The sequence below is a fragment of the Macaca nemestrina genome, chromosome 10 (genome assembly GCF_043159975.1).
Source record: "Macaca nemestrina isolate mMacNem1 chromosome 10, mMacNem.hap1, whole genome shotgun sequence".
Classification (NCBI taxonomy): Eukaryota; Metazoa; Chordata; class Mammalia; order Primates; family Cercopithecidae; genus Macaca; species Macaca nemestrina.
In genome coordinates this window covers 85,831,291-85,903,379 of record NC_092134.1, presented here as the reverse complement: position 1 = coordinate 85,903,379, position 72,089 = coordinate 85,831,291, and the positions used below count along the sequence as shown (strand labels likewise).

Genomic DNA, 72,089 nt, shown 5'->3' with positions numbered 1-72,089 from the left:
AGAACTTCCCCAACCTAGCAAGACAGGCCAACATTCAAATTCAGGAAATACAGAGAACACCTTGAGAAGAGCAACTCCAAGACACATAATTCTCAGATTCACCAAGGTTGAAATGAAGGAAAAAATGTTAAGGGCAGCCAGAGAGAAAGGTCAGCTTACCTACAAAGGGAAGCCCATCAGACTAACAACAGATCTGTCAGCACAAACCCTACAAGCCAGAAGAGCATGATGGCCAATTTTCAACATTCTTAAAGAAAAGAATTTTCAACTCAGAATTTCATATCCAGCCAAATTAAGTTTCATAAGTGAAGGAGAAATAAAAGTCTTTACAGACAAGCAAATGCTGAGGGATTTTGTCACCAGTGGGCCTGCCTTGCAAGAGCTCCTGAAGGAAGCACTAAATATGGAAAGGAAAAACCGGTACCAGCCACTGCAAAAACACACCAAAATATAAAGACCAATGAAACTATGAAGAAACTGCCTCAACTAATGTGCAACATAACCAGCTAGCATCATAATGACAGGATCAAATTCACACATAACAATATTAAACTTAAATATAAAAGGGCTAAATGCCCCAATTAAAAGACACAGACTGGCAAACTGGATAGAGTCAAGAACCATTGTTGTGCTGTATTCAGGAAAGCCATGTCACATGCAAAAAGACACACATAGGCTCAAAACAAAGGGATGGAGGAATATTTACCAAGCAAATGGAAAGCAAAAAAAGCAGGAGTTGTAATCTTAATCCCTGATAAAAACAGACTTTAAACAAAGATAAAAAAAAAAAGACAAAGAAGGACATTATATAATGGTAAAGGGATCAATGCAACAAGAAGAGCTAACTATCCTAAATATATATGCACCCAATACAGGAGCACACAGATTCGTAAAACAAGTTCTTAGAGACCTAAAAAGAGACTTAGATTCCCACTCAATCATAGTGGGAGACTTTAATACCCCATTGTTGATATTAGATCAATGAGACAGAAAATTAACAAGGATATTCAGGATTTGAACTTAGCTCTGGACCAAGCGGGCCTAATAGATATCTACAGAACTCTCCACCCAAAATCAATAGAATATACATTCTTCTCAGCACCACATAGCACTTACTCTAAAAGCGACCACAAAATTGGAAGTAAAACACTCCTCAGGAAATGCAAAAGAACGGAAATCATAACAAACAGTGTCTCAGACTACAGTGCAATCAAATTAGAACTCAGGATTAAGAAACCAACTCACTCAAAATTGCACAGCTACACGGAAACTGAGCAACCTGATCCTGAATGACTACCAGGTAAATAATGAAATTAAGGCAGAAATAACAAAGTTCTTTGAAACCAATGAGAACAAAGAGACAACATACCAGAATCTCTGGGACACAGCTAAAGCAGTGTTTAGAGGGAAATTTATAGCACTAAATGCCCACACGATAAATCAGAAAAGATCTAAAATTGACACTCTAACATCAAAATAAAAGAACTAGAGAAGCAAGAGCAAACAAATTCAAAATCTAGCAGAACAGAAGAAATAACTAAGATCAGAGCAAAACTGAAGGAGACACACACAAAAAAAACTTCAAAAAAGAAATCAATGAATCCAGGAGCCGGTTTCTTTAAAAAAAAATTAACAAAATAGATAGACTGCTAGCCAGACTAATAAAGAAGAAAAGAGAGAAGCAGCAAATAGACACAGTAAAAAAAATGGTAAAGGGGATATCACCACTGATCCCACAGAAATACAAACTACCATCAGAGGATACTATAAACACCTCTACGCAAATAAACTAGAAAATCTAGAAGAAATAGATAAATTCCTGGACACATACACCCTCCCAAGACTAAACCAGGAAGATGTTGAATCCCTGAATAGACCAATAACAAGTTCTGAAATTGAGGCAGTAATTAATAGCCTACCAACGAAAAAATCTCCAGGACTAGATGGATTCACAGCCAAATTCTACCAGAGGTACAAAGAGGAACTGGTACCAATCCTTCTGAAACTAATCCAAACAATAGAAAAAGAGGGAATCCTCCCTAACTCATTTTATGAGGCCAGTATCATCCTGATTCCAAAACCTGGCAGAGACACAACAAAAAAGAAAATTTCAGGCCAATATCCCTGATAAACATCGATGCGAAAATCCTCAATAATATACTGGCAAACAATCCAGCAGCACATCAAAAACCTTATCTACCATGATCAAGTCAGCTTCATCCCTGAGATGCAAGGCTGGTTCAACATATGCATATCAATAAACATAATCAGTCACATAAACAGAACCAATTACAAAAACCGCATGATTATTTCAACAGATGCAGAAAAGGCCTTCAATAAAATTCAACACCCCTTGATGCCAAAAACACCCAATAAACTAGATATTGATGGAACATATCTCAAAATAATAAGAGCTGTTCATGACAAACCCTTAGCCAATATCATACTGAATGGGCAAAAGCTGGAAGCATTCCCTTTGAAAATCGGCACAAGACAACGATGCCCTCTCTCAACACTCCTATTCAACACAGTATTGAGAGTTCTGGCCAGAGCAGTCAGGCAAGAGAAAGAAATAAAGGGTATTCAAATAGGAAGACAGGAAGTCAAATTGTTTCTGTTTGCAGACAGCATGATTGTATATTTAGAAAACCCCATCATCTCAGCCCAAAACCTCTTTAAGCTGATAAACAACTTCAGCAAAGTCTCAGGATACAAAATCAATGTGCAAAAATCATAAGCATTCCTATACACCAATAATAGACAAGCAGAGACGCAAATAATGAGCGAACTCCCATTCACAATTGCTACAAAGATAATAAAATATGTAGGAATACAACTTACAAGGGAAGTGAAGGACCTCTTCAAGGAAAACCACAAACCACTGCTCAAGGAAATAAAAGAGGACAAAAACAAATGGAAAAAAAATCCATGCTCATGGACAGAAAGAATCAATATCATGAAAATGGCCATACTGCCCAAAGTAATTTATAGATTCAATGCTATTCCCATCAAACTACCAGTGACTTTCTTAACAGAACTAGCAAAAACTACTTTAAATTTCATATGGAACCAAAAAAGAGCCCATATAGCCAAGACAATCCTAAGCAAAAAGAACAAAGCTGGAGGCATCATGCTACCTGACTCTGAACTATACTACAAGGCTACTATAACCAAAATGGCATGGTACTGGTACCAAAACAGATATAGAGACCAAGAGAACAGAACAGAGCCTTCAGAAATAATGCCACACATCTACAACCATCTGATCTTTGGCAAATCTGACAAAAACAAGCAAAGGAGAAAGGATTCTCTATTTAATAAATGGTGCCGGGGAAACTGGCTAGCCATATGCAGAAAACTGAAACTGGACCCATTCCTTACACCTTATATGCAAATTAATGTTTGAGATCTGAGAATGGACAGACTGCCTCCTCAAGTGGGTCCCTGACCCACAAGTAGCCTAACCGGGAGGCACCCCCCAGTAGGGGTAGACTGACACCTCACATGGCCGGGTACCTCTCTGAGACGAAGTTTCCAGAGGAACAATCAGGCAGCAAATTTGCTGTTCAGCGATATTCACTCTTCTGCAGCCCCCGCTGCTGATACCCAGGCAAACAGGGTCTGGAGTGGACCTCAAGCAAATTCCAACAGGCCTGCAGCTGAAGGTCCTGACTGTTAGAAGGAAAACTAACAAACAGAAAGAACATCCACACCAAAACCCCGTCTGTATGTCACCATCATCAAAGACCAAAGGTAGATAAAACCACAAAGATGGGGAAAAAACAGAAGAGAAAAGCTGAAAATTCTAAAAATCAGAGTGCCTCTCCCCTTCCAAAGGAACGCAGCTCCTCACCAGCAACGGAACAAAGCTGGACAGCGAATGACTTTGATGAGTTGAGAGAAGGCTTCAGATGATCAAACTTCTCTGAGCTAAAGGAGGAAGTTCGAACGCATCGCAAAGAAGCTAAAATCCTTGAAATAATATTAGACGAATGGCTAACTAGAATAACCACTGTAGAGAAGTCCTTAAATGACCTGATAGAGCTGAAAATCATGGCATGAGAACTACGTGACAAATGCACAAGCTTCAGTAACTGATTCGATCAACTGGAAGACAGGGTATCAGTGACTGAAGATCAAATGAATGAAATGAAGCAAGAAGAGAAGTTTAGAGAAAAAAAGAATAAAAGAAACGAACAAAGCCTCCAAGAAATATGGGACTATGTGAAAATACCAAATCTACATCTGATTGGTGTACCTGAAAGTGACGGAGAGAATGGAACCAAGTTGGAAAACACTGTGCAGGATATTATCCAGGAGAACTTCCCCAACCTAGCAAGGCAGGCCAACATTCAAATTCAGGAAATACAGAGAATGCCACAAAGATACTCCTTGAGAAGAGCAACTTCATAATTGTCAGATTCACCAAAGTTGAAATGAAGGAAAATATGTTAAGGGCAGACAGAGAGAAAGGTCAGGTTACTCACAAAGGGAAGCCCATCAGACTAACAGCAGATCTCTTGGCAGAACTCTACAAGCCAGAAGAGAGTGGGGGCCAATGTTCAACATTCTTAAAGAAAAGAATTTTCAACCCAGAATTTCATATCCAGCCAAACTAAGTTTCATAAGTGAAGGATAAATAAAATCCTTTACAGACAAGCAAATGCTGAGAGATTCTGTCACCACCAGGCCTACCCTACAAGAGCTCCTGAAGGAAGCACTAAACATGGAAAGGAACAACCAGTACCAGCCACTGCAAACACATGCCAAAATGTAAAGACCATCGATGCTAGGAAGAACTGCATCAACTACCAAGCAAAATAACCAGCTAACATCATAATGACAGGATCAAATTCACACATAACAATATTAACCTTAAATGTAAATGGGTTAAATGCTCCAATTAAAAGTCACAGACTGGCAAATTGGATAAAGAGTCAAGACCCATCAATGTGCTGCATTGAGGAGACCCATCTCACATGCAGAGACACATAAAGGCTCAAAATAAAGGGATGGAGGAAGATCTACCAAGCAAATGGAAAACCAAAAAAAGGCAAGGGTTGTAATCCTAGTCTCTGATAAAACAGACTTTAAACCAACAAAGATCAAAAGAGACAGAGAAGGCCATTACATAATGGTAAAGGGATCAATTCAACAAGAAGAGCTATCCTAAATATATATGCACCCAATACAGGAGCACCCCGATTCAAAAAGCAAGTCCTTAGAGACTTACAAAGAGACTTAGACTCCTACAAAATAATAATGGGAGACTTTAACACCCCACTGCCAACATTAGACAGATCAATGTGACAGAAAGTTAACAAGGATATCCAGGAATTGAACTTAGCTCTGCGCCAAGCAGACCTAATAGACATCTATAGAACTCTCCACCCCAAATCAACAGAATATACATTCTTCTTCTTAGCACCACATTGCACTTATTCCAAAATTGACCACATATTTGGAAGTAAAGCACTCCTCAGCAAATGTTAAAAAACAGAAATTATAACAAACTGTCTCTCAGACCACAGTGCAATCAAACTAGAACTCAGGATTAAGAAACTCACTCAAAATCGCTCAACTACATGGAAACTGAACAACCTGCTCCTGAATGACCACTGGGTACATAACAAAATGAAGGCAGAAGTAAGGATGTTCTTTGAAACCAATGAAAACAAAGATACAACAGAACAGAATCTCTGGGACACATTTAAAGCAGTGTGTAGAGGGAAATTTATAGCACTAAATGCCCACAAGAGAAAGCAGGAAAGATCTAAAATTGACACCCTAGCATCACAATTAAAAGAACTAGAGAAGCAAGAGCAAACACATTCAAAAGCGAGCAGAAGGCAAGAAATAACTAAGATCAGAGCAGAACTGAAGGAGATAGAGATACAAAAAAAAAAAAAAACCCTTCAAAAAAATCAATGAATCCAGGAGCTGGTTTTTTGAAAAGATCAACAAAATTGATAGACCGCTAGCAAGACTAATAAAGAAGAAAACAGAGAAGAATCAAATAGACGCAATAAAAAAATGATAAAGGGGATATCACCACCGACCACACAGAAATACAAACTACCATCAGAGAATGCTATAAACACCTCTACGCAAATAAACTAGAAAACCTAGAAGACATGGATAAATTCCTAGACACATACACTCTCCCAAGACTAAACCAGGAAGAAGTTGAATCCCTGAATAGACCAATAACAGGCTCTGAAATTGAGGCAATAATAGCCTACCAACCAAAAACAGTCTAGGACCAGATGGATTCACAGCCAAATTCTAACAGAGGTACAAGGAGGAGCTGGTACCATTCCTTCTGAAACTATTCCAATCAAGAGAAAAAGAGGGAATCCTCCCTAACTCATTTTATGAGGCCAACATCATCCTGATACCAAAGCCTGGCAGAGACACAACAAAAAAAAGAGAAATTTAGACCAATATCCCTGATGAACATTGATGCAAAAATCCTCTATAAAATACTGGCAAACCAGATCCAGCAGCACATCAAAAAGCTTATCCACCATGATCAAGTGGGCTTCATCCCTGGGATGCAAGGCTGGTTCAACATACGCAAATCAATAAACGTAATACAGCATATAAACAGAACCAAAGACAAAAGCCACATGATTATCTCATTAGATGTAGAAAAGGCCTTTGACAAAATTCAACAGCCCTTCATGCTAAAAACTCTCAATAAATTCGGTATTGAATGTATCTCAAAATAATAAGAGCTATTTATGACAAACCCACAGCCAATATCATACTGAATGGGCAAAAACTGGAAGCATTCCCTTTGAAAACTGGCACAAAACAGGGATGCCCTCTCTCACCACTCCTATTCAACATAGTGTTGAAAGTTCTGGACAGGGCAATTAGGCAGGAGAAAGAAAGAAAGGGTATTCAGTTAGGAAAACAGAAAGTCAAATTGTCCCTGTTTGCAGATGACATGATTGTATATTTAGAAAACCCCATCATCTCAGCCTAAAATCTCCTTAAGCTGATAAGCAATTTCAGCAAAGTCTCAGGATACAAAATCAATGTGCAAAAATCACAAGCATTCTTATACACCAATAACAGACTAACAGAGACCCAAATCATGAGTGAACTCCCATTCACAATTGCTACAAAGAGAATAAAACACCTAGGAATCCAATTTACAAGGGATGTCAAGGACCTCTTCAAGGAGAACTACAAACCACTGCTCAATGAAATAAAAGAGGACACAAACAGATGGAAGAACATTCCATGCTCATGGATAGGAAGAATCAATATCGTGAAAATGGCCATACTGCCCAAAGTGATTTATAGATTCAATGCCATCCCCATCAAGCTACCAATGACTTTCTTCACAGAATTGGAAAAAACTACTTTAAAGTTCATATGGAATCAAAAAAGAGCCCGCATTGCCAAGACAATACTAAGCAAAAAGAACAAAGCTGGAGGCATCACACTACCTGACTTCAAACTATACTACAAGGCTACAGTAACCAAAACAGCATGGTACTGGTACCACAACAGAGATATAGACCAATGGAACAGAACAGAGGCCTCAGAAATAACACCACACATCTACAAACATCTGATCTTTGACAAAACTGACAAAAACAAGAAATGGGGAAAGGACTCCGTATTTAATAAATGGTGCTGGGAAAACTGGCTAGCCATATGTAGAAAGCTGAAACTGGATCCCTTCTTTACACCTTAAACAAAAATTAATTCAAGACAGATTAGAGACTTAAATGTTAGACCAAAAAACCATAAAAACCCTAGAAGAAAACCTAGGCAATACCATTCAGGACATAGGATGGGCAAGGACTTCATGTCTAAAACACCAAAAGCAATGGCAACAAAAGCCAAAATTGACAAATAGGATCTAATTAAACTAAAGAGCTTCTGCACAGCAAAAGAACTACCATCAGAGTGAACACAGGCAACCTACACAATGGGAGAAAATTTTTGCAATCTACTCATCTGACACAGGGCTAATATCCAGAACCTACAAAGAACTCAAACAAATTTACAAGAAAATAACAATCCCATCAAAAAGTGGGCAAAGGGTATGAACAGACACTTCTCAAAAGAAGACATTTATACAGCCAACAGACACATGAAAAAATGCTCATCATCACTTGCCATCAGAGAAATGCAAATCAAAACCACAATAGATACCATCTTACACCAGTCAGAATGGCAATCATTAAAAAATCAGGAAACAACAGGTGCTGGAGAGGATGTGGAGAAATAGGAACACTTCTACGCTGCTGGTAGGATTGTAAACTAGTTCAACCATTGTGGAAAACAGTGTGGCCATTCCTCAAGGATCTAGAACTAGAAATACCATTTGACACAGCCACCCCATTACTGGGGATATACCCAAAGGATTATAAATCATGCTGCTATAAAGACACATGCACATGTATGTTTATTGCGGCACTATTCACAATAGCAAAGACTTGGAACCAACCCAAATGTCCATCAGTGACAGACTGGATTAAGAAAATGTGGCACATATACACCATGGAATACTATGCAGCCATAAAAAAGGATGAGTTTGTGTCCTTTGTAGGGACATCGATGCAGCTGGAAACCATCATTCTCAGCAAACTATCGCAATCACAGAAAACCAAACACTGCATGTTCTCACTCATAGGTGGGAATTGAACAATGAGAACACTTGGATACAGGAAGGGGAACATCACACGCCAGGGCCTGTTGTGCGGTTGGGGGAGTGGGGAGGGATAGCATTAGGAGATATACCTAATGTAAATGACAAATTAATGGGTGCAGCACACCAACATGGCACATGTAAACATATGTAATAAACCTGCACATTGTGAACATGTACCCTAGAACTTAAAGTATAATAAAAAATTTTTTTTTAATTGAAATAAAATAAAATATTATTCTTTCAAAAATAAATAATAAAGCAACCAAAATAAAAATGCTTCGACAAGCAATTACAAGCCTGCTTGAAACAAATAAAATATAGAAAATAGAAGATATAAAGAACTAAATGAAAATTTTAAAATTCAAAAATAAAATAACCGAAATAAGAGTCTCAGTGGATGGGCTCAATAGTAAGAAAAGGAAACACAGGAAAGAAATCGTGAATTGAGAGACAAAACAATAAAAATTAGTGAATCTGAAAAACACAGAGAAAATAGACCGAAATAAAATTAACAGTGTCTCAAGGACCTGTGGGACTATTTAAAAAATAACATTCATGTAATCAAAGTTTCAGAAGGAGAGGACAAAGGCAATAAGACTGAAAAAGCACTCAAAGAAGTAATGGCTGAAAATTTCCCAAATTTGCCAGGAGACAAAGACCTACTAATTCAACAAGCTGGGCAAACTCCAAACATAATCAACTGAAAGAAATCCATGCCAGCTTCTGAAAACTATATACAAATTTTAAAATATTGAAAGCAGCCAGAAAAAAATGACAACTTACCTACGGAAAAAAACAAAAGAAAAAAACACAGATTTTTCATCAGAAACCATGTAGGGCTCATGCCTGTAATCCCAGCACTTTGGGAGGTTCAGGTGGGTGAATCACTTGAGGGCAAGAGTTCAAGACCAGCCTGGCCAACATGGTGACACCCTGTCTCTACTAAAATACAAGAAAAAAATTAGCCAGGCGTGGTGGTGCATGCCTGTAATCCCAACTACTCGGGAGGCTGAGGCAGGGGAATCCCTTGAACCCAGGAGGCAGAGGTTGCAGTGAGCCAAAGTCATACCACTGCACTCCAGTTTGGATGATACAGCAAGACTCCATCTCAAAAAACCAAATCAAAACAAAACAACTGCCAACCAAGAATTCTATGTCCAGTAAAAATATCTTTTAGGAATTATTAATATATAAATATTAAGAAATTATCATTTGAAGGAAAACTAAGATAATTTTTCACCAGCAAAACTACCCAAAAGAATGGGTAAAGGAAGTTCTCTAAACAGAAAGAAAATAATAAAAAGAGGTACTTGAAACATTAGGAAGAACACAGTAAGCAAAAACTATGAACAAATACAGCAGGTTTTTCTTTTTTTCTTGAGTTTTCTAAATTATGTTTGAAGGTTGAAGCAAAAATCACAGCATTGTGCTATGTGGTTGTAAATGTATGTACAGGAAATATTTAAGACAACTGTAAGTAGAGGAGGATGACAGAACAAAAAGGAAGGCAAGGTTTCTATACTTGAACTGGTAAATGATAACAACAGTAGACTGCAATAAGACGTGTATATATAATGTAATATCTACAGCACCCAAACAATTAAGACATATACTTTTTCAAAACTATATAGATAAATCAAAGTGGAATTCTAAAATATATTACAGTAACACACAGGAAGGCAAAAAAATATGAAAACAACAGAAAACAAAAAATAAAATGGTAGACATACATTCTAACGTAACAATTATGTTTAATGTAAATGGTCTAAAAACAAATTGAAAGAGATGGCATGTTGGGTTACAAAACATGACTCAACTATATGCTGTCTATAACCAACTTGCTTCAAATATAATTATATAAAAGGACTGAAAGTAAAAGAATGGAAAAAGACATATCATGCAAACATTAATCAAAGGAAAGCAAGGATGCCTATATTAATATCAGATAAAGTAGACTTCAAAGCAAAGAAAATTACCAAAACCAAGGAGGGACGTTACATAATGACAACAGGATAAATCAACTAAAAAGACATAGTAATTCTAAATGTGTATGCACCCAAAAATAGAACTGCAAAATATGTGAAACAAAAACTGATACAACTGAAAAGACAAATAGAGAAATCCACAATTATAACTGGAGGCTCCCATACCCTCTCAACAACTGATAGAACAACTAAACATAAAATCAGCAACAATACAGGAAAACTCAATACCATCAACCAACAAGTTAGCATTTATAAACTATTCCACCCCACAACAACAGAATCAACAGATTTTTCAAGAATCCACAAATCATATACCAAGACAGACTATAAATTGGGAAATAAAACAAACCTCAACAAATTTAAAAGAACTGAAATTATACAGAGTAAAAAGAAAAGATACAAATTACCAATATCCAGAGTAAAACAGAGACTATCATACAGACCCTACCGACATCAAAGGATGATAAGGGAGTACTGCAAAAAACTCTACACACACAAACTTGACAACTCAGAAGAAATACATCAATGCCTTAAAAGACACAAATTACCACACATTTTCTATTACGAAATAGATAATCTGAGTAGTCTACAATATTAAGGAAATTTAACTTATAATTTTAAAACTCCCAAAAAATAAATCTGTAGGCCCAGATTGTTTCACTGGATAATTTGACCTATTTTTTAAATAAGAATTAGCATCTATTCTATGTAATTTCTTCCAGAAGACAGAGGAGGAGAGGTTTCTTAATTCATTTTTGAATATTGTACTACCCTGATACCAAAAACAGACAAAGAATATTTAAAAAAGAAAGAAAACCAGACAATATCCTTCATGAACACAGACACAAAATATTAGCAAATAGAATTCAGCATTATACAAAATGAATTATATACCATGTCCCAGTGGAATTTATTCCAGGGATGCAAGACTAATTCAATATTTAAAATTCAATCAACATAACCTACCATATTGTGCTAATGAAAAAAAATATGGTCATATCAATTGATACAGAAAAAGCATATGAAAAAATTCAACAGAGATTCTTGATAAAAACTCTCTGAGTAACAGAAATTGAGGGGACTTTCCTGGAGAGAAAAGGTAGAGTTGTTCCTGAATTTATTTTTTTTAAATAAAGAGAACAAACAAATAGAAGAAAGTTCCCTCAACTTGATAAAGGATATTTACAAAAACCTACAGCTAGAGTTATACTTCATAAGATAAAAGAATGAATGCTTTCTCCCTAAGATCAGGTACAAGGCCAAAATATTCATTCTCACCATTCTTTATTCTGCATAATGCTGGAAGGTCTAACCAATGCATTAGCTAGTGCAATTTTTTTTATAAAAACTAACTCGAAATGGATCATAGGCCTAAATGCAGAACACAAAATATCCAAACTGAAATGCAAAAATAAAAAAGAATGAAAAAGACAGGATATTCAAGAACTGTGGGACAATTACAAAAGATGTAACATGCACATAATGGAAATACCAGAAGAGAGAAAGGAACAGAAGAAATATTTGAAGCAATAATGACTGAGAATTTCCCAAAATATCAGCTGATATTTACTCAACAGACTATACACCCTTTACTGTACCTAGTGTTCCCTAGTCCAGAGGCTCTCAAGAGTTCCAGAATGTAAGTACTATCTGTACTCAGTTGCTAGGGCTGCCATAACAAAGTACCACAGACTGGATGGCTTAAATAATAAAAATTTATTTTCTCACAATTCTGGAGGTTAGAAGTCCAAGATCAAGGTGCCAGTAGCATTGGTTTCTTCTAAAGGCCTCTCTCCTTGGCTTGCAGATGGCTGTCTTCTCCCTGTGTCTTCCCTCCATATGTGCCTGTGTCCTAATCGCCTTCATATAGGGACAGCAAATCGCATTAGGGCCTACCCTAATGACCTCACTTTAACTTAATTACCTCTTTAAAGATCCTATCTCCACATGTAGTCACATTCTGAGGTACTGGGGGGTGGGACTTCAGCATATGAATTTTAAGGAGAACATAATTAAGCCCATAATACTTTCCTCATGCTCCCTCATGCAAATCCTTTCTGTAACTCCACCTTCATCTTTCTAAATGCATTAATACTTTTTGTTTCCTAATGCAGTTCCCCTTCTTTTTGCTGTTTATGATTTATTCATGTGTAATTCTTTACTATTATTTTACATGAATATGAGGAAAGATAAGGAGAAGAAAAAATGTGCTTAATCCACTATCTTTTCCTAGGAGTCCCCCCAAACTTTTTAAGTATCACCTCCCACTAAGAAGTCTTCTTGCTGATGTTAGACCACAGTAATCTCTCCTTTATCCTAATTCTTATTTCATTTAACACATATTTGTCTTGTTTCATTTTTATTAGCCTTATGACACCACTTACAGGTTTTAAGCAACGATGGCTTTTAAAATTTCTATTTTACCCCCAATGCCCAGTATTGTATTAAATATTCATTATTTGATTGATAAAAATAATTTAATTTTTATGAATTTATAATAGGACCCCACTGCTATAATTCAGATTCAGTTTTTATGTTTTAATGTAGTGGACCAATGAATACATCATGAAATTCACAATGCACCACCTTATTATATATGACAGCTTATTGGGAATAAGAGGTATAAAATTTCACATCCAAGTACCAAAATGGAAAGCACAGAGCCATCTCATGCCTGAAAATCCTGTCCTAGACTTCTTAGAAACACAAACATTTTACACGCAGCCCAGGAAAATTAGATCAAAGCTAATAATGTAGTCCTTTAAAAAATGACCCATTGCCCCAAGCTAAGTAAAAAGTGTATCAGATCTATGAAAAGTAATTATACATGAAAATGAGATTCTTTGCTTTCCTTCTAACAAGTGTTAAAGGTCATGTAATTAAAATCAACATTGATCACTATATTTATGGAAATCTTAGTCCTGAATTCAGGTCATTTACAATTAGTTAAGTTGATCTATTAACAAGATCTTTGAAGTTTCTCTAAGAAGCCTCATTGCCTTACATGATTTTCCCTGCTTCTGAATTTCCACCAGGCTTGGGTTCAAAATCCTCTGGTGGTTAATGCTGTCATGTGGTTGGTTGGTGAAAACTTTGTTCTGCTTCTTGGTCAAATGCAAGGACAAATCAAGTGTAATGAAAAGTGAGATGGCAAACATGCAGTGTAGCTTGACTTGACAACATTTCAGATTGTAAGGGTTGATATTTACCTGAAAGACCTTATACCCAATTTGAACATTTTGACTGACTTACTCTGATTATCCAAATCAGGCGTTCTCGGATGGAAAAGGTGGTAAGTGAGTAAAAAAGGACAAAATCAAATTCCAGGTACCCATTGCAACAGACATGAGAAAACAAAATTAAAGCCAACATTTGGGGAATCAGAAGCATTCTTTTCATTCTTGTGTGTTTCCTGGATTTTCTTTTTCCTTTGGGAAGATTCTCCTATAGTTCTAGGAAAAAGTTTGTTTTGGTCAAGCAGATCTAAGGTAAATGCCTACTCACTCTTTCAGGTCAGGGAAGTCCTGAAAGCAGGGAGTAATCCACATGCACAGGCTTCAGACTCAGATGCTGAGCCGGTCTTCACTGAGTGTGTAGTGAAGCTCTGCAGAGACTGTTAGAGGATGAGAACTGGTTTTCACTTCATCTGGCTTAGGCCAACTGGTGGAGAATTCGGGATTTAAGGAAGAGCACTTCTGCAAAGAAGCACAGCCAGTGGACTCCAGGAGCAGGGGTGCCTGGTTTTAAAGTTCATTTTGTGTCACATAAGGCCCCAATGGTATCTTCAAGTATACGGTAAAGTACTGTTAAACTGTGCCTTCTAGCATCAGCTGTGTTTGGAAGGCTAATGGAAAGGCCTGCGCCCATGCCTGGGGTTAAACAGGCCAGGGGTGGAGGGAAGCCTAGAGACAAGGCTACAACCGCTGCAGGGAAGCCTGGGCAGCTGCCCACAGGAGGGCTGACTGGGAACAGTATGGCTGGATTTGTGTGTGTGTAAACATACCCTAGGTAGGTGTTGCTGGGACCCAACAAAGACTGATACCTTCTAGTGACACAAGAAAGAGGCTCAGGTTATGTTTTCCAGCATCAATGGGACAGATGACCCTCTAAAGCTAGAGCCCTTGAGGATATCCTGATGATAGTTATAGAAGTTCATTTATAGAAGTTCATTTGAATCTGGTTCTCTATTTTTGCTTCTGCCTTTCCAGCAAATTGGGGGCTTCAGATGGCTTTGCTGCTTGGTTTACGGTGGGGTTTAAAGGCAGATGGTAGCTGCCTTGAAACATCCTACTGAACCCCACCCTCCATTAAGCTCAATCTAATTATCACTGAAGTAATAATAACCAGAGCCATAAGTTATAATTACCTAGTACTGAGTCTACTCAGGAAAACCCCTATGTCAAATTTATGAGCCTGGGATCTCAGCCTCTCCAGCCCCAACTAAGGCAAAACTCTGAGCCTATGGGAGGTAAAAAGACTATGCCTACCTTCTTTATTCTTCATTTCCCCAGTTAAATCATCCTTTTTCACTTCTGACTTAACCCAAATCCTACCTTGGCTTTTGCCTCCCAAGGCCTGCTTTTAGGTTCCTTCAGGATCCTCCTCTCCAAATCATGGGACTGATAAAATAAAATCATCTTTGTTAATAGAAGAATTAGCTCATATGTTACTATTTTCAAATTACAGTAATACCTGGGCTGAGTTTAAAATGTTTGTGTCTCTAAGAAGTCTAGGACAGGATTTGCAGGCATTCTGGCAAGGCAGGGGGGAAACGTATTTGGCAGGAGCCCTCTGGCACTTTGAGGTTGCTGGCTAGTCCAGGGCCAGGAGTTAGGACATGATCCAGTCTGTAACGATGCAGAGCTTCCACTACTGCCAGACTCTATGGATAATACTGACCCAGGTCTTCAACTGTAGGATGTTAGTAATTAAAATAAGGTTGATAGCAACTTTATTTTTTTATATTTTATTTTATTTATTTTATTTATTTTATTTATTTTATTTTATTTTGAGACAGGGTCTTGCTCTGCCACCCAGGTTAGAGTGCAGTGGTGTGATCTCAGCTCACTGCAACTTCCACCTTCCAGGTTCAAGAGATTCTCCTTCCTCAGCCTCCCGAGTAGCTGAAAATACAGGTGCATTTCACCACACCCAGCTAATTTTTGTATATTTCATTGAGACGGGGTTTCACTATGTTGGCCAGGCTGCAGTGGTATGATCTCAGCTCACTGCAACCTCCACCCCCCAGGGTTCAAGAGATTCTCCTTCCTCAGCCTCCCGAATAGCTGAAACTACAGGTGCGTGTCACCACGCGCAGCTAATTTTTGTACATTTAGTTGAGATGGGGTTTCACTATGTTGGCCAGGCTGGTCTTGAACTTGTGACCTCAAGTGATCCACCTGCCTCAGCCTCCCAAAGTGCTAGGATTACAGACGTGAGCCACCACGCCCAGCCAGGTAGCAACTTCAGCTGGAAAAAACAGACTGCCACCTCAGTCAACTCTATTTATTGTTGGACAGAATTGTGAGTGAGTCCTTTCTTTTGGTCTTTTCACCCTCCTCATAAACTAATACCTGCCCAGTGAGCAGTACCTAATCACAGATAATTCAAAGATGTTTAGCACTCACAAAAAGGCTTGGTACAAAGCGCAGAAAAGAGAGAACTGAACATGGTATAATCTTTAAGAAATCAAATCAATGACCACAAAACTATGACACTTCTTGGTGTCAACTTGGCTTTTTGCCATTGCAAGTGTGCTACTTCATCATAATTCAGGGTCTGTGTTGACTTAATAAATATAGTTTTGCTCTGATGTTACAGAAATGCATATTCAATTATCCAAGTGAGACTAAACAAAATCACTGTTTTTACCACTTAAAGAGGCCTCATACAGTAAACATCAAAATGACTCACTGATGTTAGAAACTGAGAGGAAGGGGAAGTAGAAGAGAAGCAGGTATCTCTGTAGGCCAGTAAAGTAGACCTGAATACTACACAGAAACAGCATTGCCCACCACGTCCATGCACACGCACACACCCCTCTCTCAAGGAAGAACAGTCCTTTCTGCACATTCCTTTCTAACTGCATTTTTGTGACACCTCCACCTCTTCAAAATTTAGTCAATATTTAGCTTAAATCTAGGTCTCATGCACTAAAGTACTGAGGGGAGGAAAAATGCTGCCCACACACTCCACCCTAAGTCCCTAGAAAGACCTTGTGACACATTAGGAAGGGGACTCTCCTTGATGTAGGAAGATGGAGTTCTGACCTAGCCATGCTTAGGAACTGACTTTGAGGTATGCTCCCTGTCTGGACACTCCACCATGATTCCACAGCTTCCCTACATGACCGTGGCCCAGGACTGTCAGGCTACAGGACAGAGTAAATCCAACGTCTCATAACAGGGCCCAAATAAGCACTGACATCCCTTCCTGTCTGCCAGCTACTCAAGCCAACCACCACAGTGACTGGCACAGAGGAGGCCTCCAGGACCTGTATGTTGGCTAAATGAATGAACTTGCCGTAACAAACTGTCCACCGTACTCCCTCCTTTCACCATATCCTCCCCTTTCACCATAACCTGGCCTCCCAGGTTTCAATGCTGAACAACATGATCAAATATTACATCTTCATTTTTGCTGATGCACATTTTGCTGATTTTGCTTCATTATGCACTAGAAGACTTTTGCAGATACTAAACAGCCAAAATCTTTGTTTTGAGACAGGGTGTCACTCAATTGCTCAAGGTGGAGTGCGGTGGCGCAAACTCAGCTCACTGCAACCTCTGCCACCCACGTTCAAGTGATTGTCATGCCTCAGCCTCCGGAGTTGCTGGACTACAGGCATGCACCACCATGCCCGGCTGATTTTTCGTATTTTTAGTAGAGATGGGGTTTTGCCATGTTGCCTAGGCTGGTCTCGAACTCCTGAGCTCAGGCAATCTGCCCGCCTTGGACTCACAAAGTGCTAGGATTACAGGCGTGAGCCACTGCGCTGGCCGAATTCTTAAGAAATTAAAATTCACTTTCATTTTTATTCCTATCAGAATGCTTTCTGCCACGTGCATACTGCTATTTTCTGAGCATCCAGTGGGTGGCAGTAATACCAAGGAAATGCCAGCTGCCAGCCTGCCTTCTCCAGCCACTGTGCTCTTGTGTTATCCTGACAGTGGCTCAGCAACCACTGCAGTGTATGAGGAAGAATATGAGCATCTAAGTCAGACTAGCTTCTGCTTGACCCCCAGCTTCACAGGAAAATCTATTCTGCATGTTTCTAGGATTGAGATAATATATGCAAAACCCTTGGTACACTGCCTGCCACACAGTAGGACACATATAAATATTAGCTAATATTAGTCTATTTCAACTGCCACGAACAAGGGAGTTCCACATGAGAAACAGAACATTATAACCCTATTCCTTTTTACATTCACTTGATATTCAAAAAACATTTTGAGGGAAGAACACTCTGAACACAATCCTATAAAAGGGAATTAAAATAATCCTCATTGATGATGAAAAGGTCTTTAAATGTCCAGACAAGTGATTTTAGCCAAACTTAAGGCTTATCTGAATACTTCATTCTCATTCTATAATGCTTGCATTCGTTCATTTATCTAGCAAACATTTATTAACTTCATATTATGTGCTAAGTACTATACTTTGGAGATCAACTCTTTAAAATACATTGCACATTTATAATCTCACTGATAGGTAGACCAATTCTAGTTTTCATGTCTCTTAGTTCAGGAGCCTATTTTAAGAATACAATACACTAGGTGGCTTAAACAAGAAACATTTATTTCTCACAGTTCTGGACACTGAGAAGTCCATGATCAAGAAGCCAGCAGACCTGGTGTTTGGTGAGGGCCCTCTTCCTGGTTTGCAGATGGCTGTCATCTCATTGTATCCTCCCATAGCAGAGGACAGAGACAGACAGAAAAAGAGCCAGAGAGAAGGGGGGTCGGGTAGGGGAAGAAGCTCTTTCCTGTTCCTTTTTAATATGGGTAGTAATCCCAGCATGAAGGCTCCACCCTGATGGCCCAATTACCTCCCAAAGGCCCCATCTCCACATACCATCACAGTGGGGATTAGGATTTCAACATACAGATTTTGGGTAAGACACAACATTCAGTCTGTAGCACCACTGAATCCACATTCAATGGTTTGCAGTGCTACGGGGTTGACTCAGTAAACTGCTCTAACTATCCCACTGAACGCAGTTGCAAGAGTCAAATAAGATAAACTGAAAATGTCATGAAGGGTCAGGCGTGGTGGCTCACGCCTGAAATCCCAGCACTTTGGGAGGTTGAGGCAGGCAGATCACCTGAGGTCAGAAGTTTGAGACCAGCCTGGCCAACATGGTAAAACCCTGTCTCTACCAAAAATACAAAAATTAGTCGGGCGTGGTGGTGTGCACCTGTAATCCCAGCTACTCAGGAGGCTGAGGCAGAACTGCTTGAACCCAGGAGGCGGAGGTTGCAGTGAGCTGAGATTGTGCCACTGCACTCCAGGCCAGGCAATAAAGTGAGACTCCGTCTCAGAGAGGAAAAAAAAAAAAAAAAAAAGTCAAGAAAACTATACAGCTCAGAGCACCTTGTTATGATAAAAGCTTATTGCTCTTATTGGGACAGAGTTCCAGAAGTATTCTAAATGGTATTACAAATTCTGTTCTAGTACAGGATCGATGGAATGACTGAGTCATCTATTTTCGTGTATTTCCACTACTCTGGCTACAGAATTTTTTTTTTTTTTTTAGTTTACCTTTTAAAATATCAAATTAATTTACAATCAGCCAGGCATGGTGGCTCACACCTGTAATCCCAGCACTTTGGGAGGCCGAGACGGGCAGATAACAAGGTCAGGAGATCGAGAGCATCCGGGCTAACACAGTGAAACCCCGTCTCTACTAAAAATACAAAAAATTAGCCAGGTGTGGTGGTGGGCGCCTGTCGTCCCAGCTTGGGAAGCTGAGGCAGAAGAATGGTGTGAACCCAGAAGGCAGAGCTTGCAGTGAGCTGAGATCGTGCCACTGCACTCCAGCCTGGGCGACAGAGCCAGACTCTGTCTCAAAAATAATAATATATTACAATCAAATTAATTTACAACTTTTGCCTGGTGTTCATGGACAATGCACAGCAACAACTGTCTCCAGCTTTGTTCACTTTTTACTCAGTGAACATTTATCAAGTGCCTCCTCAATGCTCTGCCCTGTGCACACTGGTCTCCCTCCCAAGGTGGCGGAAACTGCAGTGACTCATTACTCAAAGAGAACCAGCCAAGGATCAGAAGAATGTTTGATGTATTTCAGTAACTTATTAGTACCTGAGAATATTTTATCACTGATGACAGTTTTCTATGTTTTTTACTATTTCTTATGGCCTATGCTCAACCCTTATTAATCTGCTTGTTTCATCCTGATTTCATCTGTTTCATCCACCCAAAGGATGCCCCTAGTTTTAGAAAACATTTTCCCCCACGATCAGCTTCAGGATCATCACGAATGTGTTCACTGGCTTGCGTGATCTGAAATGTCAATAAAGCAAGCTATAATTGGTAGGTTAAAATAGACCCCAGGACTCACGCATATCTTCCTCATTTATACTATTCCCTGAAGATATAATAAACCAAAAGAAAGATTCTAGTGAGGCCCAAATATTGAGTTTTACCCATGTCAACTGCCTGAGTGCCTGCACTCTGTATCTTCTTTTCTTCTGACCTCTCAGGTTGGTATTTTGAAAGCAGGAAGTTTAAATGCTGAAGTGTCACATAAAATTTAAGAATCTTTTAAGAGACAAACTAAGTAACAATTCTACCACTGTTCTCCATCCCAAGATATCTCCTGAGTGAACAGGTCTGGGTTTTGATGTGCCATTCAAGAAAGGTGCCACAGCAATTCCCATCCTACCATTCTGCTATCCATCTGTATCTCTCAGAAGTTAAGATGGATCCTGTTAAGAGAAGCCATGAACCCTCCTCCACCTAAACCAGATCTGACCCATGCTTCTAGGCCTCCTCAGACCCCACCTCTTCCATGCCACCTTCCCTGTCTATTCTCCAGATTGCCACCTCCAGAATCATCAAACCCCTGATTGAGTCATCACTCACAGTCTTACTTCTTTGCAGTTCTTAGCACAGCACCAGTCACTACAAAAGCACAGTACTGATTCCATAAGCCACAAGGGAAATGTCTCCTACCTCCCATTTGACTGGCTGCTTGTGATCACAGAAGTCAAATACACTGAAGGAGGGTCTTCTGCTTAGGTAAACTGCCCATATACCTGGATCCTGGGATAGGCCTCCAGAATTGCAGATTCCAGATGAACCCAAGGCCAAGCCCTCTGGAGACCCCTGCAGTGTTAACTACAGCCTCCTCCAGAGCTGCATTCAGCAGGACACCACAGCAAGGCTTCATACACACATAAACCTTGGGTCTGTTATTGTTGTTTGGTATTTTGTCTATTATAAAATATAAATGGATATTCTAAATTTGTTTTAGTCTAATTGGGCTACAGTAACAAATCACCATAAACTGGGTAGCTTATAAACAACAAAAATTTATTTCTCATCATTCTAGATAATGGGAAGTCAAAGATCATGGCAGATTTGATGGCTGGTGAGGGATAATCTTCTTGCTATAACCTCCCATGGGAGAAGGGACAAGGCAGCTCTTTGGGGTTTCTTTATTAAATAAGGTCACTAACCCCATTCATGAGAGCTCTGACCTCATGACTTAATCACTTCCCAATGGTCCCACTTCCTAATACCATCACACTAGGGATTAGTTTTCAACATATGAATTTGGGGAGACACAGAAATTAAGACCATAGCAAAAAATTATATAGTAGGTGAACAGCATTTATTACATAAAATTACCCAGAGGCCTTTTTTTACTTAATTCAAACTCTAATTGTAAGCATCAGCTAATGGAGGCTCCCATATCCCTGAGGTGTTCCTACTTTAGGAGTGGTTCTTTCCAGAGACAGAATGTAAGGAATTTTGTCTCCTTGCTGCTACTAGGTTAAAATTACTGCTGTATAAAATTCAAAGCCGTCACAAATCTTAAAAGCCTTATGGCTAGACAGGCTGCCATTAAGACTAAATTGAAGTGAGGCTACCCATCCTCATGTTTGATGGGAAATAAATTTTAAACTTATATAAGCTCAACAAAACAATCATGTTAAAAACTATTTTTAATCAAGTCTTTTTGTTGCCCCAAATTATTATTTGACAAAGTAGAATCAAACTGATTGGGACAGCCTATATCATGTGTGGCTTGATTTTTCTTCTCTTTAAGTGATTACAATGAAAAAGTCATGAAGAGTGTAATTCTCTCATGAATTAGATTTGACAGTCCTGCATTAAATAACCACAGTAAGAGGTGAAACTCACTAATTCTAGCCTAATGTCGTAATAATCTAGACTGATCACTCAATAAATATTAGCTGAGCATCTGCCATAGACAAGGCCAATGTTAGCACTAATGACATCTAAGATGATGTCACGACCCTCCAGGAACTTAAAATCCAGTTATGTGCACACGTGAAAAATTAACAAATAAAAAACGAAGGGAAATGTTACCAGTCAACTCAAACTCTATCCCCCATGTCACCTTCCATAGTGTACAGAATTGCCTACAACCCCAAGGTCAAGTCAAGGTGCTCATGACTATGCTATTAATACATGGCCTTCACCTATGCTGATCCCGCCACCTGGATATCCTCCTTCCCACTGTGCACCTGGACCATCCTTCTCAAGTCTCATATCAAATGCTGCCTCTTCCTTCCCTGTCCCACCAAGTCTGATTCAGGGCTGCCCTCTGTGCTCTTTCCAAACCTTTATTAGGGCACTCATGACACTGTGCTGTAACTGCAGATTTATTTGACTCCCCAGCTACCCTGTGTGTTACTGAAGGGCAGAAGTTATGTCTGTTTTCTCATGCTTAATCCCCTACCAGGTACATTATAGACACTTAAGAAATGTTTGAATGAATGAATGCCCACAAGTCCTGTGGACTCTCCCTCCTACATATATTTTTAAAATCCATCTTGTCGGCTGGGCGTGCCTGTAATCCCAGCACTTTGGGAGGCCGAAACGGGGTGGATCACTTGAGGTCAGGAGTTCGAGACCAGCCTGGCCAACATTGTGAAACCCCATCTCTACTAAAAATATAAAACTTAGCTGGACATGGTGGCACATCCCTGTAATCCTACTTGGGAGGCTGAGGCTAGAGAATTGCTTGAACCTAATAGGCTGAGGCTACAGTGAGCCAAGATCGTATCATTGCACTCCAGGCTGGGTGACAGGAAGGCTCTGTCTCAAAAAAATAAAAATAAAAATCCATCCTGTCTTCTCTATACATCCAAGAGAATAACATATAGAATGGTGGTTGGGCATGTGGCTTCTGGAATCAGACTACTTGGTATAGTATCTCTGCTCCACCACCTGTTAATCAGATGTCTATGGGCAAATTATATAACCTATATAAGCCTCCATTTCCTTACCTTTAAAATGAAGCCCTTGAGTGATTCTGGATCACTTTCAGAAAATTGACCTTTTTGTCACAGCAAAGGCCTTTCATAATCTGGCTCCTACTTCTTCACCATCTCCCCACAGCCAAGCCCCAAGTACCTCCACTGCCTGCAAATCCCTAAATGTTTCCTGTTTTCATACTCCTCTGTTCCAAGCTGTTCTACCTAAACCATGCTTTCCCCACATCCGCCTGGATTCTTTGTAATCCTTCATGTCTGAGACTAGATGGCTCCTCTGCAGAGATGCCTTTCTCAATCCTACCAGGTGAGCTTTGAGTCCTGCCTCTTAGACTTCTATCATTATATTTGTCACCCTTTTTATAGTTCATATTTCTTGTCCAATTCCCCCAACAGACTGAGATACTTCAGGGTAAAGGCTGTGGCTTAGCATAGCAGCTGGCACATAATATGTGTTGCTGAATTAAGAGTTAAATCCATAAATCAGAAAGCCCTTGGTCAAACACGTTGTCCCAATATTTAACTCAGAAGACGGCCATCACAAGAAGTCTCATAAGCAGTGAGGTGTCCTGCAGGCTGTGTGCACAGGTGACATGATGAGAGCAATGCTAAAGGAAGATTTAGCTGGCAGAGGCACACGGTGGATTATACAGGAGTACAGCCAGAGAGGCACTTTAAGGGTTACTGCCATCTTCAGGCCATGAGGTGACACATGGCAGACACTGCAAGGGGAAAGCTCACTGGACTTCATGAGTTAGTGATTGGATGTAGGCAAAAAGAAGTAGGGGTCAAAAATAATGCTAAGGTTGAAATTTGTGTCTGAACCAACAAAGGCCACATTAAAAGAAGGGCAGTCAGGAGAGACGGCTAGAATGGGGCTGCTGGATTGCAAGGGCAATGAGCTGCTATTTACAATGCTGGGTTCTGGTCAGTAATAGCACACCAAGGAGTAACAGTACAGAACCAGGGAAAAAGACTAGCGCTTGGGAAAAAGGAGAACAATTAAGAAACAAATTTGGGAGTTGTTAGTAGAGGTTCTGAGTAGTCAAGCTCTCACGGGAGAGGAGAGGGCCAAGGACTAGACACTGAAGTTGCAAAGAAAAAGGAGACAGAGACAGAGCTATGAGGAGGAGGCAAGCAACCAAAGGGTGAAATGTCACCAAGGCCAAGAGAGCCAACCAGGTCAAATGCTACAGGGGGTCAAGGACAGTAAGAACTAAGGGGAAAATGACTAATTTTACCATCACAGAACTACTGGGGATAGCCAGGAGAGAGACAGGATACAGACATGGTCAAAGGACCATTCCTCTAAGCAGGGAAATCCAGACTTGCTTGTAGTCAGGGGAGGAGCCTCAGAAAATAGAGGACGACAGGATACAAGATAATAGAAAAGAGAGAAGGGCATGGGCTCAAGGCCCACACTCTAAAAAAAGGAGATATACATGCAAGAGAAAACAAATAACCTCTTCAGGGTTAGCTCTTATAACTCATACCTAAAATGAAAAGTCAATACCAGACAGATCAAGCCCTAAAAAGGCATAAGCCTTCAGCTTTCCACAAATTTGACAGTTGAGATGTATAGACTGTGCATCCAAAACCCCTGGTGTTGCAAAAGAAGAGATGCTTGCTAAACACTCACAGGCCTCAGGGTTATGGACTGAGAAAACAGGTGATTTACCCTGAAGTTAACAAAGCTTAAGCCCCAGGAACTCTCACTTGCACAAGCCACTTCCACCCTGAGAGGGGCTCCAGGGAAGTGTTTACATGACTATGTTTTTGCAAACTACATTTTCAAACTAAATTTCAAAACTAAGATATTTTAACCACAAGCAGTCTAGACTGCTGTCCCTTTCCACTCTAACTTCCCTGCACCAAGTGTTTTGAGATCTAGACTATGAAGTAGCTGAGTGTTATGGAATATATTTACATTGTCTGCAGTCATTTCTGTACCAGGTTGAACTACTGCTCACCATCTCAGCATAGGAAGATTTTAGGGATACTCCTACTGTCCATACCATCAACTTTCCCAGTTTTAGGCCAGAAGTTGAACCATGATATAAATGCATTAGACAGTAACCAGCCCCAGAAGTACATGTGCAGTGGCAGACAAAATTTGTAATGTATGGATCCCGAAGCTAATCTGTGGAGATACTTCTCAGTCTTCAGACATGTATTGTAACAGGATGCTACATGGATGCCTGGTCAAAATGGGAGATCTGCCTTGCCAGAAATATATACTCATATAAACCCTTAATCATATGGCTCAAATACAAAAGACACATGGTAGAGATTTTCTCAAACTTGGCAACAATCCTAAAAACTTACATGACAGAACCAATAATTAGTTATGAAGACAAAGCTTTTAAATTATCAATAACAAAAAACTTAATTCCATCACATGCTTTTTGCCAACGTCACCCTCTCTGTGCCCACTCTCCCCAGTCTGCTTTATGTGCTCCTTTTCCAATCTGTTAAATGTGGGCGTTAGTTCTGTTCCACTTACCCAGTCATCCTTTTCTCCTGATTCTATACTTCCAAGTAATCTCATCTAATCCTGAGACTCCACCTACATGCTTTTTAATGTCCAAACCCAAATCACCATCCCTAATCTATTTCAATGACCAAAGGGATCACAAATGAACAAATCCCAAATTGAACCTTTCTCTCAGCCACTCAACCAAACTTTCCACTGCCACATATGGTGTCACCCCCCGCTGTGGTCTATATTTCAGTGAATGAAAGCACTGTCCTAGGGGGAAAAAATCTAGGCACGACCATTAATGCTTCCTTCTGCTTCTCAACTTGCTTCCCAGTCCACACAGGATCACCAAATTGTACAAGTTAGGAAGCATTCACATTATGTGCCAGGGATGCCGTTCACGCAGACCACAATGTAAAGGGTGCTCCTTGGAGTTAAGCCCTGAATGTGGGGGCCCTGAATCTGCTGCCAAATCTTGCCCATTCTACTTCCCAAATACTTCCCCATTCTGGTCACTTCTCTCCATCCTCACAGCTAGTACTCTTGTTCAGGACACCATACTCTCTTGCCTTAGGTACCCCAGAAGTCCTCTGACAAGTTCCCCTGTCTCTAATGTCCCCAGGCAATTGCTCTTCCCATAGTAGCCAAAGTAAATTTTATAAAATACAAATTTGAGAATCACCTTTCCATATAAACTATCACTAGTTCCACAGTACCCTCAGGATGAAGTTTAAATGTCCTCTAGAATCTCAATCCTTCTTTCTTCACCAGCCTCATTTCTAACCACTATCCAGTTCCCACTCTATGCTGGAAATAAAACAAGTTTTCTCAAACTTGTCTTGCCTTTTGCATCTGTTGTTCCTGGTATTTCCCATGATCCCTTGGTATTACCTGTTTAGCATTTATTACACTGTACCTCTTTATTTGTATCCCCCCCATCCCATCCCACCTCCCACTTCATTGTAAGCTTTGTGAGGAAAGAATCCATGTTTACTGTATTCATTTTTGTATTTCCAGTGTCTAGCAGTGCCTGGCATTATATGTAGATTCAACAAATATTTGTTAAATTAATTAAATGAATGAATCAAACAGAAGTTTCATTAACATTAAATTTTTAATGTTTCTTTAAACATAACTCTGATAAACGTCAAACATTAAGAAAGAATTGTAAAAAGGTAAAATGAGCCTTGGTACTATGTTCAGAAACGCCTCCTGTTAACAGAGATAATGGATTTATATGTTGGAAGTAAAACTTTTTTCAAATGCATTAGCACAAATTGTTAAAATGGTGAGGACTTGGGTATACCCCATCAATTTATTAAATTGAGTGTAACTAAAACAAGAGTGGGAGGCAGCCACTAAATGATGGGCATGGCGCTTCCGCCAACAATACAAGAATAATTATGATGTAAATGTTGCTATCAAGTCAAAAGATATAATTAACAGTAAATAACTACATTTCCAGAAAGAAACCACTTGGGAAAGTACTGCTTTTGTACCTTTAAGGCAATAATATTACTATTATTAATAAAAATGACTGAGCGCTATGTGACAGGCACTAATGTGCTAATACTTACAAGTATTAGCCTTTCTAAAAATCTTGAGGTAGGCATTTATTAATATTCTATTTCATATGAGAGGAAACTGAAGCTGAGAGAGGCTAAGCAATATGTCCAAATTCACAAGCTAGTTGAGTGCAATAGGCTGTATACTCAGGTTATTTGACCCAAAAATGACTCTATTAACCACTATGCTATTTTGCAATAAGGCAATAATATGATAGCCCCTAAAAACTGTTCTTTATTCTGATCACTTTTAGGAAATGATGGTAATTGTAATAATAATAGTAACAGTGGTAGCTTACTATATACCCAGCCCTGCTCCAAACACAAAATGTGTGCATTTGTTCAATCCTCACTTATACCCATTCTACAGATTTCAAAAACAAATAGAAAAGTAACTTGTTGAAGGCCCTAAAGCCAGATGGAGCCAGAATTCAAACTCAAGAAGTCTGAATTCAGAGCCTCTGGTCTTAAATCACTACATGAAAATGTCTCTGGGGAGAAATCAGGCTAACATTAGAAATTTTTTAAAATTCAAATTCTACAGTAAATCTTGTGATCTGTATTTCTTCAGTTAACAGTCTCTACACAGGTAACACAACATAAAAACTGCAGCTGGGAGGCCGGGCGCGGTGGCTTATGCCTGTAATCTCAGAACTCTGGGAGGCCAAGGCGGGCACATCACGAGGTCAGGAGATCAAGATTATCCTGGCTAACACGGTGAAACCCCATCTCTACTAAAAATACAAAAAAATTAGCTGGGCGTAGCGGCGGGCGCGGAGGCTAAGGCAGGAGAATGGTGTGAACCCGGGAGGCGGAGCTTGCAGTGAGCTGAGATCAGGCCACTGCCCTCCAGCCTAGGTGACTGAGCGAGACCCTATCTCCCAAAAAAAAAAAAAAAAAACTGCAGCCGGGAGTAGCTCAAATAGCTCTACATTAAGAGAAGACAAGACAGTACGTTCTGAACTGTTTTGGCCAATTTTTAGCTCTATAATCATGCAGAGAACACTAACCCTCTGAGCCTCCTTTTCTTACATTAAGAATGACAATAACATTACCTGCCCTGACTACCTTGTAAGTTTCTTCAAAGGATCATACCTTAGTCCATTCAGGTTGCTATAATAAAATGTCAAACTGGGTAGCTTATATTAATATAAACAGAAATTTATTTCTTACAGTTCTGGAGGCTGGGGAATCCAAGATGAAGATGCCAGCAGATTCTGGTCTCTGGTGTCTGGTGAAAGCCCACCTTCTTATTTGTAGATGGTGCCTTCTTATGTGTCCTTACATGGTGGAATTGGTGAACAAGCTCTCGGGGGCCTCTTTTACAAGGGCCGGCCCTCCTGACCTAATCACTTCCCAAAGGCCCCACCTCTGAAGACCATCGCCTTCAGGGTTAGGATTTCAACATATGAATTTGTGGGGGATATAAACATTCAGATCATAGCAGATAAAAAGCTAAAATCCATTGCCTGTTTATATATCATAATACATTTGACAACGAACAAAAAATAAACGCTATCTTAAGTGTATTGTAAAGCATTCAAATTATCCAAATTACAAACATATCTCAATAATTTATACCACAACCTGGAGAAATTATCTTTGTAAATAAATTATTATTACTTCTCAAACAATTCATAAGAATAGTAATATGTATAGTGGCAATAAAAATTAACAATATTGTATAAAATTGTAAACTGAACTGTCTTATTGATGCTGATAACAATTATAGGATGGTGTCCTAATATTTTTTAACAACTTGGTAGTCTCTAAAATTACACTGGTTTTACCAGTGTTTACACCATGCCAAAAATTTGCTAGGCTGCTACTTTAAACATTTACTTAATATGATTCTTGTGTCAAATTCAATTAAATTTTATAAGTATCAGTTGAGCACCTAACTATGTGCAAAGGTTTGTACTAGGTACCATGCAGAGTACAGCGATGAATAGAGTTCTAGCCCTACTTTCAAAAGCTTACAAATGCTACACTCACATCCAACACATACATATGGGCTATATACTAATTAGTACTTTAAACATTACTAATTTTTACATTTTTACACCTTCATTAGATTATCTGTCCTTAGCTGGTATGTAACATGGATATCATAAGGGAAAAAACCCTATGGTATTAAAATGTAAGAATACTGTGATACTTCAATTAACCTAGTTTGAAAATCTAGTTAAAAGTCTTCTTTCTTTCAACATAAATACTAAAAATGCATACCCTGCAACTAAATAACTTTATGTTACTGAATTGGCACAATAACATTAAAAAGTTTTATAAAGAAAGGATCTCACTATTTAACTTCCTCTATACAAAGATAATTATTCATATGCTAATGAAGCAGCTTTGGCATGTATTTACAAAAACTCATGAAAATATAAAAAAAATGTTACATTTATGGGTCACTGAAGAATGTGTCTAAATTTAACATTTAAAATGACTCATACAATAAAATGCTGATCCTTACAAACATACCTCATTGTTTATATTTTTATTTTCAAAAAAACACAGAGTTCACTTGAATACAATTCTCACCAGTTAAATCACAATTCACTTTATAGTTAATTAGATTCAAAGATAGTCCTTTCCTGCTATATAATTTCATTTTCTTAAAAAGCAAAACACTGTCAGTAGAAAAAATTTACATATGAAAGTCGGAAACAATTATTTCAGCAAAAATGGAAATCAACCACCATATCTTTTCTTGAGTTCTTCGACAGAATTATCCTTCAATCCTGACTTGTCTATGTGATTAAATAATGCATGTGCAACTGAAAAAGAAAAAAAAAAATCTCCATTTTAATCTCATTTTTTAAAAACCAAGCAAAATGTAAATTAAAAGGAGCAATCTGATTTGTCAAAAACATTTTACATTTTAAAGCAATAAATAGGTTTATAAATTCTAATTCAGATGTTTAAAAAGCCAATCTGAGAATACAAAATTATATAGCAATCCAACAATGGTTCTTTCCAGAATATTTTGCTTTAGTAGTATAAAATTTCCCCTGCATTCTCAATATTAATCTTGCAGATTAAACTTAATTCATTCTGTACTACCTTTAAAATGTTCACCTTGTGTAACAAGTGAACTTTTATTTACTTAATATTTTTATTTCAATTAAACTGTTTTTCAAACCTAAATCATTTTATTTTAAAAGAAAACTTTACATCACTACTGCAAATGAAAAATAGCAATGACATCGATGAAATCACACTTGATAGGACATTTAAATATTTTTATATTACAAATTAAAACTACTAAATGTTAAGAATAAGATTATGAATTGCAAAAAAATTGTATTTACTACCACTATTCAGTCGACACTCAACATTAGGAAAACACTGTTATAGTTCATGCTTCTCAACGTTAAAACTGAAGAACTAGCTAACAGTTATTAATGATAATGGCAATAATAAAAGATAACAACAGCTAAGTATTTACTGAATACTCAGTTGCATGCCAGAACCATTCTAAGTGCTTTCCATGTTTAACTTAGCAGACAGTGGAAACCTCATCAAGACAGTACTATTTGTCAGCCAGTCTGAAGAGCCCACTTGCATTCTCGGACACCTTGAACTTATCACATTAGAGTTACAATAAATTCATTCATTCAACACACTAACACTGATGGGTTATTATGTACTAGCACTGAGTTTTGCTAATTTTTAAAAATAAAAAAACAGACACACTTGTATGTGAATGATTTTTCTCTTTTCTCCTGAAACGAGTATAGTCCAAAACTCTGAGTAACTGAAGTTTCTGCATAGTGCAATTTTACTTTAATTAGGATTTCTCAAAACGGACTCTTTATGCCAAAGATTGTGATGTGGAAATAAAAGAGAAATAAAATTATTCAGGTTCATCACCTGCCACTTATTACTCCCTATTCTACAATCCAGCCATACCACTTTAAATTCTCTGGACTCAATTTGCTCTTTCCTGCCTCAGAACCGCCGCACATATCATTATTTCAGTTTAAAACTCTCTTGCCCAGCCTTTCCTCTGACTCTTGCACTTCTTTGAGAATTCAGCTAAAAGCAAACTCAGGGAAATTACCTCTCTCAGAATAGATCAGGCCTTTACTATACCTCACCTGGTTACATGGTCCTGCGGCTTTGATCCTTTACATACTCAGTAACAGTAGGAACTCAACCATTATACCATTTATTGAGTTTTCAAGTAGAAGAACTCAGACTATGGAGTTGGACTGCCTGGGTTCGAATCCTGGGTCTGGCTTCCTAGCTATGCGACCTTAGCAAGTTTCTTAGCCTCTCTAGACCTCAGTTTCCTCCTCCGTAAAAGGAGAGTGAAAATAGTACCTACACTTCATAATATTGTCAGGACTAACAATACAATTTTAACTGTTGTTATCCAATTTAATTAACTTAAATATAATTTAATATAATTTAAATATAATTAAATGTAACCTTATACACAGTAAATAGTCAATAAATGTCAGCTATTATTTGTTGAATGAATAAAGGAAAGTACAAAAATAAACAAATATGGGAAAACATTCATAGAACTTACTCTTCTTCTCTGTTTCTGACATAAACATCACTGCCATATCAAACCTTTTTAGTTCAGAAAGTCTTTGTAAGATTTCAAAGATGAGTGATGGTTTTTCTTTCCTGAAATAATCCAAATATAAAAACAAATGATCAGTTAAAAGTAGCTCATTTGTTAATAATTCTGTTTACTAACACAAGGCATCTAATTATACATAAATGACATCATTTTTCCCCTGGATACTACCTATGTTTTAAATGTCCAAATGAAGAGATTTATCAAGTCAACTGAAGAAATTACAATATTCTTAAATAAGAGCTTAGCACGGAAACTATCATTCTGTTAAAACACTGGTCACTTCCACACCCTACTTTTCTCTACAAAAAAATTAAGAGTCCTTTTTCCTCCCTTTTAAACTTTTCCCTTTTTATTGTCTGTACTTGTCATTTCCTTGCAACTTCTGTAACAATGAAACTTACAAAAAAGCTAACTTTGCTATATGCTGCTAATTTGCTATATACATTCAAAAAGAATGAACTCCCCGAATCATTGGAAATAGCATAGCATTATGAGAGTACAGTAAATCCTCACTTAACATCATCAATAGGTTCGTGAAAACTGCGACTTTATGTGAAATGGCATACTGTATAAACAAACCAACTTTACCATAGGCCAACTGATATAAACAAGACTTATGTTCCTATGTCTTAATCATTTTAATTAAAGTTGCAGTTTCCAAAAACCTATCAATGACATTAAGTGAGGACTTACTGTATAACTAAAAAAAACTTGACTTACTCAATGTAAAAGTCATGCAGAATTTTAATGATCTGGTTGAATACATCTGGATCCAGATTTTTCTGAAACAACTTAGGATACAAAGATGGTTCAATTTGCTTGAAAAATAAAAATAAAAAGTTAGACAATTAATTGATGGCAACACTTACAGATCACAAATTACACAACAATTGCTTGGGTAAAAATAGTAAAGAATAACTACTTTGGGAGGCCAAGGCGGGAGGATCACCTGACGTTGGGAGTTCAAGACCAGCCTGACCATCATGACGAAACCCCATCTCTACTAAAAATACAAAACATTAGCCGGGCATGGTGGCGCATCCCTGTAATCCCAGCTACTTGGGAGGCTGAGGCAGGAGAATCGCTTGAACCTGGGAGGCGGAGGTTGTGGTAAGCTGAGATTGCGCCATTGCACTCCAGCCTGGGCAACAAGAGCAAAACTCCATCCCAAACGAAAAGAAAAGAGTAACTACTATGCATTAGCACTTATGAATAATAATGGAGTCACATTAAAATGCAATTATGATAGAAGAATGAAAGTTACAGGAACTGCATGATAATCACTCTGTTCCAGTCACAGAAAAGTCTTATGAGTGGAAGAGATACACACCATCCTAAGAGAGACAGAAAACTTTAGAGGCTCTCAAAGAACACTAGAGATTTTAAAAAGTAGAATTACATGAGAAAATGTATTTGGAAGTAATTTTATATTGCATAATTATAAGGGAACGTTACTCTCATGACACTTGAAAAAGACCATGCTAATCCATTATTTGCTAAATTTCATAGGATTTGATTCTTTTTCTTAGAGCAAATATTATAAGAATGATTGCCTACATATTGCAAGTACTGCTCGGTTCACAGAAGACACTCAATGCATTTTAGGATTTTTATGAAGAATTAAGCTTAAGCTAATATATATGAAATTAGATTAAGTTATTTGAGACAATAGAATTTGACACAGAATCTATTGCCAAAGGAGAACACCCAGGTTCCCTGGTTGTAAATATTTTTAAATGGTCTGACCAGGGTGATGTATTCTACAATAATTTCTACAATAATATCTTACAAAAAGCAAATATGGCACCATTATTATAAAGTGACAAAAGAAGTTCTCTGACCTTTTACTTACAACAGAAGTACTAGCTTCCTCTCTCTTACCTTTAAATACTGAAACAACATATCTGGAGAACTTTTCAATTGTCTGAAATCAGATTCGAGCTGGAACGAGTTTGCAGGAATTGGAGGAAGAACAGTTGTGGCAAACTGAGCAGGTTTTTGTCCTATCTCTCTAGTCAATTTCTCGCTGTAAGACTGACATACATCCTGTTTCAAATTGGCTTGAGGTCTGAAATATTTCAGAGGCATCAAACAGAAAAGAACCATAAATAATCAGCTCAATCAAGGAGACATCAATAAAAATTTTTTAATTTTTGATATTATATAATCTATTTGTATTATACAAGCATTCAAAATTATTTCAGCTAATAATATATAAACATTTTTTGGCAAAATAGATTAAGCTCTTGCAAATTTTCACATGCTGGCTATGTAATGACTATTCTACTCTGCTGGGCAGCTAGCCCATCCACCTTTTGAGTACACCATTTCTATATATTTCAGTTACCGTGTCACATACACTAATGATTTAGCCTTTCAAAGATCTAAATGATCATTTTCAAGATACTCCAAAAAGGAAGAAACGCATCTTCCAAAAAAAAAAAAGCTGCCTATTTAGTATTGTCCCATGATCTATACTATCACTTTAATAAAAGTACTATTGAAGTTCAAAGTTTACAAGAAAAAAACAACCTTTAGCAGGTTTGTTGAGCAGCAATGTAAAACTATGAGTAAGGTTTCCAATACCTCAAAATGAACCTAATTAGTCTGTATCTTCTATATTCTCATTATTAAGAAAAAACACGTAAACTATTTTTTAAATGCCAAATAAAAGTTAAAGTCCACAACAGTCTTAAATACTAATGGATGAAATAATGGCAATACATAAGTTTTACATTTTTGTGAAGCTTCCTTTAAAAAAATTAAAATTTTGCTGAACTAAATAAACTGAAATCCTAGAAATGAAAAATTTTAAACAAAATCAATTTTCAAGATACCTTCTTACCATCTCTAAATTTCATACTGTGGTTAAAAAAAAAAAAAAAAAAAAAAGATAGTAATCATTCCTTAAGCAAAATCACCCTTACAATAAGTACAAATAAAAAAGAAAAAGCCAGAACCTTAAGTTAGGCAGTTCAAAAAATCAGCATGATGAGTACAAATCAGAAGTCTCAGTAATACCAATTCTCCAGTGGAATTATCCCATTCTAGATGATCATCAAATAACAGTATTTCTACTCACTGCAGGGATGAAGTATCACTGATTTCTTCTATTTTCAATACTTTTGCTCTTGGAGTATCACTTGTGGGAAAAAGGTCATCTTCGCTTGAATTCTTCTTACTTGTGGTGCCGGTGGCTGCTATTACATTTGCTAGATTAATAGGATTATTCTCTGGAGCAGCAGCAGTAGTGCTATCTGGCACATCAATAGTCTGTATCAAATTACCAGTTTCTTCAATAATAACCTTCTTGAGTGGTTTCTAAAACAATTAAAATCAATTCCTTAAATCAAAATATGAAAGGTTTCCTATTTTAGGGTCACAAGTTAAAAGGCTACAATGTTCTTACAGCTAATATCCCAGTGATTAGTAAATTCAGTTTGGTGGCTAGACAGATGTAGGAGTCTGATAATACAAAAATAAAAAGCTCGGGAGGCTGAGGCAGGAGAATGGCGTAAACCTGGGAGGCGGAGCTTGCAGTGAGCTGAGATCCGGCCACTGTACTCCAGCCCGGGCGACAGAGCCAGACTCCGTCTCAAAAAAAAAATAAAAATAAAAAATAAAAATAAAATAAATAAATTAAATAAATAAATAAATAATAAAAATAAAAAGCTATACAAAGCACTTATCCCAGGTAGGTCTAAACGAGGGAGAGAGACATGTATATGTAAATATATAAGGCCATAGGTATGTTTAAGAGATGAAAGCACAAAATGCTAACAGAACACAGGAGGGAAGATAAACACTGGCATAAGGGAAGCCTTCACAGAAAAAGTACACAGGAATGGCAAAGTTGAAGGGTGCAGCACAGTCAGTGGGAAGGTGAGAGGTCCAGTGGGGCTGGTGCAAGGCAAGGCACGGTGGAGACAAAGCCTGAAAGGCTGCTTGAAGACAGCTTATGAAGGGACTTGGATGCCATGGAAGGAGTTTGGACTCTATTCTAGGGGCAATACAGCAAAGAAATTACCAAACCAACAGTAGTATTGTGGACTAACTGAAGGCAAGTGGAATAAGGGCAGACAATAACCAGCATTATGTATGGGATAGACTATCATTAAAACCTAAACAAATGTGTTTACTAGATTAACAGGATTATATATATAGTAGCTGGATAAAACTAGCCCAGGATTAAAAATCTGTCAAGTAATATTCACAAAGTTGGTAAAAGTAAACCCTTTTTTCCAATTTAATAAAGTAAATGGCTTTCACTGTTTATCTCGATCACCACACGTGTCATTTTCAACTTATGTTGATATTTAATAATATATTTATATCTAATAAAATATAACAATATTCTTCACTATATCATCATACCAGACACACAGAAATACACTGAGGAGCTATTGTTCCACCAAGGGTATTGAAAAATGAAACAAGTTAAGAAAAGCTTCTTCTAAAATTTGCAAATATTGATTAACAGTTGGCACTATATACTTTTATATACATTTGAAATTTGTTGTGTTCTATCTTTAGAAAAGAGAAAGAAACTTTCCTCAATATACTCTAAGTATACATTCCAACAACACAGTTGAATTATAAATTGCAAAGTTATAAATATAAGAACTTCTGCTTCTGCAGTAGATATCAAACTCGATGTTAAAACCAGAAATTCCATTAACGCAGCTGAGATATGACCCAATGGTAATAAATGAGTGTTACTAAATGAAGGTACAAAAATGAAAAAGCTGTAAGAAAATTTGTTACAGAATCCTTCAAGCAGTTCTATTTTAAAGAATAATATTAAGTTATGGCCTATGCTTTGCTAAGAACTATATCAGCAACAGTTTTCATCAAGATACTGATCACGAATGGATATGTCTATTAAACCTTTTCCTTGACAACAGATATGTAAATAATGATTTGAATTTATGAATTTCCTAATCACTGGTCTCTGCTAAGTGTAGACCTGGGGTACTGAGAGCTGCTGAGGGTCACTGATGACAGCTGGAAGGACTGTGGGGAAGAACAGTATGCTAGTAACAGGAGTAAACCATGAAAGAAACCACTATAGAAAGAAAGAATTTAAGAAAATATGAAAGGTTCAATTCATTCCTTTTTTAAATCATGACTCAGAAGTGTTAACATTTTATTTAGTTGTATATTGTGATCATTTAAAAAAAAAAAAGAGAGAGAGAAAAGAACAAAGGAATAAAGAGAAAAAGGGACCAAACAGGTGAAGTTTTGACATCAGGAAACAGAAAAATGAAAAAAAAAAAAAAAAAGGAAATAAAGCAAAATAAGATATTTTAGCAGAGACTAAAGGATCAGGAAAACTTTCACTTGATACCATTCTCAGGGGAAACCCCAGGCCCAAGTTCACCTACGTCTCTGCTCTCCTACACTCTGTCTAGAGGTTTGCTAAAAATACTTCCAAGCTGCCAGCCCTTCAAGCACAGACTACCCTGGCCTAGCCTTCATTTCAATAATACTGAGACTCACTCTCTCTCTACTTTCTGTAGTCTTCCTTTCTTTCCTGACCACTTTCCCCAGTGACCAGGTGGTGTCACAAATATGTGACTAAAAAGGAAATTAAAATTCGTTTCACCTGAAATTGCCTCCACATTTACGCACATTATTTCCTTTGATATAATCTGGGAGTTATTCTCAATTTAAGGAGAAAAAGTAAGGATAACACAAGGATTAACTTGCTCAAGATTGCGAAGTTTTATCAAGTGGGGCTCAAATCCAGTCTCAAAGGCATTATACTAAACTGCTATCCTCTACTTTTTAAAAATAATGCCCACATTTTTTTTATCATGAAGATCCATTATAAAAATAAACAGCAATTTTTTCCCTCCCCACTGGGATACTAACTTTGTTGATTTTGGATCATTTACACAATGGTTTACCCCAAGATTTCTCATTTCCTAGAGGTGTTTTGTTTTGTCATATTGCCATAAGAGATTTAAATTCACATTGTATTTTCACAACTATTAACATAAATTCATTTTTAACAAGAAGGTGAACCCAACAAATTTGTAAAAGCTACTTATTGTATGTTAGTCGCAGGACATTACACATATCACGTGGCAATGTTTTTATAATTATGGACAGTGACATCTAACAAAGGCCTTCTGTAAACTTGTGAATTAATTTTTGTAAGGAAGTCTTACAAAGATGTAAAAGTTTAAACTATATTTAATATTTAATCACTTTTACTGAAAAGAACAGTAAATAAATATGTGAAAATGACCATAATGTGTGAAAATAACTAGATTTATCCCTGGCATACACAACACACACAACCAGCATTACCAAAAATACAGCTGTCATAGGCCAGGGACGGTGGCTCATGCCTACAATCCTAGCACTTTGGGAGGCCAAGGCGGGCAGATCACTTGAGGTCAGGAGTTCAAGACCAGTCTGGACAACATGGTGAAACCCCGTCTCTACTAAAATGACAAAAATTAGCCAGGCATGGTGGCAGGCGCCTGTAATCCCAGCTGCAAGGGAGGCTGAGGCAGGAGAATTGCTTGAACCCGGGAGTCAGAGGTTGCAGTGAGCTGAGATCTTGCCACTGCACTCCAGCCTGGGGGACAAGAGTAAAACGCCGTCTCAAAAAAAAAAAAAAAAGAATACAGTCATATTAAATGCATTGGAAAAGTATTAAACTAAGAAATCTATTTGCTACTAACTACTAACTAGTACAAACGTAACAAAACAAACTTTCTCTCCTTTTCTGCCTTTACAAAAAGAGGATAAAAATACCTCCTCTGTCTTCCTTATGAAATTCTTATTTCTAATAAAGAAAACTGTTATGCAAAGGATCGTCTATGCATAACAGTTTAAGAGGGCAGGAAGAGGATCTTGATCAGTCAGGGGTACATAGAGAGGTTCTCTGAGGGTGATATCTTTGAGTTTTCTGACTTGGTGGTTTCATGGGTATTCACTTTGTAATTATTCTCTAAATCATACTTTGTCTTGTGTACTTTACTGTACATTTCATAATTTACTTGATGCAAGGGTGTTTATCCCAACTTCAGAAAAGAATAGTAATAAAAATACAAAGACATTTAAATTCTATAAAATGCAAAACTGCTTGAAATTCCTTTAATATAAGAGAAATAGGTAGAAATATTAAAATTTACAGTGTTAAAATAGTCACTAAAAAAGTTACCCCAAAACGCTAAACACTGCTAAATTTCCCTCATATGTCAGTAATCCTAGGAAGTATTTCTTAAAGATTCTTAAAAAAAAAAAAAAAAGTCCCCAGGAAGACATTTCCACATTTCCTTTAAGAGTTAGGAGACGTTCCAAGATGGCCAAATAGGAACAGCTCCAGTCTGCAGCTCCCAGCGTGATCAATGAAGAAGACAAGTGATTTCTGCATTTCCAACTGAGGTCACTAACATCAAAGACCAAAGGTAGATTAAACCACAAAGATGGGGAGAAATCAGAGCAGAAAACCTGAAAATTCTAAAAATCAGAGCACCTCTTCTCCAAAGGATCGCAGCTCCTCGCCAGCTGGACAGAGAATGACTTTGACGAGCTGACAGAAGTAGGCTTCAGAAGGTCAGTAATAACAAACTTCTCTGAGCTAAAGAAGGATGTTCAAACTCATCACGAGGAAGCTAAAAACCTTGAAAAAATATTAGATGAATGACTAACTAGAATAAACAGCATAGAGAAGACCTTAAATGACCTGATGGAGCCGAAAACCATGGCACAAGAACACCATAACGCATACATAAGTTTCAATAGCCGATTCGATAAAGTGGAAGAAAGGGTATCACTGACTGAAGATCAAATTAACGAAATAAAGAAGACAAGGTTAGAGAAAAAAGAGTAAAAGAAACAAACAAAGCCTCCAAGAAATATGGGACTATGTGAAAAGACCAAATCTACGTTTGATTGGTGTACCTAAAAGTGATGGGAAGAATGGAACCAAGTTGGAAAACACACTTCAGGATACTATCCAGGAGAACCTCCCCAATCTAGCAAGGCAGGCCAACATTCAAATTCAGGAAATACAGAGAACGCCACAAAGATACTCCTCAAGAAGAACAACCCCAAGACACATAATTGTCAGATTCACCAAGGCTGAAATGAAGGAAAAAGTGTTAAGGGCACCAGAGAGAAAGGTAGAGTTACTCACAAAGGGAAGCCCATAAGATTAACAGCAGATCTCTCAGCACAAACCCTATAAGTCAGAAGAGAGTGGGGGCCAATGTTCAACATTCTTAAAGAAAAGAATTTTCAACCCAGAATTTCATATCCAGCCAAACTAAGCTTCATAAGTGAAGGAGAAATAAAATCCTTTACAGACAAGCAAATGCTGAGAGATTTTATCACCACCAGGCTTGCCTTACAAGAGCTCTGAAGGAAGCACTAAATATGGAAAGAAACAACCAGTACCCGCCACTGCAAAAACATGCCAAACTGTAAAGACGATCGATGGTAGGAAGAAACTGTATCAATTAACAGGCAATATAACCAGCAAACATCATAATGACAGGATCAAATTCACACTTAACAATATTAACCTTAAATGTAAACGGGCTAGATGCCCCAATTAAAAGACATAGACTGGCAAACTGGATAAAGAGTCAAGACCCATCAGTGTGCTGCATTCAGGAGACCCATCTCACATGCAAAGACGCACATAGACTCAAAACAAAGGGATGGAGGAAGATCTACCAAGCAAAGGGAAAGCAAAAAAAAAAAAAGCAGGGGTTGCAATCCTAGTCTCTGATAAAACAGACTTTAAACCAACAAAGATCAAAAGAGACAAAAAAAGGCCATTACATAATGGTAAAGGGATCAATTCAAAAATCAGAGCTAACTATCCTAAATATACATGCACCCAATACAGGAGCACCAGATTCATAAAGCAAGTCCTTAGAGACCTACAAAGAGACTTAGACTCCCACACAATAATAATGGGAGAATTTAACACCCCACTGTCAATATTGGAAAGATCAACGAGACAGAAAGTTAACAAGGATACCCAGGAATTGAACTCAGCTCTGCAACAAGCAAACCTAACAGACATCTACAGAACTCTCCACCCCAAATCAACAGAGTACACATCATTCTCAGCACCACATCGCACTTATTCCAAAACTGACCACATAATTGGAAGTAAAGCACTCCTCAGCAAATGTAAAAGAACAGAAATCACAACAAACTGTCTCTCAGACCACAGTTAAATCAAATTAGAATTCAGGATTAAGAAACTCACTCAAAACCACAAAACTACATGAAAACTGAACAACTTGCTCCCGAATGACTACTGGGTAAATAATGAAATGAAGGCAGAAATAAAGATGTTCTTTGAAACCAATGAGAACAAAGACACAACATACCAGCAGCTTTGGGATACATTTAAAACAATGTGTAGAGGGAAATTTATAACACTAAATGCCCACAAGAGAAAGCAGGAAAAGATCTAAAATCGACACCCTAACATCACAATTAGAAGAACTAGAAAAGCAAGAGCAAACAAATTCAAAAGCTAGCAGAAGGCAAGAAATAACTAACATCAGAGCAGAACTGAAAGAGACAGAAACAAAAAACCCTTCAAAAAAAATCAATGAATCCAGGAGCTGGTTTTTTGAAAAGATCATCGAAATTGACAGACCGCTAGCAAGACTAATAAAGAAGAAAAGAGAGAAGAATCAAATAGACGAAATAAAAAATGATTAAGGGGATATCACCACCGATGCCACAGAAATACAAACTACCATCAGAGAATACTATAAACACCTCTATGCAAATAAATCAGAAAATCTAGAAGAAATGGATAAATTCCTGGACACATATATCCTCCCAAGACTAAAGCAGGAAGAATTTTAATGTCTGAGTAGACCAGTAACAGGCTCTGGAATTGAGATGATAATTAATAGCCTACCAACCATAAAAAGTCCAGGACCAGACGGATTCACAGCTGAATTCTACCAGAGGTACAAAGAGGAGCTGGTACCATTCCTCCTGAAACTATTCCAATCAATAGAAAAAGAGAGAATCCTCCCTAACTCACTTTATGAGGCCAGCATCATCCCAATACTAAAGCCTGGCAGAGACACAACAAAAAAAGAGAATTTTAGACTAACATCCCTGATGAACATCGATACAAAAATCCTCAATAAAATACTGGTAAACCCAATCCAGCAGCACATCAAAAACTTATCCACCACAATCAAGTTGGCTGCATCCCTGGGATGCAAGGCTGGTTCAACATATGCAAATCAATAAACGTAATCCATCACATAAACAGAACCAATGACAAAAACCACATGATTATCTCAAAAGATGTAGAAAAGGCCTTTGACAAAATTCAACAGCCCTTTATGCTAAAAACACTCAATAAACTAATGGAACATATCTCAAAATAATAAGAGCTATTTATGATAAACCCACAGCCAGTATCATACTGAATGGTCAAAAACTGGAAGCACTGCCTTTGAAAACCAGCACAAGACAAGGATGCCCTCTCTCACCACTCCTATTCAACACAGTGTTGGAAGTTCTGGACAGGGCAATTAGGCAGGAGAAAGAAAGAAAGGGTATTCAATTAGGAAATGAGGAAGTCAAATTGTCCTTGTTTGCAGATGACATGATTGTATATTTAGAAAACCCCATCATCTCAGCCCAAAATCTCCTTAAGCTGATAGGCAACTTCAGCAAAGTCTCAGGATAGAAAATCAGTGTGCAAAAATCACAAGCATTCCTATACACCAATAACAGACAAGTAGAGAGCCAAATCATGAGTGAACTCCCATTTACAATTGCTACAAAGAGAATAAAATACCTAGGAATCCAATTTACAGGGGATGTGAAGGACCTCTTCAAGGAGAACTACAAAACACTGCTCAATGAAATAAAAGAGGACACAAACAAATGGAAGAATATTCTATGCTCATGGATAGGAAGAATCAATATTGTGAAAATGGCCATACTGCCCAAAGTGATTTATAGATTCAATGCCATTCCCATCAAGCTACCAATGACTTTCTTCACAGAATTGGAAAAAAACTAAAGTTCATATGGAACCAAAAAGGAGTCCGCATTGCCAAGACAATCCTAAGCAAAAAGAACAGAGCTGGAGGCATCACGCTACCTGTCTTCAAACTATACTAAAAGGTTACAGTAACCAAAACAGCATGGTACTGGTACCAAAACAGAGATATAGACCAATGGAACAGAACAGAGGCCTCAGAAATAACACCACACATCTACAAACATCTGATCTTTGACAAACTTGACAAAAACAAGAAAGGGGGAAAGGATTCCCTATTTAATAAATGGTGCCGGGAAAACTGGCTAGCCATATGTAGAAAGCTGAAACTGGATCCCTTCCTGATGCCTTATACAAAAATTAATTCAAGATGGATTAAAGACTTAAATGTTAGACCTAAAACCATAAAAACCCTAGAAGAAAAAGGAGACAATACCATTCAGGACATAGGCATGGGCAAGGACTTTATGACTAAAACACCAAAAGCAATGGCAACAAAAGCCAAAATCGACAAATGGGATCTAATTAAACGAAAGAGCTTCTGCACAGCAAAAGAAACTACCATCAGAGTGAACAGGCAACCTACAGAATGGGAGAAAATTTTTGCAATCTACTCATCTGACAAAGGGCTCATATCCAGAATCTACAAAGAACTCAAACAAATTTACAAGAAAAAAACAACCCCATGGAAAAATGGGCAAAGGATATGAACAGACACTTCTCAAAAGAAGACATCTATGCAGTCAACAGACAAACGAAAAAATGCTCATCATCACTGGTCATCAGAGAAATGCAAATCAAAACCACAATGAGATACCATCTCACACCAGTTAGAATGGCAATCATTAAAAAGTCAGGAAACAACGATGTTGGAGAGCATGTAGAGAAATAGGAATGGCTTTTATACTGTTGGTGGGAGTGTAAATTGGTTCAACCATTGTGGAAGACAGTGTGGTGATTCCTCAAGGATCTAGAACTAGAATTACCATTTGACCCAGCCATTCCATTACTGGGTATATACCCAAAGGATTATAAATCATGCTACTATAAAGACACATGCACACGTATGTTTACTGAGGCACTATTCACAATGGCAAAGACTTGGAACCAACCCAAATGTCCAGCAATGATAGACTGGATTAAGAAAATGTGGCACATATACACCACAGAATACGGAATACTATGCAGCCATAAAAAAGGATGAGTTCATGTCCTTTGCCGGACAAACTATCACAAGGACAGAAAACCAAACACCACATGTTCTCACTCATCAGTGGGAATTGAACAATGAGATCACTTGGACACAGAGCGGGGAATATCACACACCAGGGCCTGTTGTGGGGGTGGGTTTTGGGGGAGGGATAGCATTAGGAGAAATACCTAATGTAAATGATGAGTTGATGGATGCAGCAAACCAACATGGCACATGTATACCTATGTATCAAACCTGCACATTGTGCACATGTACCCTAGAACTTAAAGTATAATAACAATAAAAAAAAGTTTATTAATACAATAGTTGGTTTCTAATTCTCTTAATACAACATATTTAAATGGCAAGGAAAAAATGAAAGTGCTTTACTTACAGTTGATCCAGGATGCGGCGGATTATCAATGGGTTTTACCACATTTTGTCTTTGTGTGGAATCAAGAAAGACATCATCCCAGTGTCCTTTCTCAATTAATTCCTTGAAAATAAATTTATAATCATAACTATCAAAATATTCATTATACAACAAATAAATATATTTATGTTTCAGAAAATATGACCATGTTTGAGTGAAAAGAATACATTACCTTTTTAATTTTGGAGAGTTCAGTTACTGCTTGCTTATTTCCAGGTTCCAGAAGTAAAACAGTTTCAAAATCTAAAGTGAGTTTTTTAAAAATATTACAACATAGTTAAAATGTGGAGTTTTCATATTTGCACGTACATTCATGATACATTCAGTTGGTAATCACATTTTTAGCTCAAGAAGTTTTATTCGGATTACTAGGAAACAGGTGAGCTATAGTAAGAACCTTTACTGAACACTGTCGTAGTTGTTTTATATGAATTTTCACATAACCCTCACTACAATCCCACTTTAAAGGTGATAAAACTGAAGCCCCTAGAGGTCATCTAACTTAGCAAAGTTCACCAAGTAAACAAATGACAGAGTAACTCACTAAATGTAAAATATTAATAGATTAAGAGAATTACATACAACAAAGTATTACTCAGCCTTAAAAAGGAATGAAATTCTGATACATGCTCCAACATGGACATTATGCTAAGTCAAATAAGCCAGAGGCAAAAGGACAAATACTGCATGATTCCACTTACATAGGCTATCTAGAACAGTCAAATTCAGAGACAGAAAGTAGAATGGAGGTTACCAGGGCTCGGGGGAGAGGAGAATGGAGAGTTATTGTTTGAAGTGTATAGTTTTAGAATGCGATGATGATAAAGTTCTGGAGATGGACAGTGGTGATGGCTGCACAATGTAAATGTACTTAATGCCACTGAGCTATATATTGAAAAATGGTTAAAATAATAAATTTAATGTTACATTTTTTTTTACCACAATAAAAAAACACTGCTGTAGCTAACAGGCTTACAGAGAAACTGCCAGATTTTAAATGCACATACCAGAAAAGAACAGAGACTGAAAATCACTTATCTAAGTATTGATCTCAAGAAGCTAGAAAAACAGCAAATTAAACCAAAAGAAAGTTGAAGGAATAAAATAAAGAGCAGAAGGAAATTAAATAGAAAACACACATAGGAGAACCAAGTTGGTTCTTCGAGAAGACTAACTCAATGAATACCCTAAAAGACAAGATCATAAAAAAAAAGAAAAAAAAAAAAAAACTTGTATCAAGAATTAAAATGGCATCAGATCTCCATTATCCTCCATTCCCTACCTGCTGATAAAACCACTGCTCAAAGAGTTTAAAAAAAAAAAAAAAATTCAATCACTAACAGAAATTCTTGAGTTTGCAGGATGGCAGATAGGAAAAAATACAATTTGGTGAAACACTGAAACTTCCTCTGCTCGCTGGGATTTTAAAAAAGAAAAAAAAACAACTCCTGAAATCGGTTGGAACCAAGATGGCCAAGTGGAGGTTGCACAAAAACAAGCGTGCTGATGTCATAGCCTGAATTTCCACCAAGTTCTACTAACTACCCCAAATTTGCATCTGCAATCCATTAGTTAGCATGAAGAGACAGTTACATATGCCCAAGAGCTTTTCCCTTTCCTTCCACTAATTACCTGATAATTCCAGTATCCACCTTCCTAAACCTTTTCTAATAAAATTACTGCCTTAACGCCAGGACAAGGAGACAGATTTGAGTTTTGATTCCTGTTTCTTTGGGAGTCAACCTTCAATATAAATAAAGCCTTTTCTCAAAAACCTGGTGTCACAGTATTGGCTTCAAGCACATCACGCAGTGAGTCCCTTTCGCTCAACAACACTGATTCCCTTCCTTTTCATTCTTGTCTTTTTATTGCTTTTTCCATTTTCACCTATAATTAAAATTTTTCATTAATGCTGGCTGGCAATTAGCCAGAATGTATGCTACTAAACAAAAGATAATCTGGTACACTGCAGAAGCTGCATTCCTCCAAATCTATTCATGATCTAAACTGTGGAAAGAAAACATAACTCCCTAAGTTCAATATCTTTGAACCACGGGTAAGTTACATGAATCTCTGCTTCTAAAACTTGGGCACTCATCAGGATGACTGAGTGCCAGCTGTTATAAAGTCTTACCTTGTTTTGCCTCATTTAGCTTTCCCAAAAATGTTCTTGCAGTTCCTCTTCTGGCAAAAGCTTTAGAATATGAGCCATCTAATAAAATGGCTTGTGTGCAGTCTTTTTCAGCTTCTTCGTATCTATTGAACATGATAAAATTACTGACTGGAAAAAAGGCAGCTTATGGAAAAATGTCATATAAACTAAGTTTCTAATTTTAAAAGCTTGTATATAATTTAAATCACTAACTCCTAAATCTGTGTTTGAAGTGGAGAACTACTTTATAAATTTTTTATTCTCACCAAATCTTAGAATCATTTGGTGAGGAGGGAGAAGGTACCAGATTGAGGGAATGTTAGGAGAGTCTGCTGGAGCAATGGAATAATAATGCAAAAGTATGACTAGGGCAGACAAAAGAATACCACTGCTGGCAGCCTACCTCCTCTCCAAGTCTCAATAAGCACAGGTACTACATTAGAATTTTAACTGGCATTACTTTTCTAATAAAACTTTATTAACATTTACCCACAGTAAACTTCCCATACTCACAGAAAAACCAAAAAATGAGAACTTGCTATGTATGTGATAGTATATCATCTAATACTTTGCATAAATACTACTCAGCCATGCAACCAGAAATCAATTCAGACTTACAGATTTACTCATTACTGCTCTACAATAACAAAGTGCTTAAGAAGAGCTCAAAAAACACCCCCCCCAAAAAAAACCCAACAACAAAAATACCTGAGACATTCCCATATATTAACATGGCATTAATGAATTATTGTTAATTTCTTAGGAGTGCTAATGGTTGTCGTTATGCATAAAATATCCTTTCTTTAGCAATAAAACGTCATGATTTGCTTTACAATAATTCAGGGGGAAAATGCTGAAACAAATATGACCCAAAAAAGTATGGCCTGATAGAATTAGATGATGGACACGTGGTGTTTATTATACTACTTTTGTATAAGTTTGAAAAGTTTCATATTTAAAAAAAAAAAAAAAAAAAACTCCTGTAATTGCATTCTCCCCAAGGCCTAAATGGATGTCATCTTCCCCTCAAAACAAGATCTCATATGAACAAAATCAGAATTTCGAATGAACTTAAACATCTCTGATTTATTTAACTCACTTTCCAGCAAGAGATAAAGAACGTATCTGTGTTCATGCCCTTATCAATGTATTTTCTACTTGTCTGATTATATCATTCAAGATACCCGCATGGCCCCCACACTTTTCAGGATAAAGTCAAACTGCTTTGGAGCATAAAGTCAGGGGCCTGCCTGAGTATCTAGCCTTCTCTCTGCCACTGTCCTCTGTAGTAACAGCCATAATATGAACTACTCACCCTTTCCAGGTTGAGGTACCATCAACCTGCCTACTCCCATGTCTTTGAACCTGCACTAGAACACTTGACCTGTTTCCTGTTTTTTCACCTCACTAACTCATATTACTCGTTTAGATCTCAGTTTGGTTTGAGCAATTCAAGATGCTTTCCATGAATTCCCCTGCCTGGACTCAGTCTATGCCAGTATTCTTCCCACCCTGAACTTCCATAGCATGTGTCCTTCATAGCATTATCTTAGCATATTTTCACAAATATTGGTCTCCTTTTCTGTCGCTCCCTGCAAACTTCGGGTTTCTTAAAAACAACTATACATTAGTATACTTAATACCTTCCACAGCGCCTAACAGAACACCTGATACATTTTAGCACAATAAATGTTTGCTGAATAAGTAAATCAAAAAATTTCCAACACTCAAATTCAAAGAAAATTTAGAAGATAAACGTTTAGGAAACCATTTTAATTGCATATTTAATTTCATGTTCTATTGTACAGCTGAAGAAAACCCAGCAATTTTTCTTAAAGTCTGAAGTTGCCAGAGGTAGATGCTTTTTCTTTGAAAATAGACTCATGTAAGTCCTTTAAAATTGTTAAATGTCTCCCGTGCACTCCATTTGTAAACTGAATTTAGAAAAATCCAATCAACAAGTATCTTTTAGGTGGTTGGAAAAAAAGACAAACTAATCAAAAATAGAATAAAAATGGTGAGTGCAAAAAACCATCATCTCTGCCTAGCTCCTTAGCCATGATTCCTTCTGATTTTCCGTTAGGTCCACTTGTCCTAAGTCTACTCTAGCTCTAGTGTCAATGCCATCCCTAATCACCATTAAGTGAACCCTCTACTAAATCAAGTCTTAATCTGGTTCCAGTTCCAGCAACCAAGATTCCACCTTATTTTTGTGACCAACTCTCAACTCTGTTTCCCAAATCTAATATCTAATACTATTGGGTTGTTTTCTTCTTATCCTATCTCTAAATCTATGCTTTACTCACTCTAAGAATAGGACCCAGATTTGTTCTTGGCCAGTCCTCTTCAAGGACTACAATGTAGGCCCAAACTTCAGTCCTTATTTGTGATTATCTTACTTCTTCAGCCTTTCTGAACCTAACCATCTACCTACCTACATTCCACAATTTGCCAGCTCACAGATACTCCATTACTGTAACTCAAGGATGTCTTGCTCATCTCCGGATGCAATCTACTAATGTAGACTATCACCTCCAGAAACCACATTCTCTAGGAATCCTCGTTGGCCTAACTAGGTGAATTCCTTCTTACTCCCTACTGCTACCCCACATACTAGTAGGTAAGACTGACTATACTGCTGGTTCTCATTAGCTCTAATTTGACACCGTTTGTAGAACCTCAAGCTATAGGACGGTTACCTAAACTAGGAGTAGTCCAAGATTGAAATGTTGCTTTTTTATGTTCCTCACAGAGTCCATAATACATAACAATCTCCACGCACAGAAAAAAATTCTGATATTAACTGTGAATCTAAAAGATAAACTAGAAAAAGATACAAATAAGAGTCATAAAGTTCTTTTAATTTAAAGTATACTCTGCTAACTTGGTATAATATAATATATTCCACTAATATGATTATAAACTAAAGCAATAAAACTAATACAATAGATATCTTATAAATGCATATATAATCTCTCACCTATAAAAAGGTATTACTCTTAGCATTAATCAAACCAACGGACTCAGGCTTTACAATTTTTAAACCAATGCACAATTCTTCCATAGCAAAAATCAAAATTTTCATAAGCTAGCAAGAGAAGCAATGATCTTTACTCTGACTAGTCAACAAAAGAATCTATCTCTAATGATATCTATTGCTTTAAATGAGGTTAAATATATAATCAAAATTTATTTCTATGACAGGAGCTCCTAACCTGAGACTCTCTGGGGGATGTGAAAACTTGTTTAGGAAAAAAACTGTATCACTATTTTCACTAAACTTTAAATAAAATTTAGCTTTCTTTCAAATACAAATGCAAACAACAGTACCTATCACTTTGTCACCAATAAAAATCAGACATTTTGGCCAGGCGTGGTGGCTCATGCCTATAATCCCAGCACTCTGGGAGGCCGAGGCATGCGGATCACCTGAGGTCAGGAGTTCAAGACCAGCCTGGCCAACATGGTAAAACCCCGTCTCTACTAAAAATACAAAAATTAGCCAGGCATCATGGCGCACGCCTGTAGTCCCAGCTACTCAGGAAGTTGAAGTAGGAGAATTACTTGAACCCGGGAAGTGGAGGTTGCAGTGAGCCGAAATTACGCCACTGCACTCCAGCCTGGGTGACAGAGTGGGACTCTGTCTCAAAAAAAAAAAAGTAAAAATCAGATATTTCCGTATCACATTACAACTGTTACTGGTATCTCAAAATATTGCTTATGCTCACCACTATTCAGAATTACAGTAAAAATGTAACCTGTTGCTTACTTGCATGTGATTGCAGTGTCTGGTTCATAGATACTCTTGTGACAAGGCTGGCAACCATTGGGCAACTCTCCCCTAGTAGTTATTCAGAAGCCAAAGAGCTAAGGCATGTGTTATCACATTGGAAATCTAATCATCTGCATTGCTTCAGGTATTCCCTGTCCACACTTGTTTGTTGATTAATAAGTGGAAGATGTGTCGGGGATCATCCCAAAATTTAGTGTCCTTATTGAAACCTTACAATCATGTCTTTAAAATTTTTTTAACATTAACTTGTCTGTATTTTAAATGTAGTTTCAAATACGGTACAACGTGATTGCAAATAAGCAGCAGGTTAAATTTCTACTGTAATTCTGAAGAGTGGTGAGCATAAAACACAGCACTTGCCTGTATTTTAAATGTAGTTTCTCATTTTGAGGTGTGTTAATAAAAAAGCACATATACTACTATATCACAATTTTTAATATTTTCAAAACTATATTTTGATATAATTGGTTTCCTTTGTAATCCTAGTTGCATAGCTAAGCATTTAAAAATATTCTGAGAAGCGTTCAACATACAGCTAAAGGATCAGCAGTTTCAAAGACAGCAGTTCCCTTTTGTTTTACATGTATGTATATACAACACTTCCAGATAAGACTTTGCCCAAAGGGCTCTGAAGTTAAAAATAATTTTTAAATCAAGATTCAGAATACTATATATAAAGTAACTAGAGAAAAACTGGTAAACTGTGTAATGCCAGACTTAAAAGTGGGAAAATATATATATATATATATATATATTTCTTTTTTTTTTTTTTTTGAGAGTCTTGCTTAGTCACCCAGGCTGGAGTGCGGTGGCGCGATCTCGGCTCACTGCAAGCTCTGCCTCCCAGGTTCATGACATTCTCCTGCCTCAGCCTCCCGAGTAGCTGGGACTACAGGTGCCCGCCACTACGCCCAGCTAATTTTTTTGTATTTTTAGTAGAGACGGGGTTTCACCACGTTAGCCAGGATGGTCTCGATCTCCTGACCTCGTGATCTGCCCGTCTCGGCCTGCCAAAGTGCTGGGATTACAGGCGTGAGCCACCGCGCCCAGCCAAAAGTGGGAAAATATTAACAAGAACATCTACTGAATACACACCTTGTGCCTGGAACTATATATACCACAGGTACATAAACACACACATACACATACACACATACACATACACACTATTTTTCCCCTCTCATTTCACTTTAATTTAAATGCTCAAAAATATATCAATTACATTTTAATTTACTTAAATTTACCATAAATTGGCATGTAAGCTAACCTAACATGCCATAATTGGTATGTTAGGTAACTTATGGTAAAAATTTACCAATTTATTGTAAATTTTTATCCTGAAAAGCACTAAAATTAACCAATACTTACTTCTGAATCTTCAGATAGGCCATAGCTCTGTTAGCTGGAAGAAGGGCATTAGCACCATCTGCTGCTATCCCTCGAGTATAGCATTCAATTGCTCTTTCATATTTCCCCTCTTTGAAAAATCCATTCCCCTGTTATTTTGTAGAGAAATATGGAGAATAAAAAAAATGCAAAAAAATTAAATTAATTCAAATCTTATGAAACACTGCAAGGATATTCACCAACAGTATTTCAGGAAAGAATATTGTTAAAAATCTGGCCCTTGAGACATGTTTTAGAATCTGCTGGTTTGGGTTGTTTCTTTTTTAATGGCATTATTGTTCTTTCAGTACTAAAAACAAAAAACATGTATACTACTATATTACTTTGCAGCATTCACTATTATTCTATTAATTACATATTACGCAAAGCTTAAATTTAAAAACCTATTTTAACAAAGGTCCAAATAATATACTTCCTTAAGTTACATTAGAAGCTGTACAAAAGAATTTCATAACTCAAATAAATTTTGTGAAAGAACACAGTACCAGAATCATAAAGCCCACTCTTCAATAACTTTAATATGCCCAAATATAAGATAAATTCAACTGTATTGGAATTTGTATACCTGATTTCACTATAACATTTACTTATATAATCAGAGTCAAATATCACAATCAATAATCATTTCATACGTATTTATTATGAATCTTCTGTGGGTCCAGGAAAGGCTATAAATAAATGAAACCTCCTCAACTCACGATTAATAGAGGAATTTCAATCAGAAACAGTTCAGTGTGAATTAATGAAAAAAGTACATTATAAGAATGGATTGTAATTAACTTCTATGTTAAATTTATAACTATGTATATGTAAATATATAAAACATTCAAAAGTAGTTTCCAAACTTAAGTGTTTCCATAGTTACTTTTTAAATTTATGTATAAAGTCATCAATTACCCAAATTTTGAATTAGTAGGTCCCAGAGGCTTTAGTGTATTTAATTTCCAATTCCTACTCAAGCAAAACTTTAATATTAGAGAAAAAATTTAACTGATATACAAGAAATAAATCAACACTCAGCAAAATATATACATTCTATGTTGGATTAGCTTTGGATTACCCGATCTTTCTCTGAAATGGCCTGCTGCTTATTCTGTTGTGCTTCAATTTGCTTTCGCTCTCCTTCTGTTGACTTAACCACTATGTCAGCTTCCTCTGGATATGAGTTTTCTTTGGATGCTAAAGCCTAGGAGACATAGCAGTCAGCTAAAATAAAACAAGTAATACAAGATGCATATACATTTGACCTTAAAACATAAATACCTCAAATATATTAGAATTTCTGCCACATTTTAAATAATCGAAATAACATTTTCTACTCTAATTCAAAATCTTTCTACTTATTAAAGTAAAAAGTAAAATAAGTATATAATAAATTTAACGTGCTTCTCATTTCAATTAAAATTAGTATCAAACACCACATACTGCCTGTTCTGACTTATAAGTGGGAGGTAAACATTGGGTACACATGGAACGGAAACAATGCACACTACAGACTACCTGTTGAGGAGAGAAACACTGGGGGTGGGGAGGGGACGGGAAGAAAAACTACCTATTGGGTACTATGCTCACTATCTAGGAGACGGAATCATTCACACCCCAAACCTCAGTTTCATACAATATGCCCATGTAAAAAGCCTTCATATATACCTTTTGAATCTAAAATAGTAGTTGAAATTATTTTAAATAAATAAATAAGTAGCATCCATTAAAAGTAGTTGCTCATTTATTCAACAAATATTTATTGAATTTCTATACTGGCCAGGCACTGTTTTAGGAGCTGTTTTCAGACCTAACAGTTCATTACATCTACATTACCAAACTTCTCAAATTCAATACTCACAGTCATTATTTGATCTAACACAAAATTTTAAAAATATATAATAGAGTTCACAACTACAATCAAGTTAACATATTTACCAGCAGATCTTACGTGCAATAGTAATGGTAATATTTAAAAGCACACTTTCCCCAATCACTGTCATTTTTCTCTCAATGTTTCAATCAGTGCATAAGCCAAAAAGGAAGAAAATCAGTGGGATAAAAAAACAATAATTCTGTCATCTGGGAAAGAGTAAAGCAGCAGTAGTTCTAAAGATCTCAGGCAACTTTTAGAACAATTAAGGGTCTTTAAATACCATTACACTCCCTCTGGCTTGCAAATTCATTTAGTAAAACTCTATGGTACAAATAATTAAAATCAGAAAATCTCAATATTAAGAAATCCATAGTACAAAATACATGCAAAAAGCTTTACTTCTTCAAATAAAAGTTATAAGTAATACACTTAAAATTTAAATAACTATAGTTTACCTGATTGATTTTCCTGAGTTCATTTGTTGCTTCAAAGTTATTTGGTTCCAGTTCTAATACTCTTTCATAATCTAAGAGAAGATTTAAAAATTTCTAAAGATCAGTAATATTTAAAAACTTGTATAAAACAATCTTTTGTTGCCTGTGACAATTAGGCAACTGTCCTACAGCAAAATAAAAGAGAAACAAAGAAATACTATCATTAGGCCACTGAACTTTCTTTTTTTGAGACATTCTCACTCTGTTGCCCAGGCTGAGTGCAGTGGCGCAATCTTGGCTCACTGCAACCTCCAGCTCCCAAGTTCCAGTGACTCTGTACCTCAACCTCCTGAGTAGCTGGGACTACAGGCACACACCACCAAGCTCAGTTAATTTTTGTATTTTTAGTAGAGACAGGTTTTCTCCACGTTGGCCAGGTTAGTCTCAAACTCCTGGCCTCAAGCAGTCTTCCCATCTTGGCCTCCGAGACTGCTAGGATTACAGGTGTAAGCCACTGTGTCCAGCCAAGCCACTGAACTTTCTTCTTCTCCCCCAGGGCAGACAAAATCCTATGACAAACCATCTTCCACCAGCCCCAGGAAGGATACCTGCTATCATAAGTTGTACATCATAAAACCAAGAAGCAGGCCAGGCACGGTGGCTCACTCCTGTAATCCCAGCACTTTGGGAGGCCGAGGTGGGAAGATCACCTGAAGTCAGGAGTCAAGACCAGCCTGGCCAACATGGCGAAACCCTGTCTCTACTAAAACTACAAAAATTAGCCGGGCATGGTGGTAGGCACCTGTAATCCCAGTTACTTGGAAGGCTGAGGCAGGGAGAATCACTTGAACCCAGGAGGCAGAGGTTGCAGTGAGCCAAGATCACACCATTGCACTCCAGCCTGGGCGAAAAAGCGAGACTCTGTCTCAAAAAAAAAAAAAAAACAAACAAACCCTAAGCAGCAGCAAAATCCAATTAAATATCAGCTTTATTCAGATTTTGTGATTTACAATACACAAACCTATTTTATGGAATATAGAAGGCTTAGAATTTATAAGTGAACAAAAATGTGTTATGAGCTTTAAACACACTACCTCTTGCCTCACAAAAGCCAAGAAGACATTTTAATGCCTATTTTACAGATGAGAAACTGAAAGTCAGAGAAGATACTGGTTACATAGCTAGTACTTAGTAACATGAAAATTTGAACCAAATTCTGATTGGTGGCAAATAACACATTCTTTCTTAAAAAATCAAGATATCTTTTCAGTTCCAAAAATGACCTTTGTTCAAATACAGAAAGCTCTCTAAAGGTAGTAACTGTGATTACTCAGTATTCTCTACATAGCATCTGTTAGATAACACTGTTAAAGAATTTTTTAGATAATGACTAGAAAATACCTTTTTTGGCCTCTTCTAATTTTTGCAAAGCAAATCGAGCAGCACCTCGTCTGGAATAAGCCTTTGTATAACTTCTATTCAAGGCAATGGCTAAATTACAATCAGACTCAGCAACAGCAAATCTGCAATTTAAAAACATTAAAACAAATAAAGTTAACAAAACTAATTTGCTAAACCAAAACTTCAAAATTTGCTTCTGAAATCCTTGAAAAGGGAATTTACTTGCCCACTGAAGGCATTTTTCCCACCTCCTTTTAGTTAACTAAGCATAATAAAAGCAATACTGCCATTCCTCAAAGATACTGTGGGTTTGATTCTAGACCACCACAACAAATGTCACAATAAAGCTAGTCACACAAATTTTTTGGTTTTCCAGTGCATACAAAAGTTTTATTTACACTATACTGCAATCTAGTAAGCGTGCAAAAGCTTTATGTCTAAATAACAATGTATATACCTTGATTAAAAAATACTTTATTGGCCGGGCGCGGTGGCTCAAGCCTGTAATCCCAGCACTTTGGGAGGCCGAGACCGGCGGATCACGAGGTCAGGAGATCGAGACCATCCTGGCTAATATGGTGAAACCCCGTCTCTACTAAAAATACAAAAAACTAGCCGGGCGAGGTGGTGGGCGCCTGTAGTCCCAGCTACTCGGGAGGCTGAGGCAGGAGAATGGCGTAAACCCGGGAGGCGGAGCTTGCAGTGAGCTGAGATCCGGCCACTGCACTCCAGCCTGGGCGACAAAGCGAGACTCCGTCTCAAAAAAAAAAAAAAAAAAAATACTTTATTGCTAAAAAATGCTAATAATTATCTGAGTCTTCAGTGAATATTTATCTTTGTGCTGTTGGAGGATCTTGCCTTGATGTTGATGGCTACTGACTGATCAGGGTGGTGAAGGTAGCATGTGATGCTGTTTGATAGTATTTACATAATAGAACTTCTTTTAATATTGGAGTCAATCCTCTCAAACTCTGCCACTTTATCAACTAAGTTTATATAATGTTCTAAATCTTCTGTTCTCCTTTCAAAAACATTCACAGCACCTTCACCTAGACTAGATTCTCTCTCAAGAAACCACTTTCTGTGCTCATCCATAAGAAGCAACTGATCATCCATTCAAGTTTGAACACAAGATTGCAGCAATTCAGTCACATCTTCCTCCACTAAAATCTTGAACCTCTCAAAGTCATCCATAAGAGTTGAAATCAACTTCTTCCAAACTCCTGTTAACACTGACATTTTGACCTCCTCTCATGAATTACGGACACTTTTAATGGCACCTAAAATAGCTGATCCTTTCCAGGTTTCAATCTACTTTGCCCAGATCCACTAGAGGAATCACAATCTATGACAGCTACAGCCTATGAAATGTATTTCTTAAATAACAAGACTTGAAAGTTGAAATGACTCTTCGATCTATGGGCTGCAGAACGGATATTGTGTTAGGAGGCATGAAAACAACATTCATCTCCTTGTACATCTTCATCAGAGATCTTGGGTGAGTAGGTGCATTGTCAATACACTACTTTGAAATAAATCTTTTTTTCTAAGCAGTAGGTCTCAATAGCAGGCTTAAAATGTTCAGTAAACCAGTTCATAAACAGATGTGCTGTCATCCAGACTTTGTTGTTGTATTTATAAAGCACAGGCAGAGTAGATTTAGCATAATTCCTAAGGGCCCTAGGACTTTTGGAATGGTAAATGAGCACTGTCTTCAACTTAAAGTCACCAGTTGCATTAGCCTCTAACAAGAGAATCAGACTGTCCTTTGAAGCCAGGCATTCCCTCTAGCTGTGAAAGCCCAAATGGCACTGTCTTCTAACAGAAGGCTGTTTAGTCAACACTGAAAATGTGTTGTTTAACATAGTCACCTTCATCAATTAATTACCTTAGCTAGATCTTCTGGATAACTTTCTGCAGGTTCTCCATCAGCACCTGCTGCTTCACTTTCCACTTTTGTTTAAGCTTCTTTCCTTAAACTTCATAAATCAACTTCTGCTAGCTTTCAACTTTTCTTCTGCAGCTTTCTCACCTCTCTCAGCCTTCACTAAATTGAAGAGCGCTAGGGCCTTGCACTAGATTAGACTTAGGATCAGGGGAATGTTGCGGCTGATTTGATCTTCTATACAGACCAATAAAACTTTCTCCCTATCAACAAAAAGCTTCTTTTGCTTTTAATTATTTGTGTTCATTGGAGTAGCCCTTTTAATTTCCTTCAAGAACTTTTCCTTTGCATTCACATCTTGGCTAACTGGCACAAGAGGCCTAGCTTTCAGTCAGTCTTTGCTTTCGACATGCCTTCCTAAGTTTAATCATTTCCAGCTCTTCCAATTTAAAGTGAGAGATCTGCGAGTCTTCTTTCACTTGAATACTTAACATGCCACTGTAGGGTTTTGTTTGTTTGTTTGTTTGTTTTGAGATGGAGTCTTACTCTCTCGCCCAGGCTAGAGTGCAGTGGCATGATCTCAACTCATTGCAACCTCCGCCTCCTGGGCTCAAGCGATTCTCGTGCCTCACCCTCTCAAGTAGCTGGGATTATAGGTATGCGCCACGACGCCTGGCTAAATTTTTATATTTTTAGTAGAGACAGGGTTTCATCATGTTGGCCAGGCTGGTCTCCAACTCCTGACCTCAAGTGATGCCGCCCACCTCAGCCTCCCAAAGTGCTGGGATTACAGGTGTGAGCCACCGTGCCTGGCCTCACTGTAGGGTTATTAACTGGCCTAATTTCAATACTGTTGTGTCTCAGGGAATAGGGAGGCCCAAGGAGAAGGAGAGAGATTGGGTTGTGGAGGCGGCTGGTCAATGAAGCAGACAGGATGCACAACAACATATGGGTGTGCTTGATGGCTCCCCAAAACAATTACAATAGAAACGTCAAAGATCCCTGATCAGAGATCACCATAACAGATACAATAATAATAAAAGAAATCTGAAATACTGCAACAATTACCAAAACGTGACACACAGACACAAAGTAAACACATGTTGTTGGACATATGGCACCAATCGAGTTGCTTGACTTCCCTGATACAAGGTTGCCACAAACTTTCATTTTGTAAAAACAGTATCTGTGGATGCAATAAAGCGACACACAATAAAACAAGGTATGCCTATAATTCCTAATGGTGAAACATTAGTAGCATTCCCTTTAGTGCAAGAAACAAGAATGCCCATTATCACTGCTTTTTCTTGGTATTACATAGATGTCTTCACCAAAGCAGTTCCACAAGAAAGAAACACAAAGACTAGAAACAAGGAAAAAAGCCTGAAATTATTCTCAGATGATATGATGGTCCTAAAAGAAAACTCAAAACAATCTAGAGACACTGCTAGAATATTAAAAGTTTAGTAAGGTGACTACGACAGACCAACAAGAAACAAACAAACAAAACATCTAACAAAGACCTACCAGACACAGATGCAAAAAAATTGTAAGACTGTTTTCAAAGACATTAATGACAATATAAGTGGAGATATTTCACATTCACCTATAATAAAGTACAAAAACACACAATATGATTCTCTCCAGACTGATTTATAAATCTAATGCAATTCTAATCAAAATCTCAACAGGATATTTTAAGGAATTTGGGAAGATAATTCTAAAAGTTACATTGATGAGTAAAAGTCCAAGAATACCCAAAACATTCCTGAATAATAAAAGGTAGCAGAATATTCAGTATACCAAATATTAAGACTTACAATTATAATGCTATAATAATTAAAGATAGTGTGGAACGGATGTAAGGACAGGCAATAGACCAGTGTAAAGAACAGAGAGATGAGAAAGCGATCTAGGCAAACATGACATATGACAATAGTAGCATAGCAGATCCACAGGAGAAAGCAGGGCTATTCCAAAACTAGAGCTGGAAAAACCTTCAGCATATGTGAAAATGCCTAAATGTGAAATTAAATCTTAAAAATGTTTAGAAGAAAGTAGAGGAGACTATTATGAACTCAAGCAGCAAACTATTTTTTTCAACAAATCATTTTATAAAGTCCTAATCTTTTTTAAAAAATCAATAAGTTGAACTATATTAAAATTGAATGTTTATATTCATTAAAATTCCATAAAGAAGCTACAAATTGAGAGAAGAGAGTTATTATGAAAAAGACCAAAAGATTAGTATCCAGAATAAAGAACTCTCAAAATAAATAGAAAAAGCCCTAAAAAAAAATGGCCACACACCAAATAGGCATTTCACAGGGAAAAAAAAAAAAAAAGTGGAAAATATATAAGATGCTTAACCTTACCAACAGTTGAGAAATGAAAACCTTACTAATAGTTGAGAAGTGCAAAATGGCATTTCAAAGACACAATGAAACGCCATTTTACACCCACTAGATTGACAACAATTAAGAAGCCCAACTATATCAGTGTTGGTAAGGGTAAGAAACAGGCATTATTATACACTGCTAATGAGACTGTAAACTCATCCATTTACCTTTGTAACAACTGTGTAACAACAAACTACCTTTGTCATCATCCTGTGAAGCTGAACATCTACACATTTTATGACCCAACACCAAGAAACATATACAAAAATGTTCACAGCATTGCTGAAATAAGGAAGGAAAGGACAGAAGGTGGGCAATAGAAAGAGGGACAGGAGGAGGGAAGAAAGAGTGGGAGGGAGAGAGAGAAAAACAAAGGAAGAAAGGAACGAACCAACAATCCAGCAACACAAGAATAGACACATAATGGTGTATTTCTAAAAAGAAATTATCCTTTGTAACAGTTACAATCAGAGCTCTAGAACTATATGCATCAAAACAAGAATGAATCATAAAAATATAATACAGAAATAGGTGAGCCACAGAAAACTACACACAGTATGATATACTTTTAAAGCTCAAAAATAAGCAAGATTACACCATATATTATTTACCAACATATACATATATAATAAACCGTTTTTAAATCAAAAGAATGACAAATATATAATTCAAGATAGTGGTTAACTGGGAGGGAGGCAACGGACAGGATACAGAAAGGAGCATCAAGGTAACTTCAAAAATAATGGTAATGTTCTGGTTCTTAAGTTGAGAGGGGTGTTTATATAGGCTTATTTTAAATTATTCTCTGTAATTTATGTATATGATACACATATTGCAGATATCAAATATTATAAAATGTAAATATTTCCCTAATTCTTTAGAAGATTAATATCATGAGTTTCAAAGACATAAAAATATGCTATTTAAATAGTAAAAACTCAGATACCAATAAAATTTGTATTTCCAAATAATTAAAACAGTAAGAATGTCTTCCTTGATGGTGTTTATCTTTTTAAAAAACCCCTTTGATAGGTTGGTTACCTGCATATGACAAGACAATACCACATTTATATTCTTCCACATTATTTATTTTAAAAGTCAGTATGACTTAATGACAAACAAATGTTGAAACATATCTTAAGTTTTCCATAATAAATGTTCTCTAGATTAAATAGCGGATAAATAGCTTTTCAAAATAATGGGATACTGATTTCTAAAAATATCCAACTAACTTTTTTAGCTTTGTGAATTAGATAAGAACACTATTACTGAATTTTTAGAGGAATACCTCAGTAAAGTGAGCCATGGGAACAAGGTTTTAGCACCAGATGTTTAAAATGGCTTAAGCAAAATAATTCAATAAAAAGGAGTGAGCTATAAGAATTTACAGTTGAAAAGAAAACGCGATACATTCACAATCTGTCCTCCACACCTTATTCCAGAAGTTTTTTTAATAAGTCTCCATATATACATAAGACATTCACATTCACACACGTTACAGAAGTCCTTACTTTTTCAGTCTAAAATACGCTGATGCTCTGTTCGTTGGCAACACGGGATTATATGGATCGGCATCCATGCCTTTTGTGTAGCAGTCAATTGCTTCATCATATTTTCCTTGTTTGAAGTATTTATTGCCCTGAAAAAAAAGAAAATTATATAAAATGACCCTTTTTACAAATTCTGAAATTCACTACAGTTGACCCTTGAACAACCCACCCATGAAGGGCATGGGTCCACTTAAATGTGGATTTTTTTCAATAAAAGTCTACATCAAGTGTGCCTGCCTCCCCTTCCAACTATTCTACCTCTTCGGCCTCTGCCACCCCTGAGAGAGCAAGACCAACTCCTCCTCTTCCCCATCCTCATCCTACTCAATGTGAAGATGACAAGGATGGAGACTTTTAAATGATCCACTTCTACATAGTGAAATATATTTACATAAATAAATACACATTCTCTTCCTTAAAATGTTCTAATAACATTTTCTTTTCTCTAGCTTACTTTTTTGTAATACAGTATATAATACATATAACACATAAAATTTGTGCTAATCAACTATTTGTGTTATCCATACTGCTTCTGGTCAACAGTAAGCTATTAGTAGTTAAGTTTTTGGGGGGGTCACAAGTTATATGCAGATTTTTTACTGCATGAGGCACTGATCCCACACTGTTCAAGGGTAACTGTATATGGTCATTGTATGGGCACAACCCAAGAGCCCAGGCAGAAAAATGAGTAAAATACCTAGCATTATATTCCTTATTGACAATGCCAACCTACAGAAATGTAACCAAAAAAAAGCATCAAGAGTTTAATCTGAAAAGAGTTCTACCTTTGTGAAAGTAATACAGCTGGTTTTATAATAATGAGGCATCCCTCAGGGAGATACTGAACATTCCAAAAAGTAACCAAAGATAGCCTTTGATACCTGGGAGTGGAATATAATATTTATGCCAAGAATCACACACTAATTTCAAGTTACTTCAACCTACTACTAAAAACACTGGACAACTCCAGGTACAGTCTAAGCATTTTACATAAAACAGTTCACTTACTACTCCTAAGAACCCATTGAGGTTGGTAATATTATTATCATTTTACAGAAGAGATAACTGAAGTTCAGAAGTTTAAATAACTTATCGAGATTTGAACCCAGGTAATGTGGCTCCAGAGCATGTACTCCTAACCAATATGTTACACTGCCTCCAGAGAGGGATGTAGCCAATAACAACAGAGAGTTTAAACACCTACTAAAACTGTGCTCAAGAAACTTTAGGGTCCACATGATTTTCAACATCTCCTGCTTACCTGAAAAAAAAAAAAAAAAACACCTAACTAATTAGTACCTTTTCTTTTAAAACAAGAGCCTTTTGTGAATCTACATGAATCCCATCTTCTTCCGACTCTGATTCTTGAGACAGAGACTCATGGGTACTATCGTCTTTGTCAAGCTCATCAAGGATACTGTCCTAAAACCAAAAGGAGGAAAACAGTGGTCATAATTATATGATTGGGGGGAAAAAAAAAAAAAGACATACTAAAAAAATACACTCAAATGAATGTAAATTGTTACAATCTAAGGACCTACAGGCTTACAAAGCAACCCAAATCTCTCATTGTTAAGATTATATCCAGAGAAAAAGATGCCTTTGTTTAGAAAACCAAGATGCAAACCAAGAATCTGACTACGAACTCATAAAGCTAACTGTACAAATCATCCCTAAATCACAAACTATTAGCAGTTAGGTATTATGGTTTAAAGGAAGTTTGCAAATAGCCCTAAACTAATATAATTAGCACCCATTAGCAGAGAAAGGTTTTTAAAAAATTTTTTTCTTCCTTATTTTAAAACAAAAAACTGCTATTTTAAAACTGCTATTTTAAAACAAACAAAAGAGCACATTAACTCCTAATCTTCACAATAACCTATGAGGAAGGTATAATTACCCATGTTTTCCACTTGAGGGAACTGAAATGCAGAAGTTAGTTAACTCATTCAAGGTCACTCAGCTAGTAAGTGACCAAGTCTACTTCCTCCAAGAGCTCTCAATCGATATGTTATACTGTCTCTGAGGGTATTCCAAAATATAGCTGCCTCTACCAAAGGAAAAATAAAAAATGTGCTAGTCCCATGATTCTCAATCTCTTTTGACTCACACTACTTTCATGGTAATAAATAATTTCATAGACTGCCACCAGAATTTTTCTCTTATTTTTAATATGATAAAACAATGATTTTTAGTAAGATTTTATTTTTATTTTTGAGACAGCATCTGGCTCTGTTGCCTAGGCTGGAGTGCAGTAGTGTGATGTCAGTTTACTGCAACTTCCAACTCCCAGGCTCCAGCCATCCTCCCACCTCGCTCTCCCAAGTAACTGGGACTACAGGCATGCACCACCATGTGCAGCTAGTTTTTTATTTTTTGTAGAGATGGGCTTTTGCCACATTGGCCAGGCTGGTCTGGATCCTAAGCCCAAGCACTCTGCCCGCCTCAGCCTCCCAAAGTGTTGGGATTACAGGCGTGAGCCACCAGGACGACCATTAGAGTTCATTAAAGCACTTTTAAACACAAACTTTAATTATTATGTAAACAAAATCCTTTTTGCATTCAAACACTATTTTAAAGTTATTTACATAAGAGAAAAACAAATTGCTTATAAAAATAAAAAAACTATGCACAGTTTCATTAAATGAACATTGAAACATGGATTAAAATTTAGCTATGTGTTTTAGCATGAAGATTCTAGAAATACCACCAGCCTACCAACATTGTAGCCAGGATTATCCAACCCTGCTATGCTGACATGTATAGAAAACTAACAGTAGCAGAACACTAAAGCAGCTGCTCAGATCTGAACTAGAAAGAAATGGGAATTAAACAACTATATCTTGTATAGAGACACTAAAATGACAATTGCAAGTTATGCAGTACAATCTTGATGGCATTGTCCACATACAGCAGGAGCTCAATCAGTATCTGCTGAATGAGTAAATGCCTGTGTAGAAAACACCTCTATAAGAAATCATCTGAGATGATGTCTTTCAGGAAAGGACATTATAAGACACCAGCTGATGAAAAGGAACAGGCTATAACAAAAAGTCACACACACAAAAAAATGAAGACAGTCTACATGACACTTGAGAATAAATTCTATTTTCAGAAAGTATTTCCAACAGTGATAAATTCAAGACCCAAAATTTTACTTCTCCTTTATTGGGACAATCCTGAAGCAGATGGCAAACTAAATAAAATCCCCAGCTCTCTCTTAATTAGCCTTAGTTTTATTAAGAAAAATACCACACAAATAATATGGAAAACTGTTTGACAGTATTTTCTAAAGCTAGATGTATTTATAAACTATGCCCCAGCAAATCCTCTCTAGGGTGCTTATATCCATCAAAAGACAAGTACAAGAATGTTCACAGCAGGTTCATTCATCATAGCCCCAAACCACCAACAATACAAAAGTATTATCAATAGAAGAACGGACACAAATTAAGACATCCACACAATGGAATTCTGGTCAGCAATGAAAAAGAACTGCTGCTACTCACAATATGGATCTCAAATAATGATAGCGAAAGAAGCCAAACTTAATGCATACTGTATAATACATTTATATGAAATTCCAAAACTGTATACAGTATGAGAGGTGAGAACAGTGGCTAATTTTGAGAGGTCATCTACTGAAAGTAAGGCCTCTGCAAGGCTGGAAATGTTCTTTTTGTTTTTGTTTTTTTGAGACAGAGTTGCCCAGGCTAGAGTGCAGTGGTGTGCTCTTGGCTCACCGCAACCTCTGCCTCCTGGGTTCAAGCCATTCTCTATATCTTGATCCGAACAGTGGTTTCACAGGTGTACACTTGAGTAAAAATTCAGGAAGATGTACACTTAAGATTTTTGGACTTTATGTACATTATACCTTAGTAAAAATGTCAAACAGAAAAATGCAGAGAAAATAAACAGAGAAATCAGACAGTGGTTACTTCTGGGAGTAGAAGGGAGAAAACAACATGGGATCAGAAAGGAGCACACCAGTAGCTTCAAAGATATTGGAAAAATTCTCTTTAAGTTAGATAGTAGGCTCATGTATTCATTTTATTACTATGCTTTAGAACATATATCTCTACATATTCTTTGGTATGAATCAAATATTACATAATAAACACTTGTTTAAAAACTAAAGAGGAATATATATTCCAAATTCATCAGCTGGTTATCACATCCCCTAACACACATACCCCTAACCAAATCAACCCTTAAAGTAGATCGGAGTGCAGAATAGGGCTGGCCAACAGGTTCTCTTTCACAGGCTGACACGACAGTGGCTGCTTGAAACACTGGTAAAGGGTTGTAAGGCAGAGCACTGGTGGTGATTCTCCAAGTATGTTGTGTATCACATGTGGGAGATGGGAGGACACACATCTGCTATCCCAGTCTAGAAGGGTAAAGAAGCCCAACTTCCTAGGATCAAGATAGGCCTATGTTTATTGTTACGCAGCCCCAGTCCTAAGACTAGACACAAAGGCATTCTCTTTTAACAGATTACTGCAGGTCCTTCAGTTTACAACAAAGACATCTGCACAGTCATTCTTTTCTGGGAGTATCTTAGAATTCTGGCTGTTTAGGGGTTAGAGAAGGTGGCGAAGAGGGGAGCAGTACGACTATAAAGGGATGGCACAAAGGGAATCTTTGTGGTGGTGCCATATATCTGCATCTTAATTGCGGTTGGGTTATCCAAACCTACACGTGGGATAAAATAACATAGAACCATACACACACTATACCAATGTCAATTCCTAGTTTTGATACTGTATACTACAGCTAAGAAAGATGTAACCACCAGAGGAAACTGGATGAAGAGTACACTGGATAAATAAATAATAATAAGTAAATAAATAGTAATTTTTGTAAAAAAAAAAAAAAAAAAAAAAAAAAAAGAATAAAATCCTGGCTGTTTTAGCCACAATTCGCTGAAAGAGGATTGCAGGAAAAAAAATTATCTCATTAAAGAGCTATGTAATTAAATGTTTATTCCACATAAAATCATGTATAAGAGAAAGACACAGGCCATAACCCTACATTCTTCTTCACTTAACCCATGACTACCAGCTAACTCCCAGAAACTTTCACTCAAATATTAAGAAGCAAACGACTAGATTAACTTACCACATCAAGTTTTGCCCATGCCTCATAATCATAAGATTTTATCCTGTTTTTTGTGTTTTCCTCTTTGGTTTTTTTGGAAGGCTCTTTAGCTTTGCCTTTCTTCTTTTTCCTAAAATTCCCATTTCGAATAGGAGGTAAATTCTGAGGAGGGAAAAAAAAAACACACAAAGTTGTCAGTATTATGCTCTGTTATTCTTTGTATTACTAGCTATGTTTAAAATTCTCACTATATTATATTTTCTTATAAGCATTAATTTTAAAGTGTTTAAAAAGACCAATTTACCACCTTCACTTATAATAATTATGCTTGAAAAGTTTAATTCATACTTTGAGTGTTACACATTGTTCAATCACAAGAAAAAAGTATTACCTAGAAATTCTAATTATACCTTTAATTTGCAATCCTAAATTCAAACTTCAAAAACGACCTATCTTCAGCCTTAGTACGATGAACCAGCAGTAGTGCAAACGCAAACTGAACTGCCTCCATATTATGTACGGTATGAAAAACCCAGCCATATTTAAATGCACTGTCTTAAAACTTTCGGTTGAACCTACGTACTATCTGCATTTTTATGACAATATGGTATGTTCATGTATCATCAGTATATAACTACACATATTTTTATACACACACCCCTCTATATATTTTATGATGTTAGTCATTTATTTACCTCTAAGTATTATCACATGATCATCCTTTCGGTAACTAGTCACTAAGCCTTAAAATATAGTAATATATTTAATTATTACAAAGACTTTTTGAAAAGCAGAATTTCTAAAAACATTGACGGTGAGCCGGGCACAGTGGCTCACGCCTGTAATCCCAGCACTTCGGGAGGCTGAGGTGGGCGGATCACTTGAGGTCAAGAGATTAAGACCATCCTGGCCAACATGACGAAACCCTGTCTCTACTAAAAAAAAAAAAAAAAAGTAGCTGGGCATGGTGATGCGCACCTGTAGTCCCAGTTACTCAGGAGGCTGAGGCAGGAGAATTGCCTGAACCCGAGAGGTGGAGGTTGCAGTGAGCCGAGATCGCGCCACTGCACTCCAGTCTGGTGACAGAGCAAGACTCCATTGCAAAGAAAAAAACAAATAAAAAGAAAAAACAAATTGACAGTGAAGCAAATCACTTCAATTTCAGTATTTTCACAAAACATTTTTAAAAGTTATGCTTTATTTTTATAAAAACAGTTTTGGTGGATCTTAATTAGGAATTCTTAATTTACCTCTTCAGGAACACCATTCTGTCTTCTTAGTTCCATATCCTTTTGTTTAATGTCTTTTTCCCAGTTTTCTAAATCCCTCATAAAGTCTTGTAATTCTTCCGCATTTTGTTTCACTTGTAGTTGTAATTCGATTGCTTTATTTGCTGAAGTCATTATGGCCTGCAGAGTTTTGAACAACCAACCTCTGATAAGAATAGGCCTATTTGGTTTATTTTTCTGAAAGCTAGCTAATTATTTTTTACCACTTCATAAGTGGCCAAGATACCTGGACAGAAGAGAGCCAACTGATGCTGAACAAAAAAAATTCAATATAATATTTTAAAAATAAATCAGTTGCTGAATAAACAAATGAAAAATAGACAAGTTTGAGCATCCTTGAAAGGCAACATTAAAGAAAGGTAATTGGGAGAAAAATCACTGAAATTATCTAGCAGCCTGTGGTAGCAGACAGGCTGCTCATCTCTGGAGTTGAGCAATTACCTCCTTTATTTCTTTTTCTTTCAACATTTAACTTCTTCTATGTGAAAGGCCCTGAATCAAGATTTAGGGATGCAAAAACAAGAGGTCCCTTGTGTAGCAGAGAAGAAAAAAATATATAAAGTACCAGTAACAAAATACGTTAGGCAGGGTTTCTCAACCTTGGGACCACTGACATTTTGGGCCAAAAAAGTTGTTGTAAGAGTGCTGTCCTGTGCACCGTAGGATGGTTGGCAACGTTTCTGTCCTCTACCAACTAGGTGCCAGGATCATCCCTTCCCCTCATGGACTGTGACAACGAAGAATCCCAGACACTGCCAAATGTTTCCTGAGAGGTAAAAATAACCCCTGGTTGAGAACCCTGTGTGAGAGGTACATACAGATGCTACGGAACTGCAAAAAAATAGGCATGGATCAGATGGTAGGGTGGTAGAGTCAAGGAAGGAGTCCCCAGAGGTGTTGGAACTTAGCTGGATTTCAAAGGGGCCCACCAAGTGACTAACAGGGAGGAGAGGGCAGGCAGAGTGAGGAATTATAAGGGAGAATGAAGAAAGAGAAGATTAAAGAGGTGGACATGGGACAGACTTGAAATGGCAGGCCATGAGGTATAACCTATATTCTGAAAATTATATGAAAATATCAAGGTAGTAAAATAAAAAGAACTTGATGACTGATCAGACTGAGGTGTTGGAGAACACAGAAAGACTCAAACAGAGGCCTAGATTTCTGGCTTCGGAGCCTGGTAAGATTACTGATGCCATTTTGAGTCAAGAAATACAATGCTAAAAGGAAAAGAGGCATCAGTTGGAGAGCAAACAGAAAGTCAGATTATTTGTTTGGGATATGCTGAATTTGTTTGGGATATGCTAATGGGGCGAGGAGATATTCCATAGGTAGCTATATAGGACTAGAGATAAATGCCGGTGTCACTAGCATAAAGGTAGAAGCTAGAATAAAGGATGTGGCCATGTTTAACCATTGTGACAACTGGGAATGGAGTGAACCTGGAGAACACTAAACGGAGGAAGAGATGCCAAGGAAGAAAAAAGTAGGCAGTAGCACCTAGACAGCTGGGACGAAAACCTAGAGTGTACTGTCACAGAAGACAAAAAATGAGTTCAAGAAAGTGAGAGAGGTTAGCAGTGCCAAATGGCACGGAGAATACATAGAGGGAAATAAAGTGCATTATGTTTAGTCATATAAAGACTATTCAGAGGGCTGGGCGCGGTGGCTCAAGCCTGTAATCCCAGCACTTTGGGAGGCCGAGACGGGCGGATCACGACGTCAGGAGATGGAGACCATCCTGGCTAACACAGTGAAACCCCGTCTCTACTAAAAATACAAAAACTTAGCCGGGCGAGGTGGCAGGCGCCTGTAGTCCCAGCTACTCGGGAGGCTGAGGCAGGAGAATGGCGTGAACCCGGGAGGCGGAGCTTGCAGTGAGCTGAGATCCGGCCACTGCACTCCAGCCTGGGTGACAGAGCGAGACTCCGTCTCAAAAAAAAAAAAAAAAAAAAAAGACTATTCAGAGTTGCTGGGGTTTTTTTGTTTGTTTTGTTTTTGTTTTTTTAAGACAGAGTTGGCCGGGCGCGGTGGCTCAAGCCTGTAATCCCAGCACTTTGGGAGGCCGAGACGGGTGGATCACGAGGTCAGGAGATCGAGACCATCCTGGCTAACACAGTGAAACCCCGTCTCTACTAAAAAATACAAAAAAACTAGCCGGACGAGGTGGCGGGCGCCTGTAGTCCCAGCTACTCGGGAGGCTGAGGCAGGAGAATGGCCTGAACCCGGGAGGCGGAGCTTGCAGTGAGCTGAGATCCGGCCACTGCACTCCAGCAAGGGGGACAGAGTGAGACTCCGTCTCAAAAAAAAAAAAAAAAAAAAAAAGACAGAGTCTCCCTCTGTCGCTGAGGCTGGAGTGCAGTGGCACGAACTCAGCTCACTGCAACCTCCACCTCCTAGGTTCAAGTGATTCTCCTGCCTCAGCCTCCCGAGTAGCTGGGATTACAGGGGCAGGCCACCACACCCGGCCAATTTTTGTATTTTTTTTCAGTAAAGACGGGGTTTTACCATGTTGGCCAGACTGGTCTGGAACTCATGACCTCAAGTGATCCGCCCATCTCAGCCTTCCAAAGTGCTGGGATTACAGGCGTGAGACACCACGCCTGACCTCTATTCAGAGTTTCATTGAGATTTTTTTTAAAGGGCGGAAGGCCAACCGCTGTGGCTCATGCCTGTAATCCCGGCACTTTGGGAGGCAAAGGTTGGGGGGCGGGGGAATAGCTTGTGCTCAAGAGTTCGAGATCAGCCTAGGCAACACTTCGAGATCCCCGTCTCTACCAAAAATATAAAAATCAGCCAGGTGTGGTGGCGGGTGCCTATAGTTCCAGCTACTCAGGAGGCTGAGGTGGGAGGATCGGAAGATGGAGGCTACAGTGGGCGGTGATGGCCTCAGAGCACTCCAGCCTTGGACAAAAAAAAAAAAAAAAAAAAGGAGGGGGGAATGAAATGAGTTAAGCAAATGAAATTAGAGTACATTTGCCTTTGATAATGTAAGACTTGTTCTTGAGCACAGTCTGGGGGAAGAGGAACAAAGTAAAAGATACAGGAAAAAGGATGAGTGATGGGGCAAAGTCTCCAAAAAGGTGGAAGAAGATTCAAAGCTTGAGGGAGAGGGGAGAGAAGGTGGGAGGGAGGTAGACAGAATTAGAAAAATATTTGTTTAGGACAGTGAAAAATACCTCACTAAGAAGGGACAGCTGCAGATGCAGATAGGTCTTCTGACCCGTAGCCTCAACAACTAAATTAGGTTTAAGCTTCTTTCAGGCAGTGTCCATGTTGGATCATACATGTACATCTCATTCAAAACCAAAACTGGTACAACGCTTTGTCGGGGACTCAAATAAATGAATAAAAGCGCAACAAGTCAGTCAGATACTGACGGGTGCTAGATGCTTTTCCATTTCACCCATCACCGCTGCTGCTCGAGCAGGCCCAAAAACTCTCCCAGGGACCCTGCGATGGGGCAGGGGTGCGAGCCAGCTATCAGAAACTTCCAGCGCTTGGGGTATCACTTTCACACGCGCTGTCCGGGCGAACGCCGCACACCCACGCCGCAAGGGGGCGGGTCCCACCGCCGTCTTTGCGGGAGGGCGGCTCTGCCTTCCCGAGCACTGCAAATCGCCCAATACCCCGGGCAGCAGGGTGGAGGGTCCATCCGCAAAGCAGAGCGCGTAGGCCCGTGTTGCCAGGGCGAGCCCCTCCGGGAACGCGCACCCCGGGACGCCGCTACCCTGGACACCGACGCGCCGCCTCAACGTGCGCCTCCACCGCTAGCCCTAGCCCGCTCCGCCTCACCGCTACCCATAACCGCTACCTCTCCTCCCACCGGCCACCCCAAGGATTTCCTACGCTGCTCCGGGCAGCGAGGACCGCAACGCCCGCTCACCTGACCAGGCCGTAACCCGCCGCACTGCAGCCCAGTCAGCCCCGCAGTGACCTACGCAGAGCCCCGCCTCCTGCGCTTTCCCACAAGTCCCCGCGGCCTCGCCCCGCCCCCTTTAGCCTGGGCTTGAGCGCGCGCAGGAAGTAAGCTTCGTGACTTCCTTCTCAGGATGGAACCAGCTTGGTGGCTTGAGGGTATGTAAAAGCAATATCTGAGCCTTCTGCCTCCTTCCAATATGACTAAACTTAATAGGGGATAACCCAAAAACTGCAGGATCATCCTGATTTTCTGATCTCCAAAACAATAAAACCTTGACTATTTCGTTGGACTCCCTTCAAACAGTTTAAACTCTAATATTTACCTTGCTAATGTCTAACGATTTGTCTGACCTTTGTGAGTATAACCATGTGAGAAAGTTACTGTTTTTCCACCATGAACAGACTACTGTCAACTGGTAATCCTGGTAATTTTAGGGTATTTTTGTTTTTCTTGAAGTACTGGTATTTGG

General features: G+C 37.8%; 1 protein-coding gene across 3 annotated transcripts; it reads right to left on the bottom strand.

Moving 5' to 3' along the window:
* Positions 1-28,641: 28,641 nt before the first annotated feature.
* LOC105470067 (RNA polymerase II associated protein 3) lies at positions 28,642-71,665 on the bottom strand. 3 transcript variants are annotated; one of them, XM_011721809.2, is made up of 17 exons: positions 71,585-71,665; positions 67,660-67,818; positions 66,431-66,571; positions 62,609-62,731; positions 61,271-61,398; positions 55,476-55,597; positions 54,096-54,166; positions 52,843-52,968; positions 51,744-51,871; positions 46,565-46,686; positions 44,603-44,673; positions 44,392-44,493; positions 34,871-35,109; positions 33,670-33,856; positions 32,509-32,606; positions 31,732-31,832; positions 28,642-29,971 (listed from the first exon to the last, which is right to left on the bottom strand). In XM_011721809.2, the coding sequence occupies exons 2-17, from the start codon at positions 67,810-67,812 to the stop codon at positions 29,886-29,888; spliced, it is 1,998 nt and encodes a 665-aa protein (XP_011720111.2). In that variant the 5' UTR covers positions 67,813-67,818; positions 71,585-71,665; the 3' UTR covers positions 28,642-29,885. The 3 variants fall into 3 exon arrangements, with proteins under 3 accessions (XP_011720111.2, XP_011720112.2, XP_011720113.2); XM_011721810.3 differs by having other exon boundaries at positions 67,660-67,875; positions 71,585-71,652; XM_011721811.3 differs by lacking the exon at positions 71,585-71,665 and adding an exon at positions 70,878-71,095.
* Positions 71,666-72,089: the final 424 nt, after the last annotated feature.

Coding starts and splice junctions, on each gene's coding strand:
- LOC105470067 (XM_011721809.2), bottom strand. CDS start 67,812: ATGACTTCAGCAAATAAAGCAATCGAATTACAACTACAAGTGAAACAA. Junction 61,399..62,608: donor CTCTTGTTTTAAAAGAAAAG/GTACTAATTAGT, acceptor CTTTTTTTTCAG/GGCAATAAATACTTCAAACA. Junction 31,833..32,508: donor CTGCATGACTTTTACATTGA/GTAAGTCAAGTT, acceptor GGATTATTTCAG/GAAAGAAAAACCATCACTCA.